The 72089-nt window shown below is 46.7% G+C and overlaps 1 protein-coding gene and 1 long non-coding RNA gene across 2 annotated transcripts; both read right to left on the minus strand.

Annotated features, from left to right (window-relative positions):
- Positions 1 to 1075: 1075 nt before the first annotated feature.
- LOC125758939 (uncharacterized) lies at positions 1076 to 1802 on the minus strand. The gene is made up of 2 exons (XR_007416485.1): positions 1572 to 1802; positions 1076 to 1538 (listed from the first exon to the last, which is right to left on the minus strand). It is a non-coding gene; the product is annotated as an uncharacterized LOC125758939 (long non-coding RNA).
- A 7919-nt stretch (positions 1803 to 9721) lies between these two features.
- On the minus strand, positions 9722 to 53977 carry LOC119395655 (chloride intracellular channel exc-4-like). The gene is made up of 3 exons (XM_037662645.2): positions 53738 to 53977; positions 29150 to 29251; positions 9722 to 9979 (listed from the first exon to the last, which is right to left on the minus strand). Exons 1-3 carry the CDS (start codon positions 53810 to 53812, stop codon positions 9737 to 9739), a joined length of 420 nt encoding a protein of 139 aa, XP_037518573.1. The 5' UTR covers positions 53813 to 53977; the 3' UTR covers positions 9722 to 9736.
- Positions 53978 to 72089: the final 18112 nt, after the last annotated feature.

Genomic DNA, 72089 nt, shown 5'->3' on the forward strand with positions numbered 1-72089 from the left:
AGTAAGATGTAGTGAAACTTGATTGAAAATCACAGCAGGCTTGGTGACTATTTCTCGCCGCCCCATTTCAAAGTTGACGCCAGTAAAGGTCATCGTTATAGTAGGGTGCCTTGATTTCCTCTCCCACCACTCCGTGCAATTTTGACGACATTGACTATAAAGGGGTTAGTGCTGTGTCGACTGCCGATTTCTGGCTTGTCCTCTATCACGGTGTTAGAATAGTTTAGGTGGAGCGACGGCGCATTGGAGTGAGGAGAAATCGAGGACCTCTTTCCCTTTTTTGCCGGAAGGAGGCGCGCGCGGGACGGAGGCCGCCTGGCTATACCCAGCGCATACCTGACGCTTCTAACATTCGGTGTTTTAGCGTGTTTAGCGATATCGCAAGGCCCTGTGAGGATTGTGTGGCAGTGTAATATCATATGTTAAATATAAAGACTTCGTAGTGTTTTACGCATGACGGTTCGCCATGCGGCGAACACCACATTCGGCCTCGGCAACACCATGGCCTAGGCGATCGTTCCCGCATTTTGTCTACAAAAGTAAATATGCAGTTGCGTGGCGCGTGTTGAATTCACCCTTCATTTGCCCTCGAAAGAATAATTGGTGTATTTGCGGTCAGCATCATATAAAGAGCAGGCATCATGCGTAAGGGGCATTTCGCATATGAGATCAAGTGACCCTACAGAATCTTTTATTACGAACCGATTATTTGCAAATTCCGTAAACATCTGCGAGAAAACGAATGCTTTAATGCAATGGAATAGAATAACTCTATTTAGGTCTTTCAAGGCATGCAGTAGCACGTGACGCGCCGCTCCCAGGTCGAAAATGCAGGATTGAAAGCGAATGCAATAAAGTGGGCGACAGCTTGTGACCGATGGCCGCTCTTTGATATATTCAAAATAAACAGACTGCAAGATATATAGGTTACGGTGCGCCAAGAATTTTATCACAGTATTGGCACGATCTACGAATTTTACATATTTGTGCCTGAAAAAGCGGCTTTAGCTTGAGTACTGTGTGGTGCGGCTAAATGATACGAAAGAATGTAGGATGGTATACTCAAGGTGGTAGTAAAAAGAAAAAAAAAACACTTTATTCATTCGACAGTGCATCATCTGTACCAGCACAACATGCATTGACAGGATAAAAGCCACAACACACTAGACAAGCTTCGAAAGCTTTCGTAGCTTCTGCGTCTTGTCTGCTTCAACCTTCCGCAGTTGCTTACAGTACTGCCTCATCCTGACTCCAACATAATAATGAAGCACTTTCGACATAACATCCACCTTGTGCTCATGACAGGGAAATGATAATATGGAATTTTCTACTACATAGTCTATTGTCATGTCATATGCGTGCTTTTCTTCAGCATGTTTGCAAAATATTGCTTCAACTTCCGTTAAGAACATAAACAGGCAAGTGTTCGGGTGTACCAGTCCCCCTCGCGTCTTGCAGGCTACTAATGCAGCTTCAGGCTTCGACGCTGCATTACTTGTAGCTGCCAAGCCATTGCGACATTGTTGACAACTGGTGTTCTTCAATATCTTCCTGCACAAAAATCCGACCACATAATAAATTATACAGTCGGTAACACTATCTGACGAGGATATATCCGAAAAGACATTCTCACACTCAGCTTCTTCTTCCACTAAGCCGTCTAGTTTCTGTTTCAGTCCCTCCAGACGCGACTCTAGAGGAGCAGATTCCTGAAATGCTGACGTTAGGTCAGAGAGGCTCAAAAGGCGTGGCTCTTCACTAATCTGTACCTGGCAGTTGCCAAATTTTGGGAGCTTCACAAGGCTATATATTGAAAGCATATTATATAACTGCGAAAACGTAGGTAAGCAAAGGGTGGTCATTCTGACCGTTTGCTTGGCGTATGACGCCAAAGAATTTTTCAAGGACATCCTGGTTGAATTTAGCTGTTAGCACATATTTAAAGCCACACTGTTCTAACAAATACTTTGAAAGCTGAATTGTAGAAAGTATTGTTACTCGCATACCTTCAGCAGTTGATTGAGACAGGAAGTTGTGAGGATTTACTTTACCTAGCTTGACATCTTTCTCCCAGTTGTTCAGCCATTGCAATGTTGATTCTAGGATGCTGAAATCTTTGCTTCCTTCCCTGAGGCCTTCCTTGGGGTGCTTGCGGTTGAAGGCATCGAACAGGTTATTCATCCTTACCGTAAAATCAACTGTCCCTTTTACATTGCATAAGCCAAGCGTTCCCTTCTGCGAGTAAAATTCTAAACCGTTTGCCACACTGAGGCTGAACAGCTGCGTTGCAAGCTTCACGCGCATTTTTTCGGTGTTGCTTGGGTTTACATGTGAGAAAGAAAGTTTTGGGCAAACCCTCAACATGCCTTCGGCCTTGGTGTCAACTACGTAAAGTTTGTCATAGTGTGACCACATCACGCGGCTGCCGTTTAGAGAGAATAGCTTTTGCTGCAGAAGCCGGTTTCGCACGCACTTGATTAGATGTGGCGCATCTGAAAAAACATAAACATTTCGTTGCTCACACACAGGATTAACAAAATAGTTCTTTGCACCATTTAAAGCACCAGTTACACCAAAGTGCTTCCACATGGATCGATTGGTCGTGGCACCGTCACACACAATCGCATCGACAAATGCGCCTGCATCTTCAAGAAGGAGTATCGCCTTCAATACAAGCTGGGACAACACAGTTCCTTTTGTAGGGCCGTGGCTTGCAAAAACAGCCACGGGTTGGGAGTAGCTCTCACCAAAAGAACGGAATGCAAACACAAGTCCATGATTGGCTAGCTGCTTCGGCGCTTCAGCTTCACTTCCGAAGTCTGCATGTCCAGAATAAGTCATTGTTTTGGAGTTCACCCGCAATTCTTTGCGAACGTTAATTTCATCAAACACCAGAATTGCATGTCTTCAAAAAGAGTCTTTTGTTGAGAGCTTTTTTTTGAACGCACTAAAAAAACGAGTGTCAAAACCACATTTCACACGCACCATGGAGAGGTATTTCCGCACTGTTGACACACACTGAAGGGGCGTTGTTATCACGCAGAAAGGAATAGCCTGACGGGCTACGAATGTGCAAGAGCAGGCAAAGTAGGAGCCACTCTTCTTGCTGGTGCACTTCGCAGCTGCTAAACATTCTTTAATAACAGTCACTTCACCTTCAGGAATGTTTAAACCCCTGAGCTTGTCATCAAGGGACTCTTCCGACATTGTCGACAGCTTTTCTTGGCAGGACTTAAGTTGGGATGTCAAAGAACCCACTTTCTTCTTAAGACGATCAACAGACTTCTTTAATGAATACTGCGCTCTTCTGAAAGTCACCACATCAGTCTTTCTAACACTCGACAATCGGAAATATCGCATAGGCCGCTTTTGTTTCTCCTTGTCTAGTCTGCGCTTCTCGTGAAGACGAAGTGTGGTTTGAAGGCTCTGACATCTTTGGCATGAAGCTGCGTCCGACTGCAGCAGAAGGACACATTGGTTGTGTCTCCAGCGGCTTGTTACATCAACATAAGCACTGGAAGGCTGTGCGTTCGGATATTCTTTAGAGTAAGGCCCTCCACTGCATAAACGAACGTTGTGCACAAGGAAAATCAGCGTCTCAATATCGCCTACGTTGCGGATATTTCCATGAAATCCGAGTCGTTCTTTTGCTCTTCGCCTGCCCAAAAAAGCGATGTTGATATTCAGTGCATCATCGAAGCTCACGACTTTTCTTGGATATATGTGATTAACAGGAGCGGCATAGTAGTTGTATCCTTCGACTTCCGCAGCCATTCCCACAGCACAAGACACTGTATTCGCGGCCACGAATGCAGCATTAGACACGTGCATCTCTGAAAACACTACCGTTTTCTGGCCATCGATATTTATTTTATGATGTGCCCAAGCTGCAGTTGGCAGAGTGACCGATTCAGAGTTTTCAAGGATATCACCAGTACCTGGTTCTGCAGTCGGCAGTGGTGGCACAGGAAACTGAGATCGCCTCGGCAATTCCAGAGAGGGCGGTATCGGAGCCTCGACTATCCAGCGATGACTCCTCGATGGCAGGAGTTGAGCTTGATGAATCTCCACCACTAACACAGCGTTTCTTGGCGGGAAGGCAAACACGGGTCGCAGGTGCCTTCCTTTTCTTCACAGTCTTGGTTAGGTGGCTCGGGCATCCAGGAAATATTGTTGGGATGGCGTCTTTTGCCAAAGCCGCCTTCCTCGGCGCACTGACAAGAACGTTTCCTTTATATAGCGCTTCCCATGATTTGGTGACCAATCGCGCATCAAAATGTTTTTCACAAACAAAATCTGTTGTTTGCAACTCGCGATCCTTCCGTGGAATAGCATGTCGCCACACTTTCAAGCGGTCACTATCCTTCGGAGCAGCGAAAAGGGAAACTTTCTCCGAGCACGATTTGTAGCCCGAGTTGCATCGCGGCACAAAGCACTTCATGCCTATCTGGACAATATAAGTTGTGTAAATAAGGACTTGATGAACAAGGATAAGCTATTTCAAATTGGCTAGCATTTGGGTGGCAGGCGTTTTGACTGGCGAACGTATGTGCACGAATGGGGCCTTGTCTGGTTTGGCGAGTTAGTTTTAACGGCTCAGACAGTGACGTCACGGAATATGGTGTTACACTCAACTACTGTCATTCCCGAAAGAAGAAACTGAAAAGCGAATGGTTAGGAAGCTGAAAAGGAAACGAGCATGACCATTTCACGTTTGTGCACCCACAGCAGGGAACAAAGATCTAAACAGCATGTCTGTGACGAATAACGAAAGGCACAATCAGAATGGCACATGGTGAGCCATGATGGATTGGTTGTTAAAGGGACACTAAAGGCAAATATTAAGTCGACGTTGATTGTTGAAATAGCAGTCCAGAAACCTCGTAGCGCTGCTTTTGTGCCAAGGAAGTGCTTATTTTGAAATAAAATCACGTTTTTAGTGGTCCGCATCGCGTTAGCGCGCTTCAAATCTCCCGCCTGAAAATACGACTCTCATACGTCACTGCTGCCATGCCCAACGTTGCCCGCTTTTACTGCGCGGCCGCCAACACTAGTAGCAGTCAAGCGGAAGTAGCGGGACCCACAGTAGCAACAACGGCGCTGCGGCAAAGACTTGCTCGGATGGGCACATTCAAAGCCGTCACCAAGTTGCGGTTGGTCTCGTAATCCTCAGTACGAAAGTGCAGCGAGCACACACGCAGAGGTTTTGACTGTTTAGCACACTGGCGCAATGGCATGACACTAAGCCACTTCGAGCGTAAGGGTTCATTCCGCGGCACCCAGTGAAAAGACACACCGGTTTCCTTGCTGCAGCACTGGCGTGGTGCACCATTCGGGCATCCGGCAGTATCACACGCATACGGCATTTTGTCGAACTTCCTGTCAGAGCGACTTTCACGAGCGCGCAAAACACGCACGGCAGTACGCGATACCGAAACTACCACTGAGACGGGCGAGGCGCAGTTCGGCGAAAACGGAACCTTTGAACCACGCGCGTCGTTCCCCATGGCAACGCCACGGAGGTTTTGTTTTCCATGAATCAAGCGGAAACAAACAAACAGCATTTTATTACGTCTTCTGATGCTCGGAATGTTCTTTTTTTACTGCTGCTAGTTTGATTACTAGTGATTTATTGTAGGCCGACTTCCCTACGTCATCGGGATCACTTCGAAAATGTCCCACTCGTGGCGCTCATCATGTGATACATTTAGCTTAATTTCTCGGTAAGTAGGGCACTGCTGTTGATAATATTGCCGTTTTAGAAGTTGTCATACATTGGGCTTTCACTCTGACATAAATTGTTATTTGCCTTTAGTGTCCCTTTAAAGGTACGTCAACCTTCATTACCACGCGCCAGCCAGCGCGTGTAAACTTAAGTTTACACGTGCCAAGCATAATCCGATATGGGGCATGCACAACGACAACCCATGAGAGGAATTTCTAACCCACCATTGTCAAGAGTGTTCCTTCCTTCTGACAACCATCATTTAGTGAAACATCAACCCCCCCCCCCCCCCCCCCCCCCCCACACACACACAACAGCGCTTTCTTTTTCAGTGAATATCTTTTTCTATTTGACTAACCCAGTTCGGGTCCGCCACGGTGGATCAGTTGCTAAGGTGCTCGGCTGCTAACCCAGTGATTACTAAGCCAGTTCGTCATGGCGGCCTCACCCAATTTGCCACGGTGGAATTATTTGTGCACGAGCTAAAATATTTTTGAAATTCGTGTTCACCTGTACACTCATTATCGCTGTTCGCAGAAGCTATATTTCCTATCTGTTTCCATCTGTTGGCTACTGCCACTGAATTTTCTTGATGTTGTGCATTTACTTTCAAATCAGAGTGATGTGTGTGGTTACCCTGATAAAAAACGAACGGCCAGCACTTGAAGAATTGTCGCAAATGCAGCTTTGTAAGCGACGCGGCCCCCCGTTGAAGCGGCTGACCTGAAGCCTCGATACACCTAACCTATTCTAACACCGTGACGCAGATCAAACATGACATAGCGCTTGTGCCATTAAATGTGAGTCGTTCCATTGCTCTTTTATCTTTATTCCATAAATATCGCTACAGCATCAGGCCATCTCCCTTACCATTGGAAGCGCCTTCACGCATATCACGCCGCTTGCATAATCAATATTGGCCTCGAGGACATAGCGTGGCGCCACCTACGTTGTGACGTCACTCATAGGATGTTGGGTTGTGTCGTCTGCTGGGACACCACATTTCCTGCGCTCTTGCCACCGCGCGTTTTTGTTGTGGGCACCGCGCATGCTTCCCCTTATTTTAAGCTCATTAATTAAAGAAGCGGTATGACCTGATAATCCGGGCAAGCAAACCACGGCTCGGCGCCCCCCCGTGGCACCCGCGTGTCTAATCAGCATGCTACAATCGTGACCTAAAGCCGGTACAGCTAACGCCATGGAGGACGGTGCAAGTGATGTTGCAGAAAGCTAAGCTGCCAGTACATTATGAAATACCTTCCCCGTAAGAATTCTCAGACTGTATGAAACGAACCAGTGAACTTTCAACAACGAGGGAAACGGGCCGCCAAACAGCGCGCGTGCAGTGCACATGCACTGCAGTCAACAAACGCGTGGGAATCGTGAGCGGAGTGCATCACCACCCATGCTTAGAAGCGCTGGTGGGATTTGAAAACAAAGGGCTGATTACTCCTCCGCTGCTCTTTTTAGTTGCGTTCCCATTTGATTTACGATCATCACCGTTTGTTTGTTTGTTTTGCTACTGATACATTTACTTTTCGCCTTGGCTTACACTTGTCGGCAATGTATCGATGTTAGTTTTCAGCGCCAGAGATGCGAGCTTCAGCGTGACAAAATGTTTGCGTTTCGTAAGGACCTAGCGGTGAGAGATATTTGAGACGCGGGCGCTTTTCTTTTTACTTATTCTTAATTGACAGCGAGCCTGTCGTTCTCTAGCATCAATAAATTCCTCCACAAACGCCTGTGATAAGCAGCTCGGAGCGCTCGCGAGCACACGTCAGCCGTTACCGAACATCTTAGCTGCGGCGGCGTACATTATACCCTCATCAGGAAAGCCTTGCTGCAGACCCGTGAGTTAGCGTTGGCGTCTTTTCCCATTTTTGGCTTTACCAGCCAGGTCTCTCGCAATTTTTTTTATTTTTATTTTTACAATTGGCTAACAGGTGAAACTTACAGCGAGATGTGTCGCATACGTCTGGCACTGCGGCACCGAACAGTATGTCAACAAGCTGAAGCTGCTTGCACGCAACCAGGCACTGCTTAGCTTATACGGCGATAATATCGCCAGCTGGCCAAATTAAGCTGTACACGTCGAGAACTGAACGTCGCGCACCGCAATTTCACCCGAACGTCACATTCCACAGCAACTACGCAGCAAGGCAAGCAGGAGCATCCTATCTGTGACGTCAAAACGATCGCAGCGCTGACCTCTCCAGTGGAGGCCCTCGCGGCCAATAGCATTAAACGCATAAGTGGACGAACTAACGCTTTCAATTCATCAGCACTTCCCCGAGCCATTGTTCTATGGAATGATCTTCCCGACAATATTGCATCTATCAGTAACCATCAAGCATTTCTTGATCAATTGCATAAGCACTTCTTGAAATAGTGCCATGTCCTCACCATTACTTCTTTTTTTTTTTCAATTATTCGCGAAGTCTTACTGCATCCTTTCTTTTGCTAGTGTGTGTGATTGGCGATAATTTTTTTTTTGTTCATGGAATAAGAAATGCTGTTCCTCTGTGTGAAAATGCTTTGCACTGTATACATACATATATATGTATATATATATTTGCTTTTTTCCCCTGCTGTTATTTGCCGTTTTTTGCCGTGTGTAAAAAAAAAAGGAAAATGAGGGGAAAAGAAAGTTCTCTAGCTGCACTGTACTCTTTTTCTTCGTATTTTTTTCCTTGTTATTTGTTTCCCTGTATTTATTGATGTATTTTTCTCTGATATTTTGCTTTGTACTTGCTCCCCTTACTCAATGCCCTGCTGGGCCCTGTAAGGTATCATGAATAAATAGAATAAATAAATAAACTTGTTAAGGGGCACTGACACAAATTTTCCCGGCCAAGATATCCTGTGGGATTGATTCCTGTGAACATGCGTATATAATCTATCAAATCTAAACACCAAATGTAGTTTGCGAGGTAATTATATGAGTTTCGAAATTCGTGTGGGCGATCGAGTGCTATACGTCGCACCTTGCGACAGTGACATCTTTGAAGGTGATCCCAACTTCCAAGACATAACTAATGTGGCCAAGCTGGCATAGCTAATATGAAGATGTCATAGTTGCCATTGTGCTTCTGCCGCGCTTGCACCAGCAGGCTACTATTCGGCAGCTGCTCGTGAGTCCGAAACATGCAGACATGTGGAAGCCTCGAGAAAATTGTTGCCGCCAGAAGACGATGATGACGGCACAGCACATGCGGCGGGCAAAAGAACGTCAGCTGACGACGAAGGCAGAGCGGCAGTGCATCACAGTTCTGTGTGCCGTTTCACATGCTTGATGGTGTTAGTTGCACATGGCAGCTGGTTGTTCTCGGAGCTCCCCAAAACCGAAACTTGTTGGTAATAAAGAGACTAATCTATCGTGTGCTGCAGCAAGCAATGAGCCGTGTTATGACTAACAGGCCCCAAGCAACATATTACAGCAAAAATATGCCAAACCAAAATATTTGAGTCAGTACCCCTCTAACCCTTTCAAGTGTCACGTAGGAAGAACTGTCCGTAAATGCATCAAACTTATACAACTTCATTTCAAGGCACTCAATATTCTATTGAACAAAAATCATGTCATAATATATTAATTTATGTGTTATATTAATGAATCCTGATATTATAGTAATTAAATATCTATTAATTCTGAAGTCATTCATGCTCTGTTTTAGCATAAATAGAAGAAAATACCAGGCTAGAAATACGGTGCAAATTCATTTTCGGTAATGTCCATGTTGAGCAAAGAACAATTATACTTTTGCCGTGGCTCGCGGGAAGCGGCATGTGAAACGACTCGTCGAACGTGGTAGTACCTTCGGCAAAGTAATCACATGCAACAGTACACCGAAAAATGAAGTTAAATGAAGACAAACTTATTATGCAGGAAGTTCAATTCATCCAAAGCTCAATGTATCTTGCTCTTTGTTAGCCACTAGTCGATACAACCAGCAGAAACATGTGGTGTACACGATTGTGTACATAGCACCTCAAAGGGTTAACACTCGTGAATTATGAGAAGTTTCTAGCACTGGCCACAATGTTACTCACGCTGTACAGGTTCTCGATGACGGTGGCCGTGTCCTTGTCCTGCACAAACAGGTTGTGCCCACCGGGGATGTTCTTCATGATGTAGCGCTCAATCTTCTCATTCTCGAGCACCGCCTCGCCCCCATCAATCAGGATCGGCGGCGGCGTAGAGTCAAAGTTGGAGCGGAAATCTGGCGGAGGCTTCAACATGTCCACGGTTGTCACCTGGAAAATATTGTTGACACTCATTCGTACACCTGACCTCCATTCAGAGTTCAGTAATGTGTAACAAGTAGGCTCGTTATTCTCTCTGCAACTGTAGTAGGTGAGCAGACGTGCGGCTCCACACACGCACACACACCCACCTTGCAGTTGCTCAGTGCCGGTGAATGTGAAAGTGAGATTAAGTTTATGCTGATACAAGTACGTGTGAGAGTGGGTAAGTGAGGATGAAAGTGATGTTAAGAATAATAATGGTTGGGGTTTAACATCCCAAAACCACGATACGATTAAGAGAGACGCCGTAGTCGAGGGCTCCTGAAAGATCCAGGAGAAAGGACTGCCAACAAAAGCAATGCCGAATGCAGAGCACTGAATCTTAGAACATGGGGAGTTTTAAAAGACAGCACAGCAACCACAAATGACTTTTTGAAGGCACTGCAAGAGAGATATATTGCTCTAGTGGCAGTCAAGTACTCTGATATGTACTGTTCACATAACAAATAAAAGCAAGACAGCACTCCAAGTCAAATAACATTGCGAGCTACCCTTTGTGTTCGGCACACGAGATAATTCAGATAACAGGTGGCCAGATAGACTGCCCTGTAAAAACGGAGGACATAGGCGCTGGAAATGGGGCTTGCAAAGCACATGATGGGCACAGGAAAAACCCAAATGCTTCCCTGTGCTTTCGCTCTTCGTAAAGCACCAACACATACACCATACCCGCATGTTAAACAGATAAATAGACAATATGCAAACTACCAACAAATGCAATTCCATTCTTTTATTTCAGCATTCATTTTTCAAGGTACTAACAGTAAGGTAACAATAAAAACCGTCTGCCTTAGCAGCTTGAAGCATGAAAAAAAAAAACCCAGACTCTTGCATGAAATGCAGTGCTGTCAGGCTGAAAAAGTACATTTCGCAGCCTGGGGATAACAAAAAAAGGAAGACTTTCTGCAGACAGACCGTCACATCTAACGACAACAGTGCCGTGTGCTTGTACCTCTCCTCTACAGGCAACCAAGAAGTGAGCAAAATATCACAAATAATCGTAAACTTAACCCTCCCAAATCAAAGCATCATATATAAGACAGAACACTCCATGGCTAACTTCTAATTACAATAGGTAAGAAAAAAGGGGAACCTTTAAAACAAATTTTTTGATGGTCTTCCTGATGTTATAAATCATGGGAAGAAACATTTCAACTTCATTTACAGACTTTCTGGCATTCAAATTACACACACACATGTTTTAATATTGAGCACACAGAATAACACAGGAGTATTAAACCACCTTTTTCAAATGCAGTCACAATGCATGTTCCAGAACTACACTGGCATGGAAATGACACCTACATAATTAAACTTAACTATAAATTAGAAGTTAGCCAGGCTTGCTGGTGCAAAGACTTCCTACAGTTAACAGTGCAAACATACAACAAAGATTAAGGGGATAGAGAAACACTGTCTCTAGAACGCTTATATTATAGTGCGACCTCTGTCAGAGGAACAATGACCGTACAAAGAATTATCGCATAAAGTGCCCTTGCAGGACAAGCTACGAATTGCACCTTCTCAGCTCAGCATTTCCCACTGTTTGGGCACAGTTGGCAACTACTGGCTGGCTATGCTCAACTAGTTTCAATTTCAAGAAATTAATGACTGCCTCGTTGATGACAATGCCCACAGTGCCCGAAATAGCCATTTTTAGAGCCCACAGTAGCAAGCAGTCGTGCATAAAAATGGCTGTCCTTATGAAGTCTATGGAGCCTGTGATTGATCAAGCAATGGCTGTATTGCTCGTTGTGAACGGGAAACTGCTAAATAAAGTTATCACATAAGCATCCAATTTAGAAAAAGACGAAGTTTTAAAACGAACGGAAAACATATTTTCCTGTAAACAATGGAACGGTATCCCAATAATTACTCACCCCTGAATCACCACACTGTCTGGTTGCTTTCGCATTCAGCATCACGTTTATCTTTTAAATGCGAAGCATTTCTTAGCGAACCTTTGGCACTGAGCGTTTCTATCTACGTATCTATCTATCTATCTAGCCGCCTACGTTGGGCGCTCTCATGGTCGCCTCCTTAACTTCGTGTAGACCAAAATTGGTATGGGAGGGTAGAGGATTTGACAAACATGACTGTCGGGTCATGACATGAATAACATGAAAATCCTGTCGCGTACTTCGTCAAACACTTTCCTCCAGACACGTGTGGCACATACTCGTTGACCACGGGCCGCGGTGCATGGGTATGCACCACAGGTGATTGACAGTTTATATCTACCCAGGAATGACGAGAACAGGCGTGGGTAATTTAAATGCGAGAGCGTTAGGAAAAACCGACATAGGCAGCGTTGACCCGATGAATGGAAAGAATAAAAATTAGGATCCTAGCAGGAATCAAACCCAAGCATTCTGCGTGGCAATCAGGTATTCTACCACAGAGCCATGCCAGGTCTAGAAACTGGTTTGGAAAAACAGCCTATGCAGGCGTAATGTCGGTGCGATGTCAATTGTGGTTGTGGTGCTGGCTATCTAATTTTACAAGAAAGCAATAAACACTACATATGTACTCCTATGATAGAGGCGTCACATCAGATTGACATCTGTGGTTCCAGTGTTGGCTCCGCTTTTATAGCAGTCTAATAAACATTACGTTTGTGTGCCTATGATTCAGCAAGCTATATTGAAGCATTGCTCGATCCTGGAGGAATGCATAACTAATGTTACATATGATATTCACATGGTTGCAGCGTAAAGTGCACTTACTTTCGATAATACTGACGTATGTACTCTAACGTGAGGGCTGACATTATATCGCACCATAAGTTCCCCTGTAAATGCCAGTGCTGTCTACATGCCTGGTACGCCCATGATGTGCACAGAGCTACTACACTTACAAAAACACGTCGATCCACCTCGTAATGCTTGGCTCAAAGCCATAAAATACAGCATAGAAGTACTCACCGACTGCTTCGCATGAAACAGATTCCTACAACATGTGGGATCTACCGAATTTTTTGTTTAACATTTATTCCTTGGAACATACCTTTCAATTATTATTAGATGTTTCGTTTAGATTATAACATCTGTCAATAAGAAATGCACCAATACCCACAGAAGATACCCCTTTCATATTATGGTCATTGAACAAAAATGAGCTTAAACTGTTTTTGAATGGTTACTCTGATAATTTTGAATCAGCAATGACAAAAAAGATCACCCTCATGGGGTCGGATCTGGCAAAAACATTCGAATGTCAAAGGGCTTAAAAGCAAAATAATGCATGCATATCTAGTGCAGAGGCACAGTTCACCACTGCTGCCCTGGCATGCTTTGATTTTTCCAGCACGATGTTTGGAAAAACTGAGTGAACTTGAAAAATTTCCCCCCCCCTTATACCATCAGAACATTGACTCATACATAACGGCATACGAAATAGTGTGCCGTCATGCAACAAAAGATGCCACTGTTTTGTTGCTCCACTCGTTGCTGCAAAGCACCGCTCTTTGTAAAGGCGAGCTACTGAATCGCATACTCTCTGCAGGGAAGAAGCAAAATGGAAGACTGTCGAAGCTACAAGCGCAGCCCACATTGGTGGGCAATCTCCCACTCGGGTGTAGAGATGTAATTAAAAACAAAAAAAAAAAAAAAAAAACATTCGGAGGTTCTACATACCAAAAGAAAGGTGCGCCAGCAAACAAGGCATGCCACAATGGGAGACACATTATTCTGACTACCTGGAGTTCTTTAACGTGCACCTAAATCTAGTCATGCATTTTTCTCTCAAAATGCACTCTCCGCGACAGGAAATCGAACCCGTGTCCTCAAGCTCAGCAGCAAAACACTAAGCTACCACGGTGAGTATTGCACAGACATTACGTCTTTTGCTAATTCCTCTGCCCATTTCAAACTACAAGTTTTCTTCAAGCACATGCCAAATGGTAATGTTATAAATTGCAGCTCTCTCACATTCACTCGTACCCGGTAACGCGTTCAAGGTTATCGTCGTTTCCTTCAAGGGACATCAGCGTGAAACGCTAGATCAATTTAAACAAATAAATTATTATATGGCAACTACAACGCCATTAATTTCACTACCATGGGTTCATTATTTAAAAGGTACAGCAAAGTCCAAGGCTTACTTTTTAAATCTTGTGCCGAAACTACAACAGCTAAACATTAGCGTGACATCACTTATTTCAAGTGTCTTATTTTCTCATCAGTGAAATCATAGCAGTCATATCAGTCAAAGTGGCTCAGTAATATTTCTCAAAACTTGCTAAGGTTGAAAAATGGGTGTGTTGGTTAAACATGCTGGATCGTGTATTGCGCAACAGAGACAAACGCAAGGAACATGCCACAGGGCACCTGAAGCTTGTCACACTGACTGTGGCTTCCTTAGAACATAATGACAACTTTTACTAATAAAACAATTACGTAAGCCTGAAGCGTTTCGCAGCACTAGTGGTATTTTAGGCGCTGTGAAAGGGCACTTCATTAATACTAGAAAAATGGTTTGGTTTCTAGTTTCCATTTTAAGGATCCCGGGATTGGATGATCCAGTTGGCTTACATTAATTCGGCCCTGTGACAAAATTCTCGGGCGCATTGAATTGTGCAAGAGGCACAGACAAACAACACATCACAATACTGCTGACACATTATTTTAACAAATCCCCATTTTTGGGTCTAAGGTAGAAAATTTGCACAAAAATTTCCTCAGAGCCCCACAGTGCCGAAAGTATTCAGAAATGGAATGCACACGATTTTTATTATTTTTTTTTAAATGAAGGGAACAGTAGCAGAGCACAAATTCAGGCAAGGCAAACCTTCGTGGAATGAAACACTAACTAGCTCATGTCTGTCATTATCACTCTTGGGCAGCACATTACTGACTGCTATGAAGGACAAAACATGGCGTCCTCTGTTCTCCATTTACTAAACGACTTCTCAACAATTACAAGGGAGATGGTGGCCCATCCTATTCTGTTCTGCCAAGCTTGCATCTCTGCGAAACACTGACATGTGAAGCGACATGTTGCCACTAGCTGAACAATTGAAATAATTGATTCTTTGAAACTGCACTCATAGTCATACTGAAAGCAGCGGGTTATTGTTGTCATGCCACACCACTGGTGCCCATGTTGTAATGGCAATGGCACTGGCTAGGCTGGCTCTGATTAGGCTGTTGCGAATTTAGCTATGATTTTGTACTGAAGTGTAGAAACTTTCTTGGACAAATTTAATATTACAAAAAAATAGGATAAACGCAGTATTGATGTGATGTGAGCTACCATACTCGCGTGATAATTCCTCCAAGTTGAAAATAGGCAACTTCTGCAGGAGATTGCGTGTGACGCATTCAAGGTGCCAAAGTGCCACAAAGTTCGGCACTTCTAATATAGGAAGGAACTAATAGAGTCTTTTAGCAAGTTACAGAAATAGGGTACGCAAATACGGTAAGGCAGTACGGTAGCGTTCCTCCTTCCCCGCTGGTTGTGCTTTGGCCACTCAACGACCGGGAAAGGAGGAGCGGTACTGTACTGCCTTACTGTATTTGCGTACCCTATTTCCGTAACTTGCTAAAAGACTCCGTTACTGCAGTCACCATTGCGGTCGGCCAGACATAAAATAACTGGCTAAGCACAAATTACCTGATGCATGCCGATTTGAGAATTGAAATGAAAGTCTGGTACGACAGAAATGCATGGTGTGTCAGCTAGGACCTTCGGATGCACTCAAGTTAGCCAGAGTTGTATTGAGGGAACTCTACGTCAACTCACACACTCAGCGGCCAGAAAAAGGGCTCGCGAAAAACGTAATTAGATTCAAGAAATTGAAAGGAAACAAAGCTTTTTCAGTAAAGCAGTGTGTTTGACAAACACTAAAGAATCTACACTGTGTGTAGAGTGGTGGTGGCAGTGTTACCACAACAGGCGGGTTTAACCTGGAAGACATGGCCAGCTCCACCTGAGTGACTCTTTCAAAACAGCATGTCTCACCATGTATCACTTAAACCGGTCTCTCGCAGAAAACCTAAAAGAACTGTGGTAGCGTATGATTATTCTATGGTGAACACAGATGTGCATGAAGCATCTGCACTTATTCTTGCATATGTTAACTCTCCCGTAATGTGTTCATTCCTGCAGGATTCCGGCTTTTATTAAAGATAATTGGAGGCTGCAATTATTCATCGCACACACCCTGAGCATAACACAACCCCTTGTGCCCGACAGTGTCCAATCTGGGAATACAAGTCCAAATAATGATTTGCCAAGTTGCATGTCACCTCAACATGATTGCTTCCTAAAATGGCCAAAAAAAGATTAAATAAAAATGGACATTTTACTTCCGCAGTGCAAATTCACAGTCGTGTGGATGCAACTCCAAGCAGCATAGCACAACGATGTAAACTCTGAAGAGTTCTTTGGAGAGCTTCATGGCTGATGAAGGCTCAGCCGTAAGACCAAGTTCACCCAGTTCTAGTGATCGTATATTTAGTGATCTACAAATTACTAGTAATAAGCAGTACAAAAGAGGTAAATTTTAGAACCCAGCTCTTAGGCGGCTCTTCCTTCGTTGAGCAGTGTTGCCACTGCCATTGTCAGCGTAACCAACAGAGCGAACGAGTATGAAAGAGAGCGAATGCGGAGCGCAGCGAGTCGCTGTGTTAGAGCCTGCAGCGCCTCGTGTCTGCTCGCGCTTCTTGTGACAGTGCACGCATGCCTCCCGCGCACAGCCACGATAAAGTCGATTGACCTGCGAGGAGTGGCAAAAGAAGACGACAAGCACGAGACTCCGAGTAACATTCCAAGTGACACGTAGCGAAAGGCTGTAAATGAAATACCAAAAAAATTAAAGCAAATGTTCAGCGTTTGTAGTAGATGCTCAGCAATCCAGATGTAAGCAGACGCTCAGCGACCCAGATGTATAATGCCCCGTTTCTTTGTTTGTAAAGAATAAAACATCTTCAACTACTACTGGTCGTAAAAACAAGAAAATTCTGTTTTGGGTGGTAAGAACAGTGGACTACTACTTCATGCGAACGCATCTACTGCTAGATGTCTCGCCAGCTTCCACAGCATTGCCCGTGATGTGCGAAGCCGAGCCTGCAGTGCACACGGTGGTGTGCGTAGCACTCGAGTGCTGGCAGTTTCTGTGGCATGGCGCCTCGCCTACTGTAACACGCACGCGCCGCGTAGTGTAAACGACGGACAGCCCAGCGCGCCCTCCCGGTGCGCGGATCGGTTTACACCCCGAGAGCAGGGGCGTCCGGGCGCCTCTGAAATAAAGGCTTTTTGTTACCAGCAAGCCGTGTGGAGAGTCGCTTTCTTTCGTGCTCCTCGAGCACACGACATGGTGTCAGAAGTGGGGTCCTTCTGCCGTCTCTTCTAGCCTCTGCTCTCGTAGTCCTCAACGGTCTCCAACGACCACGATGACGGACTCGGCTACGGCAGCTACGAACGCCGCGACAGGCTTCTCTTTAAAGCCTCCTCAGCCATTTACGTTTGATCAAGCCTCCGAGTGGCCTGCATGGATCCTCGAGTTCAACGACTACCGCTTTGCATCGGGTCTCGTCCATCAAGAGTGTGAAATGCAGGTGCGAACTCTGCTCTACGTAATGGGTCGCCAAGCGAGACAAATTTTCAACACGTTCTCGCTCTCCACAGAAGACAGCAAGAACTTTGACCTTGTCAAGGCGAAGTTTGACTCGCACTTCGTCCAAACGAGAAACGTCGTGTACGAGTCAGCGTGCTTCAATCGGCGGGAACAAGAGCCCACCGAGACCGTCGACCAATACGTCACCGCCCTATACAACATGGCAGACAGGTCTCATCCGCGACCGCTTCGTACTGGGACTCCGTGACAAGAAGCTCTGCGAAGCCCTACAGATGGACGCTAACCTCACACTTGCCATGGCGCTCGCTAAGGCACGCCAAAAGGAGTCCGTGCACAAGCAGCAGCAGCAGCTCCTTCAGGCCTCCGGGGAACCGTCCTCTTTCAAGTCAGAGTACACCGGTAGAGTGTACTAGAATATTTTGAGTGGCGCAACCAAAGCCGGCGCACCATGCAAACCGGTGTCCCCTCTTTTGAAGAAAGTAGCGGCGGCGCTGGCGTCGCATAATCTTGAAGACGTCCGGGGACGCGACACGCGTAAATGAAGGAACGCACGCGTCTACCCTCTTGCCCGGCCGCGCCGAGGAAAGTTGGCATGTGCCGACTCGCTTGCGTTCGCGTCTGCGAGTTGCGCCGCGCATCAGTGACCAAAATAAAAAAAAAAGGAACAGCGTTTAAATCACTGCTACGCGCTCGGGTGCAAGACTGTGTACGCCCGCATGAACCAAGGCCGCAAGATATTGCTTTTTAAAGCTCCAAATTAGTGTGTCTCGATGCGCGGAGAAAGCGTCCGTCAAGGCACCATACTCCCGATGATAAAGAGCGACAAATTGTGTGTGGGAAAGAAATTTCTGCCGACTTGACAAGACCCTCGGTGCCGATTGCGCTGTGTGTGAATTTGAGCCTCACTTCATCAAGAGACATTATACGTGCATGTAACTAACGGAGCGGAAGTTCGAGTGCCCAGAGGAAAGCCGTCTATTCGACCTGACGCGGTGCCGACAATTTTACCGAATGCACAGTCATATCTCTCCAAGGAAACACCGGCACCGTGGCCTCGGACGAAACGGCGCCAGCTTGCGTCTGACAATCACAGTGAAAGGAAACGATGTCACCCGACGAATGTTCAACAGTCGCCACTGCGAACGAAGGCGGTGAAAGGGTGGTGTGGTCGTGGGCTTTGCTTCTGAGCAAGCCGCCTCCTAGTTATTTTAAAACAGCGCACAAACGGGACATGAAAGGTACCACACTACCGCACAAACGGGACACGCATGTCCCGTTTGTGCGCTGTTTTAGAATAACTATGTGTACGTACCAACAAGCCCGCCTAGCCACTGTATTGAAGTTCAAGCCGCCTCCGTTGACGACCTGCACACATTCGCCGTTCCAGTGACGTCTTGAGCAGTGCGTGAATTCCCTGAGCTTAACGGTGCATACGTTGCGTGCAAGCTCAAGCTATGCTTAGAGCAAATTTCAAGAAACGGCAGGCTAATAACAGCGTTTTCTAGAACTGCATTATTGTCGCGCTTCACCACAGCACGACAATGTACAATCATCTTGCGCGTCGTAAAAAAAAAATGAAAAATGAAAAAAAAATCAGCAGTTCTGTGTACGAATACAACCGATGAGCGAAGCTCCGTAGACATGGAACGCGACCGACCATGTACGTTTTGAAACTGTTTATTAGCGCTGCGCGCCTTGTTTGTTGCGCGACGCGCGCCGTGTTTTTCTTTTTACTTGTGCCGCGCGCGGCGTTTCACTTGTCTTTTTGCGCCGGCGCCGCATCTAGAGCTTCGAGGGCGGGGTGCGGGCCTAAGAAGCGTCGCTCAAAAAAAAATCCAGTCTGCCAGGGGCTCGCATGGCGCATATTTGTTATAGCCGGCACGTTAATGTAGTTCAGTTGCGATGGAGCGTCCATTTCTACGTTCTTTTTGTTTTATCTCACCGGCTCTGAAACGCACCGGCAAGCAGCCGCCTGCAGTGCCCGGGGACCCTTTCAAGAGTAGTCGACTGCAGCGCCGCCGCTATTTTCTACACAAAATGGGCCGCTCCACGGCAGCCGGTTGCGCCACTCAAAATATTCTAGTACACTCTAACACCGGTCTCGACGCCGTCTCCCACAAGCATCGCGGCAAAGGCAAGAACCTACCGCGACTGCATAACAAAGCCACGAAATCAAATAGTCAATCGTGCGGCTACTGCGGTGGAGCGCCTCATTCTCGTTCTCTGTGCCCAGCAAAGACTGAGAAGTGGTCAAAGTGCAACACAAGGGCAGGGTTGCCACTGACTTTCGAGTAAATGTCGCCAAACGACGAGCAGAAAGTCGCCAAAAGTCGCCATTTTTTTACGAATTTCGACAAAAAAGTCGCCATTCTAGATATGTGCGGCATATCCTAGTAAGAAGAATTTCCACTGATGTATAGCCCCCTAGAATACAGTGCCATTCAAAGCCCTTAAAGTATATTGACATCTCTCAATGCCAGGCGCATCGCCCCTTCACCATGGCAGTGCTTGGTGCACCTGGTTCTCCGACTAGCCGCAAGATGTGCGCGGAGGCGCAAGTATGAAAGAATAAAACGCTCATAATATCCTTCCATCCCTGTCCGCTCGTTTCAAAGGTAAAAGTGTGGTAAACCTTAGGCAAAAGCCGCGAAAGCGTATGTAGACAGCTTTACATCCCCTCATATGAAAAAAAGGATTAACAGGTTTATTGAAAGTAGTAAGACAGAATTCTTACAGGTACCATTCATCAGTGAGTCTTATGCCTCAGTGTGAACTAATATGATACCGGACGCCACTGTCCCTTTCATATATAATCCCTTATATCTACCCGCGTCAATCCAGTGCGTTATAATTGAACAGGTAGACATTGTAAAATGTTATATAGCAATTGTTTTCATTGCACACGTCCACCCAGAACAGTAGAAAATGCCTGAATAAATAATTTTTTATTGCACGAACACCCGCGTATTCGCCCATCTTCGCTATACGAGCTCGATTAGGGGATACTGCAGCAGTGAATAGGTCGCCAAGCTATTCAGAATAGTTGGAGCTTTGGCGGAATGGCCGGAACACCCGACCAACCCGTCATCTAGCCCCTTCAGAAGCGAAACTTTAGCGAAGCTCTGAAGCATCTAGATGAACCTAGATGAATTGAGTTAGAAGCATCTAGATGAATTGAGGAAATACACACGAGTTACAGGACGGACATACAGAACGGCGCGCAATGTGCACCTCAAAACCCAGAAAAAATACAGAGAATAGTGCCGCTCATTCGTTGGGAAGGCACTGAGCTTAGGATGCATAACTCAGTGGAGACCTAAGCTGAAAATCGCCAAAAATTCGCCATGTCACCTTTCATAACTTTAGGTCGCCACGGGCCTCTCAAATTCGCCAATTTGGCGAAAAGTAGCCACCATTGGCAACCCTGCACAAGGGGACATTTCGCTCGTGTTTGCAGAAAAGTTCCGTCAAGAGACATCTCAACGCTCGAGCAAGGAACCTCAGCTATGTTTCTTGGGGCCGTAGACCAACCAGCCGACGCTCAGCGCGACTCAAGGCTTGTCGAAGTCGACCTTGTCACGTATCTCGGGAGCGCTTGCAATGTGTGATGGAGTTGGGAGAGAGAGCGAGGCCGGAGACCGTGGCGTCACTGCAAACAAATCTTTATCACACAACACGGCAAACAAGAAGTTAACACCAGAGATTAACTAGAAGTAACATATTCAAAAATGCCCCGCGGTACAAACGAATACAACAAACACTTCTAACTAAACTCGGCCTGAGTGGCCCGAAAGTCTGGCAACTATGGCGTCTTGGTCTAGCGATGCAAATGGAACGGTCTTACTTCGCGTGAGTCCGTCGCCTCGCTTCCGCGCCAAAGTCGACGCTGAGTCCCGTCGATGCTACTCCTCGACGTCTGGGAGTCGCCGTCGTCGAAGCTGCCGCCTCGCTAGTCGTCCTCGTCGCTGACCCGTCGGCCTTCGTTCGAGAACGTCGTCTCGTCCGGTTAGGCCTAACCCTCGGCCTATCCTCTTGGTGCCACTGGGTCAAACTGCCGACGTGGCTCTCCAGGTGATTGTCGGCGGGTTGCCGTCTCGTCGAGCTGTGGTAGTGCCGTAGGTGCCCTTCGAACTGCTGAATGAGGCTGCTGCAAGCTCGGGGAGCCTCACTTGGGTGACGCCAAGGTCGACGGCTACCCTCCCGAGCCTCTCGTGCCGCTGCCCCCAGAACGAGGCCCTACTTCTCTCGTCGCGGGTGCGACGCTGGCTTGCCACACCTTGCTCCTCGACGACCCCACCGAACAATGACTGCCTGATCCTCTGGGGTTCCGCACCTCAGTTCGGGTCGCGTGGCACGCGCCTTCCTCCGGCCAATGGCTTGCGTCGACGTGGCGGGGGTGCACACCATCGGGTATTTTTCCATTCCCCGCACACCATCGACGCCTTGCGCTGTCCGGCGCGCGCCCCGTGCCCCTTTACTCATGACATTGGGCCCCCTTTTGAAGAGTTTTTTCGTAAAAAACTGCTTTCATCCTCCTCCTTGGGGTTACGGACCTCTGCTCTTCTGATGGTGTCCCGTAGCTTGTGATGCGTGCTTTTTCCTTGCTTGGCTTAGGCTCACCTACCCTTCACCACATCGTCGCACGCTTTCACTCACAATTTGTCTGCACTTCACAACACCACTATCCTTGGTTCTACCCACCACATGTTCATTGTCCAAAACACTATAATCCATATCAAGGTACCACACTTCACAATGACACAACCAATAGCTTCATTGGCGACTTTTCACAAATTGCTTCACATCTCGATATATCCCTGGCCAAAATGCCTCTCTCGTCACTTCTCTTCGCAGGTTCTTTGCATCTCTGAACCCACTCGCGTAGCAATATTCTAAGATTGCCTGCCTATAACATGTTGGCACCATCAATTGTGTGACGAGTGTTCCACTTTTCCAGAACCTCCGGAAAATCAAATCATTGATCGCTTCGTAAAACACTCCGTCTCTAAACCCTTCTCTTGTACGTTTACGGCCAACCCTCTCTCTCGCGTGCCTCAGGGTTCTGTCACACCTTTGTTCTTTCGAGAACTCCTCTGAGGTTACCCCTACCTGCTCCAAAATTCTCGATCTACTCTCGCGTTGTCCTTCGCCACCCACATTTTTCGCTCTAGCTTCTGAGCTTTCAGGGCTTTTGTTTGCCTTCTCTTTTCTCCTGTACTGTTTTCTTGGCCTGACATAGCCACCTTGCTGCGCTGGGTCGTCCACCCTTCGTACCCCTGGCCTATTTCCTAAGATAACGTCATAAATTGGATCCTCCATACACTTTGCCATAATTTCTCCTACGAAATAAGGGGTATCCAGCCGTATCTTGGCCTCTGGTAGTCTCACCTTGGACCCATCTGCAAAAACCACTGTTCCTACTCTCCCCGTGAAATCTCGTTCATTCACCAAGCTTCTCCTCACTAACACCGTATCTGCTCCTGAGTCCCTCAATACCGTTGCCCTTTTGCCGTTTACTTTCCCTTCCACCACTGGCATATTAACACCTTCCGAACTATCTATCACAGCACTGACTACCTCTTCCTTCTCTTCTGACCTTACTGCACATGCAGTCTGCTCTAACGGTCTATTCCTGCACTCGCTCGCTTTGTGCCCCTTTTTCTGGCACAATTGGCATATCACGTGGTATTCTTGTCGACTAGTGCCTGTGCGGCAGTTCATGGCTATGTGCCCAATTCTGTCGCACAAGAAACACCGCTGCTGTGCCCTTTGTTTACCCCTTGGGGCCTCACTGTTAGTCTCTTCTTCCTTACTGTTGTCCTTGTCGCCTTTTTCCAAATTTCTTATCCCTTGTGCCTCCATGAACTGATCAGCCTGCTTGGCCATCTCCTCCACCGTGTGCAAGTTCCTTTCTTTCAAAAATACCGCCAATTGACTGCTGCACCGGTTTAGGAACTGTTCGCCAACCATCCTGTCGCGCACCCCTTCGTACGTTTTTTCCGTCTCGGACAATTCTATCCAACGATCAAAGTAGTTGGATAGTCGACATGCAAACTGTTTGCCAGTTTCTGAATTCTCGGGCTTACACGTTCGGAACTTGTCCCGGAAACCCTCGGCAGTTAGCCGAAACCTCTCCAATAAAGTCTTTTTTACAATATCGTAGTCCAGAGACTCGTGTGCTGGCATGCGGCCAAACACACTTAAGGCCTCTCCCACGAGACACAAACTCAGGGCGTTTGCCCACTCGCCCTTCTCCCAGCCTTGCCCAATAGCGATCCTTTCGAATCGATGCAAATATGCATCAAGATCGTCCCTTCGCTCATCGAAGGGCGCCATCAGTTTACGCGGGCAAATTTGTCTCGGCCTGGGAATAGGCGAGTTGGCCGACGCTGACGTGGGAGTACTCGCGTTACTAGGGTCGCTGCGCGGACAAGCGTTCACCTCGGCTAGCTTCAGCTTAAGCTCGAGGATCTCCTTCTCGCGCTCGTGCTGTTCGCGCGCCCGTTCCCTTTCGCGCTCGTGCTCCGCTTCGCGTGCCCGTTCTTGCAGCGCGAGCTCCTTGTCATGCTCCTTCTGAGCGACCTCAAAAAACCTCTTCGTCTCCTCCTTATCCATCCCTACGTCCTTGGCCACGGCCGCCAACTTCTCCCAATCCATCCTTGCAACCCCCGACGATACGTAACTGGGCCAAACGCTGGAAAAATCCTGGCACAGGCTCGCCACTTATTATGTCACGTATCTCGGGAGCGCTTGCAATGTGTGATGGAGTTGGGAGAGAGAGCGAGGCCGGAGACCGTGGCGTCACTGCAAACAAATCTTTATCACACAACACGGCAAACAAGAAGTTAACACCAGAGATTAACTAGAAGTAACATATTCAAAAATGCCCCGCGGTACAAACGAATACAACAAACACTTCTAACTAAACTCGGCCTGAGTGGCCCGAAAGTCTGGCAACTATGGCGTCTTGGTCTAGCGATGCAAATGGAACGGTCTTACTTCGCGTGAGTCCGTCGCCTCGCTTCCGCGCCAAAGTCGACGCTGAGTCCCGTCGATGCTACTCCTCGACGTCTGGGAGTCGCCGTCGTCGAAGCTGCCGCCTCGCTAGTCGTCCTCGTCGCTGACCCGTCGGCCTTCGTTCGAGAACGTCGTCTCGTCCGGTTAGGCCTAACCCTCGGCCTATCCTCTTGGTGCCACTGGGTCAAACTGCCGACGTGGCTCTCCAGGTGATTGTCGGCGGGTTGCCGTCTCGTCGAGCTGTGGTAGTGCCGCAGGTTCCACGAGAACTGCGTGATGAGGCTGCCGCAAGCCCGGGACGCCTCGCTCGGTAGACCCCGAGGTCGACGGCCACCCTCCCGGGGCATCTCCCAATGAAACCTCTGTGGGCCTTCTCTCATTCTGTCCCATAAAGCCTTTGGCTTGTTTGGCTTGTGCCAATCGCAGTTGAAGCTCAAGTTCCTGCTTCTCTCGAGCATATGCTTCTAACACTGCGGCGTGTTTTGCCTCGCGTTCGGCGCGTTCCGCCTCGCGTTCGGCGCGTTCCGCCTCGAACTCTCGTTGACGGCGTTCCCTCTCTTCTTCAATAAACTTTAGGGCTTGCTCCTTATTGAGCTTTTTCTCCCGAATGACTCTTGATACCTTCCCCCAATCCATCCTTGCAACCCCCGACGATACGTGACTGGGCCCAAACGCTGGAAAAATCCTGGCACAGGCTCGCCACTTATTGTGTCACGTATCTCGGGAGCGCTTGCAATGTCGGAATGGAGTTGGGAGAGAGAGAGAAGAGAGACTTGGGAGAGACAGTGGGGGCACTGCAAACAAAACTTTATCGAACGCCACGGCAAACAAAACACTAACACGCACTCAAAATTTACAACAAAAATTCAACAAGTGCAAACATGCTGAGTTAGTGCGCAATCACTAACACTACAAAACATTCGAGCTATGTCTAGCTCCTCTCTACTCGAGCGCCTGGCCACTATGGCCTCTCAGTTAGTCGTGCTACACATGGAACGTTCTTACTCCGTTCGTGAAGTCCGCTGACTCAATCCAAGTCCAAAGTCGACGCCCAGTCCCGTCGTCGCCGCTCCTGTCGACGTCTCCGGGCCGTCGCCGTCGATCAGACGTCTCGCTGATCGTCCTCCTCGCCGATGCTTCTTTCCTTTCGGAGAACACCGGTCTCTCCCCGTTAGGCCTAACTCCTGGCCTCCCCTTGGTGCCACCGGGTCGAACTGTCGACGTGGCTCTCCGGTGATTGTCGGTGGGTCGCCGTCATCTTGCCGAGCTGTGGTAGTGCCGCAGGTTCCACGAGAACTGCGTGATGAGGCTGCCGCAAGCCCGGGACGCCTCGCTCGGTAGACCCCGAGGTCGACGGCCACCCTCCCGGGGCATGCACAACGCTGCCTCCAGAACTCAGCCCTGCTGTTCCCGTCGCGGACGCGACGCTGGCCTGCACCACCTTGCTCCTCGACGACTCCACCGAACACTGCCTGCTTGTTCCTCTGGGGTTTCGCACCTCAGTTCCGGTCGCGTGGCACGCGCCTTCCTCCGGCCAATGGCTTGCGTCGACGTGGCGGGGGTGCACACCATCGGGTATTTTTCCATTCCCCGCACACCATCGACGCCTTGCGCTGTCCGGCGCGCGCCCCGTGCCCCTTTACTCATGACAGACCTGAACGGCTATCCACTGATCGCAAAGATCGACACCGGTGCTCAAGTTTCTGTTGTCCCGGCTACGTTTGCTGGAATTCCTGAACATCTCCAGCCAGCAAGCGAAACCCTCTCAGGACCGAGCGGCAGGGCACTTCGGATCATCGGGAAATTTGACGCAACGATCACGTGGAGGTCGCGAAGGTCGAACCAAGTCGTCTACGTTGTGCAGCAGCTGAAGCATCCACTCCTTGGATTATCTGCCATCGAAAGCTTGGGATTAGTCAAGTTTCTGTGTGCCACAGAACGCATAGAGGGCGCACTCATGGGTCTGCAAACTTCCGCCTTCGATCCAGTGAAGAAAGCTCAAAAAGAAGACGAGGTCTGCCAGCGTCTTCTGTGCTTTTGCCTCAACGGATGGCCGGAAAAACGCAGCGTTCCAGCCCCCCTCTCTCCGTTTTGGCAGTACCGAACAAGTCTGTCTGAAAACGATGGCTACCTGCTGTACGGAACGCGCCTAGTGATTCCTCATTCTCTGAGAAGCGAAATTCTCACTCGCCTACATGAGGGGCACCAAGGCATCGGACGCTGCAGAGAAAGGGCAAAGCAGTCTGTGTGGTGGCCAGGAATCTCATCGGAACTCCAGCGAATGGTTTCTAACTGTGAAACTTGTGCTATAAACCGACCGCAAAGAGCCGAGCCGCTTCTGCCGACAGTTACACCAGAGCTTCCGTGGCAGATGGTGGGGATCGACTCATTCCAACTTCGGGGACAGAACTACCTGATATGTGTGGACTATCGCTCACGGTACCCCGAGATTGCACTCCTTGCTTCCACCTCTGCAGACGCCGTCATTAACCACCTCAAAAGCATTTTCGCTCGTCATGGCATCCCTGTGACAGTGGTATCCGACAACGGCCCGCAATTCTCGAGCTCGGCATTCGCAGAATTCGCTAAAGCATACGGCTTCAACCACACCACGAGCAGCCCTGTTCATCCGCAGGCCAACGGGGAAGCGGAACGCGCCGTTCAAACAGTGACACATCTACTCGAGAAAGCGGACGATCCGTACCTCGACCTACTGGCCTACAGAGACACGCCGGGGCCGACAGGCTTCAGCCCGGCTAAATTGCTCATGGGACGCCAGCTACGCTCTCGAGTTCCTGCATTTCCTGCCCTCCTCGTTCCCGGAAACGTCGACAACAAACAAGTGACGAAAAGGGACCTCGAAGCAAAACAACGCCAGAGGCGAAACTCCAACCGTCATCATGCGGCTAAGGACCTACCAGCTCTCTCTCCAAACACCCGTGTCTGGGTGCGAGACCTCTTTTGCGAGGGGGAGATAACTCAACAAGCAGACACTCCCCGCTCCTACTGGGTCCAAACAGAGCGCGGACACGTGCGTCGCAACAGAAAGATGCTCGTCCCATTGCCGGCCTCACAGAAGAAAGCGCAACCACTTCCCTCCTCATTATTCTTCGACACTAACGACGAAGATTTCGAGCCGTCGACAGTCGCGGGACCGCTAGCTGCCCTCTACAATGGAGCTTCGTCCCAGAGAGGTGACCCGCTGCGAACCGACAGCAATAATTCACTGCCCAAGCCAGTCAACGATGCTGCAGCAGAGACACCGAGGGTTCCAGCAACCACCACCCGTTCCGGCCGCAGAGTGTTTGTGCCTGAACGCTACGGTGTAGTCACTTAAGAGAGGGAGATGTGGCATGGCGCCTCGCCTACTGTAACACGCACGCGCCGCGTAGTGTAAACGACGGACAGCCCAGCGCGCCCTCCCGGTGCGCGGATCGGCTTACACCCCGAGAGCAGGGGCGTCCGGGCGCCTCTGAAATAAAGGCTTTTTGTTACCAGCAAGCCGTGTGGAGAGTCCCTTTCTTTCGTGCTCCTCGAGCACACGACAGTTTCTGTGGCAATATGTAATGAACGTTACATTGCTACAACTGCGGATAGCCAAAACTTCAAACACAGTTGGCATTGCCCCAACACGAAGCTGCGCTCGGAATTCACATTAGCCAGTATCGTAGTCGTTGGCGAATTTTTTTTCAAAGGCTCGTCTCTTTAGTAGACACAACCAAATGGATCCGACAGACAATTAAGCCAAGGAAAGCATAGAGGACAGTGGTTGTTTTCAACTGTTGTTTTTGAAAGGAATTCTAGCAGACGAAAAAGCACCCTTCTGTCGATGTGATCCGAAACCACAGCCTTCGGATAACTCGCCTGATGATCTACCAATTGAGTTACGACAGAGGGCACTTCCCCAAGCACTTTGTTGAGTACTATTTATGTGCGTGGAATCCCTGGGTGTCGTAGCCAGTGCCACTCGTAGCCAAGGTAGCGGGAGTGGAACACTTTTTGCCAGACGGCGACTCGTGGCATGTCATCTATGCACGTGGTTACAGCCCACCAATAAACCCTCGCATGCTACCTAAAGGCCTTAAGTCTGCACGAACGAGTACCCCACTATGAATGAACGAAAGTGGCGAATTTTTTGCAAGGACGAGAATGAACAGGATAGCAGTTTCAATAGAGGGAAGGTAATAGTCAAATGAGGAACTCAAGAGCACGGACACCATGTGAAGCTAGTTCTCTCCCATAAAGCCTCATTTGCCGAATGTATTTTTACCGAACCTATTTGGTGCAACAAAATGAGCAGAACACACCTCATTCCTTCTTCCAGTAGATTATCTGCATATCTAATCAAAATCATTTAGGGATAAACATGGAAATGACAAACCACAGTGAGAGAAACATTTGCCTATTCTCAGCAGCAGATATGCATATTACCGACACACATGGTGCCTTATTGTAGTCGCATTCCTTTCTACTTTAATCATTGGCCACCAAGTTTGCCACTAATGACTGGGCAGCACACGCACCTTGAGGGAGATGGTCTTGAGCTCAGCCAACAGGTACAAGTCCATGAAGTACTCCTGGCAGAAGAGGCAGGCCCCTTTCCGCCGCCCATCAATTGTGGAAGCCTGCAAGACAATGTGTCAACACACGATAAGCCGTCAAGCAACACCAGTTAGCAGGGGTGTGTGAATAGCGCCAAATAGTGGCCAAAAATATCGAATACCGAATCGAATATTGAATACAAAAAATGTTATCCAACACTGAAAGAATGAACAAAGAAATGAAATCTGCTCATGTGCTCGAGCACATTACGTGGCGAGTGACCGCTACCAAAAGGCTACAAAGTGTCACGCAGAAACGCAAGCTGTTTCACGCAACCTGGCTTCAGGCTCTCTTGCTGTGATGTTATAGTGTTTACAGCTAACCTGACAAAGGTAATGTTGTGCTTGATCGTCATGTGTGCTCCGGGCCCAAAAATATACGCGTGCCATTTACAGCAGTGTTATAACTGTGCGCCAGAACGATGGGAGTTTCTGAACGAGTGGTGCGATGCGGCAATGGCAACTGCACAGCGTGAACAAGCTTTCACAAGTGAAATCAATCACCGAGGGTTTCTCAGGCCAAAGGCGGGTCGTTTTACGGCGCTTGTGGCATATGAGACAGAACTACGCAAGAAATCCATGCCTTCGTTTCGGAAGCGAAGTTGTGAAAGCCTTGACGGTTTTCGAATGTGCTTTTTTTACATGCGCAAATGACAACCTCCCTTAAAATAAACATGAGTTCGCTTTTGAACCAGGATATCAGAGAAACTTTTAACGAAAGGCCTACTGTAACGACGTTAGTGTAAATTTCAGCCACCCCAACCTAACCAAGTTGCACCATTGGCCTTTCCAAAAAAAGGCAGGAAGTGGAAGATGGAAGCTTGGGATGAAAAAATTCGTAAACAGGGGGTGGGTGCACCCATCCCCTGTTTACGAACCATTGGCCTTTGTCACGTTTTAGACATTCGTCCTGTCAAATTATTCGAAACTTTGAATACTAGCTATTCGAAAGTCGAATCAAATTATTTGATTAGGTATTATTTGATTCAAATTCAAAACTCGAATATTTGCACACCCCTACCAGTTAGCACCGTCAACATCCAATGCTCGCAAATTTCCATCTCACCACATTTGTCTCCCCCTGTATGCAACAGGCAACCAGTCATCTATTACATGCATTACAGAAAGCAACACTCCCATTTAACCTGAACTACGACGTTAGCCCAGCTGCCACAAAGTTTAAATTTGAGCTAGAGGGCTAGAAAATGCCGAGCCTATCTCTTAATGTGCCAGTATTCTAAGTGGTTCACACCTGCAATGAGCCATGCCTGCTCATACAATTTTTCACAGCCACATTCAAAAATTTTAAAAAGACCACTTCAAAAAATTGAGGCAGCTACACACTAGTGGTGTGAAGACTGAGGACGCAGCAGAGCTGGTGGTGTTGCCCTCCTCCTCACCCTCACTTCCCTTTCCCACCCCTTGCTATACATGGCTATGCATGGCTACGCTTGCCGTCTCTTTGTGCATGTTTCTCTCTGTATCTCTTTCTCTCTCTCTTTCCATATCTTATCTTTTCCCCTTTCTATTCCTCTCTCTGTCTTTACATCTTCATCACTCTTCTCTTCTTTCTGCTTCTCTCTCTCTCTGCACTCATTCTCTCGCCCATGAGAGTTATCGCCTTTCCTGCCAGACAAAACAGCGCACGTGTTCTAGGAGCAGAGCGGAAGATGAAAAAGAGGATGAACACAGCCCCTGATGGTTCACGATGATAGTTTTCGGATTCAGCAGATATTACCCCCGGCTTAAATATCTCCGCTGTAAACTTGGCAGTAGACACAAAGCACATAGTGTGACAGTAGCAAATTCATAACGTGTGTCTAAGAATGTTACTGTGGTGGTCCAGCCAGTTTAGGATTTGGAGCAATTTTTGGAGCAGGAAAGAAAGCTATTTTGGAGCAGTTCTGGAGCATAAGAAACTGTGTTTCGCAGCAGACTTGGAGTGGACAAAATGTAGTTTGGGACCACTTCGTGTAGTGCACCAGTAATTGCCTCTAACGTTTTGGTGCAATATCAGCATATATATTAGCGTGCAAGCAAGACATTTTGCTCTAATGTAAACAAGGTGGCAAGAGCAGGAGTCTGACAGCAGTCATCAATCAGGCTCTCCACACAAAAGAATGTCATATGCTAGCTCCACCGCAACATAACAGATTTGCATTGTTGTGAATCATTAGTGACATGGTGAGCACGGCACATATGGTTTGTGCAGGTAGCACGTGTCAAAACATCGTTACAAGCAGAACAATTAATGTAACACGAAATAGCTAATGTCGTTTCAAACGAGAACCTGCTCTTTGCAATCGTATACACAGACAGGACATTCTGTCACCGGTCCAACTTATTATGCCTGATGCCCCATCGTACTCAGTAATTACTGACTATTAGGCGCGAAAATAACTGCAGAACGCATCTATCACGCACGGGAGCAGTGTACATGCCAGTAATGTACGCCGACTATAAGCCATGTAACACGATCCTGCAGACGCTATCGATAAGCTTCACTGCAATACACTCTGTTGCTGTGAAGCATAGCTGATGTATACAGAGATGGTGGTTGTAGAGATGGCAAGGGCAGGGATGCAACAGGCAAAATAGGATTTGGAGCAATTTTTGGAGCAGGAAAATCTCTCTTTTGGAGCAGGAAAATCCAAATTTGGAGCAGGTTACGGGAAAAAAAAAAAAAAAAAAAAAACTCCGTTTTGGAGCACAAAATTCCAAATTTGGAGCAGCTTCACAAACAAAGCTTGCTTTTGGAACAGTGACAAAAAAATATATGCAAACATTTCGATGTCACCACAATCATGTTTTCAGTGCACAACATGCTGAATAATGCCAGTGAATTCTCCGGAAACCAGTAAGGCCTTGTGCATTGGTGAGTTTGCACCAAGGTCCTTTACACCTGGCCTACGCCACTGGCTGATCACGTCATTGTTCCAATCCACTTCATTCAGCACCGATGCGCAGAATTTTGTATTCCGCCCTGCTAAGAAGATCTTGAGGAGAAAGTCCATTTTAAAGAGAGCCACCATATGTATATATAGTTCAAGAGAAAAGTCTAATTCCGGTGTTTATATGTCATGCAACGTCTAAGACAAACCAGCCAATAAGTACAATCTTACAATCTTCATAAGTGCGTCCTCCCGCCTTATCTTTATTATATATATATATATATAGAGAGAGAGAGAGAGAGAGAGAGAGAGGGAGGGAGGGAGGGAGGGAGGGAGTTATGCACAGCGAAAGTCGGCATCATTTCATTGAACGCAGTGCCTGTCGCCTCGTAGAGCCGAACCCTTGCTAGTTTCGTGCAGCACGTCTCCAACAAAGCGGACGCCTTCACTCCAAGGTCGGTCGCGTGCTCTACCGTACGACAGCTTTTCCCGAGGAGTATTCCTACCCGCTCCGCTCGTGACCGCATGTAGGGATACGGCAAAGATTTCGTTGGGTTAACGCAGCAATGGTGAGCTGCTTTCGTTTCTGCAAGCGACACGCAATCTGCATTTCCGCTCAGGTGGCGGCAGCCAACGGCATGTTTGGGTTCGTCGCCTATAAAATGCATGCAATATATTAACAGCATAGTACCAATAGCGCCATGCCGCACACGCTACCGAACAGATATAAAGATCCTGCTCACGAAAAGGTTGCTGGCGATAACTCGTAATGACGTGCTCGTTGGTATCTGCCATCAAACATTCGCGCCAGGAAAGCGGTGACCGCACTCGCGTCGACGTCAAAATGATTAGTCGACCAATGTCCACATTTCCCAAAAAGCGGAAGGCCTTTTTCGGCACATTGTGGTGTCGGCCTCACCGCGAGTGGGGTGGGGGGTAAAGCAAGTACCTTGATGAACTCGTTCGGCTAAGGCGGTCAGGGTTTTCGCGTGTAGTACTTCTCTAAACAACATTTTACTTGTCAGTAGATTTAAAAACTTTACTGTATACAACCTGCGGATTCGTGCACGTGAGTACTGCTATTTGAACAAAGGCAACGTTGAACCGGACTCCACCAAACAATAACGACATCCCCACTAAGATTTGCAGCACGTGTCAAACGGCTCGTTTGTCAGTTAACTTTCTTTATGAGGTGCTTCCACATTAAATGGGCGCTCACCTCTGCTCATGCTGAATGACCCTGTAAAGCAGCGTTTGAACCAGCAGTAAAAACTTCATTTAGGCCCATCGGCCCACCAGCTAACACACCGGAACAGATTAACGTCTTGTTTGAGTCAAGCGCCATTGGATCGAATTGGATTGGATGAAGGTGCCTCTTGTGCCTTTCCCAACATTAAGTCTCCAATACGGGCTTCGTTCTGCGTTAAAACGAGGCTAAAACTAGCGCAACCGAAAAATTTTGCGGTTACTGGGGGCGTTTTGGCGCAGCGTGGCACAATTTCGAGAAATATCGCGGTTTTGGCGCAGCTCGGCGCAGAAAAACGAAATTGTATCAAAATGGCGCAATTGGCGCAGCTGTTGCATCCCTGCAAGGCTCAACGCTGGATGAAACCATTGGCAAAAGGGGAAGGGAGGAGGAAGGGCCTGTCATCCCTTTTGTTTGCAGGACGGAGTTGTTATCACAAGACTCCCACCATGACATTTGCTGCCATTGCCATAGTATGACTACCAGTGAAGCTCACAGGGAGCACAGGGGTCAGCGAAAAGGGGTGCCCCAGAACGTGCAAGCAGACGAATGAAGTCTGGCGAGGAATGCAGTCACCTGTTTCTGGGCTCTTTTTGCTGACTGACGACGTCGGTACTCTTGAAAGGGCGTTTCACATTCCTTTACTATATATAGCACGGTCTCTACTACTGCGCCCCAGAAAAGTTTCCATGCATGTTCATTTGCTGCCACAATATGTCCTTTTTGTTATCAAAACACACGACTGTGCATGAAAACTTTTCAATGCATGCGAACAGCAGCATTCTGTGCAGTGTGTGGAATACACAGGCATTTAGGCTCAGTATAATGATCTCTATATTGAACATTGCACAACACAATTAGGATGCGAATATTTTTGCAAATTATCAAATCAACTTTTGCAAACCCAAGTCTCTATGTGTATGATGATGCAGTTTATAGGGGTAGCCGTACAGCTAGTGTAGCTACATTACGATTCGCATGGTCACAACAAAAATAGATAAATTGTCTCTCTATCACCACAAGTTCCTTACCAATAGCGACAAGGTTCTAGACTACAGACAACGTGCAAAACCGTCAATCACGGAGGTCACACCTCGAACTTGCAGCGGCACTGATACTTTGGTCAGCGCCTTATATTTTTTTCCAATGCCAGCCAGATGCCCCTGGTCCAGCCGTTCACCATCCTCTCCTCTCCTGTCCTTTCCCACTCTCCCCCATCGGCTAGCCTTCGCACCTGCTCTGCGTTCATGGGGGAGAGTACCCTTTAGGTGGTGCTTCACGACGAAAGTCAGAAGAAGTCATTTTTTCTTTCAGTTGTGTTTCTATCCGTGGAGCAGCATCTTGCATCCCTCATGATGGGGGAGAGTACCCTTTAGGTGGTGCCTCACGACGGAAGTCAGAAGAAGTAATTTTTTCTTTCAGTTGTGTTTCTATCCGTGGAGCAGCATCTTGCATCCCTCATGATCACTATGTTGGCTATCACGCTGGCTCTCTAAGAGACGCGGTGTTTTGAAATGGCATGTCTTCGTTTGTGGTGCTATGCGGGCTACCAACGGGGACGCTGCTGCATGTGCTGGCTTTAAGATGTGCCACAAGAGCACTGTGAGGAAGCGGCGGTGGCATTGCTTCGAGCCACAGAGGAAGGAGTACGAAGGAACAAATCTGATGGACGCATGATATAGGAGAGGGAAGGTGCATTGTCTACTACCGCATCTCTATGGGAATGCGCTCAGACACATGCTTGCTGACATAAGAAGTCGTACCCTTTAGGTAGCGTTGCACCATGACAACTTGAACTAAGGCGGACCACCGGCTCCCATGGCATTGAAAAAAATAGGAGTCTTTGCTTTGGTTATGCCGATTCTATATCAGGAAAAGCGCATCGGTGGAGGCAGGGAGAGGGGAGGGGTACCGCGTCAATCACAGTAAAGCTGTGCATTCTGAATATTTCAAGTAAAAAAATGCTTTGCTAACGTGTAAGTAAGTGACAATGTAAACTTTGGCGCAGTTGGTGCAAGCTATACTTGGATGGGCGCAGACAAATAGAATTGTAGCAAAATGGCGCCAATGGTGTGCAGTCAAACACGAATATATCGAACCCACATATATCGAATTTTCGGCTATATCGAACTCGTAAATTATCCCCTTGAAAATCTTTTGTAAAAGTATAGAAATTTGCACGTTTATATCGAACAGTCTTTTCACTCGCCATCGGATATATCAAACGGCGCGCGAGCTGGAAGGTGCACTTCGGCACTCGCTGCACCCCGCAACCTTCGCGGCACCGCGCCTCCGCCGACACCAGAAACGCTCGCAAAACGTTACGGCGAGAGGGCTCGGACTGTACTCGTTCTCCAACTTGCGGAAGGGCTTTTTTTCCTTCTTTTTTTTTCTATCTCTCTCTTATGCTTTCTCTGCATTACCATCGGCTCGGAGAGCAGGAATGAAGGAGGCAGCGGCCTCCTCCTTTCGCCTCTTCTTTTTTTGTTGCTGTTTTGTGAGTTTTGATCAGCCAACCACAGCTCACACCTTTCGTACATCGCTGCTGCCCTCGCAGGTAGCCGGGTAGCCCGAATAGCCATCACCGCCATCGTGATTGATCGCGAGCGCTTTGTTGGCGGAGTCCACTTCCACGAGTTTTCGCATACCACCGCATTCCTCTTTTGCGTGTGTGCTGTGCAGAGGCGCTGCGGAGTGCTTGAATTTTCGAGTTCTCGTGTAGCAATGGCCAGCGTCAAGAAGCGCAAGAATCTTGACTTTGCGACGAAGTTGAAAGCCATACAGCGTGTTGAGGCGGGCGAAAAAAGTTCGACGGTGGCGGACGACATCGGGATAACACGGAGCAAAATGAGCACCTTGTTGAAGAACAAGGCGGATATCAAGGCAAAGGCAGCGGAGCAGCGAACGTCGAGAGGCTGTCATGTGCGCGCTCCTGCCCATGGGAAAGTAGAAAAGGCACTCTATGCCTGGTTCCCTCTTTCCGGCTGCCGTTCCACCCGAACTGTCTGCGGACGATTTTGTGGAAGCAGACTGCAATGTTCAGGCTGTTATGAGCCTCACTGACGAGGACATTGTAACTGCGGTCGCAGGGACCTAGGATGCCCAGGCCGACAGCTCAAGTGACGAGGAAGATTGTCCGGACGAAGCGGCAGCTACACGCGCGTACTCCGCCGCTGAAGTGGCGGCAGCGTCTGGCTTTATTCTCCGTTGTTGTGGCGACATGGAGGGAACCGGGCTGTCGCACCTGGACAGCTTCGATAAGATCGAGGCCAGCGTCTTCTACTTCATTTCGAAGACGAAGAAGCAGGCCAAGATAAGCGATTTTTTTTTCACGCAAATAAAACGTTCTGTTGCATCGTGTGTAAGGAATTAGTTGTCAATTCTTGAATGCGCCGATTGTAGGTGATCGTCCGCCACTGGTAAGGTCTCGGGGCCTGTGTTTTTTATATCAAATTTTTCATATATCGAACTAATTCGCGATCCCCTTCGAGTTCGATATACCCGTGTTTGATTGTAGATGGACCACCACTGCAGTCTAGTGAATGATGAACAGGCGTAACTCATACTGAAGTACCCGCATCTCTTTTGCGTGCGCAGGGCCCCGATTTGCAGACTACGCTTTCAACATCACCAAAACTTGAGTGCACTGATCTTAGGCACTCCCCAGCGGAGGGGCACTAGTTATGATTTTAGTTGGGTGTTTGGAAGTGAAGCTGAAATAGGTGGTGATGCTAGCATTATGCTAGCATGACGCTGGCATTAATTATACAATGTGTTAGAGCATTTACAATTCAATTTCGGGATTATGAGACAAAGCTACAAATAATAGCAAAAATGTCACAAACAAAAATTTCGCTGTCAGGGGTCCTTTAACAAGGCCCTCCAACACTATTCAAGCCCCCACTTTTTACTTGCGGGTTACGTAGACTGAATAGAACGATTAATGCAGCAAGAAGGGCAGCGACAGGGGCACGCAGTTCCCTATCAAGTACAGGCTTTGCATGTACCGACGTTATAAGATCGGTCTATGATGCGCATGGCAGCCTGTATATTTTGCCAACGCACAACTCTACATTCTAGCAAGGGGGGGTCTCGGATTCCCTATCAGTATTGGTGGGAGGCCTGAGAAATCCCGAGACCCCCCTGACCTAAGGGGTGGTGCCATCAAATGTCGAGGCTATAACAAGCCTGTTGTGGGTTTCCTCTGTATGCAACGACACTCCACACAAAGGGTCGGACACAGCCAACGTAAAACGCAATATTAAATTATTTAGCGAGAATACATGAATCTTGGTGCGTGTGTCATGCTTCCTGGAGCTATAGGAAACGCTTACAGCAAAGAACGCACAAGCCACAAATTTGGTGGCACCACCCCTTTAAGCATTGAACAGAAGCGTTTTTCATTTCAGAGCACAATGACTACTGTGTAAGTCATCCTTCCATTTCCATATCTGACAAAAACATCACTATTATCTGCATTTTTGTGACTGTTTAGCCATTTCACGAGTGTCACTATTTGCACTGATATGTTCTTGTTCCTTGCGCAGTTCTTTTAGGATAAGAAGTCTGCGTTTTTCATCAATAAACTAGTTGTTAGAAAGCGCTTGTCCGATGTGTATCTCTTCTTAGTCCCTGTGTTTTTTTCGTGCTTCTCAAGGATCAACACAAGCTGCATCCGCACCGTGCATGGCATCGTGGCTTAATTGGTACACACGAGCGAGAGACGTTTATAATATGCATAAACGTTGCACGCAAGAGCTGTTCCATCTGCAGAATAATCCTTGGTTCATGGCTGTGACATTGGTGGCCTCAAGATCAAACTGCACAGGTTATGCCGCACCAGTGGTGCGATTGCCCAAGATAGACACCATCAATCTGGCGCAGTTTGGTGAAATTTACGTAGATTTTATCAGGATGGTGCAGTAAGTCCAATTTGGTGCACTTTGACGCAGTTGATGCAGGAGTGGAATCACTGTAAATATAACATGTAATTTAGTCAACTGTTCTAATTTAAATGAAACAGGGCGCTTAGTTACCTTTGTCTGCAATCCCTGCACTGAGTTATCAAGAGATGAGAGCTATGCCTATTTTGGCATTTTCATGGCAATAAAGCATAAAGGCAGCCTTTGAGATAGGAGGTTCGTTGGCCACCATTTTTCAGTTCTTGCTGTTTGCTGAAGGCTGTAAAATCCTAGCAAAATGCTTGCCGAAGCTTCAAAAGTATATGCACAAGAGGATGCCAACCGATCACCGGGGAGGATAGGCAGAGTGGGGAAAAAACGTGATTCCGCACGACACCTTAACGTTTCTATGGGTGCTTGCTGGCTGGTGAGTGCTCTTGCCAAACTCCACCACCAGGGGAAAACGCAACACTACATGTTTGGAAAAAGGTCCTTAGAAATTATTATGGAGAAACTTTAAGCGGCTCATAAGATGTGGAATCTGACCATGTGGCGTCCATTGTTGGTGACGACACATATGACAGCAAAAATGTCATGTGACCCACGTGGTGTGAGCTGTGCATTAACATAGTTCCCTTCATCTTTGTGGCTAAGTGTAATTAATCTTTCTTTTTTAATTTAAACGGTGCTCATGTGCGAAAGCGAGACACCAAGTCAATAGGGAAGACAAAAGAAGACAATCCCCTGCCTATGGCCTTTGCATCTGTTTAGGCAACCACATAAGGCACCCCCACGAATTATGGTCTTCTTTGAATAAACCCCATTATGACTTCATTTCTTTTGAGTGTAAATTATGGGTCAATTTCTAGGGCTTTACCTGCCAAAACATGTAATTTATGACAGATTAGTTACGTCTTTTAATGCACACAAGGTAATTACAAGAAGTCAATATGGTTTTCACAAGAATAAACCCACCAAACAAGCATGTTTACATATTAAAGATAAAATAATAACGAATATTGAGGACAAGGGCTATACGCTTGGTTTATTTTTAGACCTGGGGAAGGCTTTTTATTGTAGAGTTCACAAAACTTTATTATGGAAACTTGGGAAGCAGGAATACAGGTTGTTGCAAATCAGTTGCTTGAAAGCTATTTAAAAAATCGACAACAGTTCGTACATATGCTGTATGTTTCGTCTATGCTCGGTGGCAACTTTTCTTGGCAGCACTGTGGGTGCTACAGAACCGAAATGCGTGCCTCTACATGCCATTAAATTGTACTAACTTTTATTTACCAATTTTCAGAGTTACCTAGCTCGAATAAATAAAGCTTTCTTCATTATAGAAATAAAACAAGAATGGGAAGCTGCTGGTAGAAAAAAATTACTGTAGACTTCACTTTTTTTCTTTTTTCATTCCTTGGAAAGCACCACATTTTGCTCAAGCCTGTTCTCGCAGTAAACATGGCGTCCCCAATGCCTGCTGAATCATGTTGGGCCACAAACTCACCGTTTCATTGTCCAAGGAAGATATACTCGAAATGTGACAGAAAGTGGCTGTCAGAATAAACCCAGCAAGTTATCTTCAACGTCCATGCTGGGGTAAAGTGCCGTCAACCTGAATTGGTGTGGGAAACTTCCAAACCAAATACAAAAAGCTCTTGCTTCTACAGAAGAGTGTTCTCCGACTCTACTGCAATAACCAAGGAAATTACAAATTTGAGGACAGTACCTTTATTTAAAAAATACCACATGATTCGTGCTGAGTATTACAAGGTATACAAATCATATACAGTAACAAATTGTATGAGCAAGACGAAGGAGCTAGACAACCCCATTATCCTATCCGCCAAAAGTTACACCGTTCACAACGAACACAATCAAATTATGGGAATCATACTTTTACCTACCAAACAACTCACATATTAGACAAATTAGAACAGAAGTTTAATTTTTATTGTACTAAAAAACCTTTCAACATACAAGTTAAAAATGTACTAATGCAGGAAAATGTAAAATTTGATGGAACATAAGGAATATTGCTGTAAGTAACGATAGTAGTCTGGCAATGGAAATTTGTACTGTATGTATTATATTAAAAGGCTCCCCACCAGGTTTGACAATTTTGAGCTGACGAGCGCAATGCATACACTTGGCATTCATGATCACATCTGCCAATATCTGCAATGCTATGCGCTGCGGAAATGGGTCAAATTCCAAGCTGAACGCTGCTTGCCCTTCTCGCGGGCACGCACCCAGAGAATGAGGGGATGACGTACACGATGGAATGACCCTACGTAGACCATAGTGCTGTGACGTCAGTTCTCTACGTGTGCTCTGACATCGCCAATAGTAGCACGTGACACTGCGATAATTATTTGACACGACATGTGTAGTTTGTGTAATTTGTTGCTCTTATACATGAATAAAACATTAGAGAAATAATGAGACAAGCAAAGGGGATGTGTACCGTATTTTCCGGTGTATAAGACGCACCTTTTTTCCTAGATTTTCGCCGGTGCGTCTTATACAACGGTGCGTCTTATATACGCAAAAAGTCACGTGATTCTGCGAGACCAATTTGTTTCTATTTAATTTATGAGTACGATAAACAGAGCTCGAGAGCATTCGTAAAAATATATCTAATTTTGTTTCAACAATGAAGCGGCTGCGATCTTAGATGTCAGCTACTTGCTGTTCAAGCAGCGCGGCGACCACGGAGATTACGGCCGCAATAAAACCCACCACTGTCGCGTGCCCCATTGTACTGTTTGAATTGTTTGTTCTTAAACGAAGAATTAAACCCACAGACCTGAGGCAATAAATAAAAAAGAGCACCACAACGGTCCATTGTAACGTTGTAGCGCCCACAATATCAGTTACAAAAGCGAAAGTACCACTTCATTATCATCATCATGTTTTCGTGTGAGACGTCGCTGCAGTCCAGCAGTAGTCGCAGCTTCCGGCTTCCGGTCGCCATTTACGTTTTGTATGCGTGTGTAGGTGGTATCCGACGATCGTGTGATAACCGTGCGGCGCGTTCGTTGTTTATGTGTTCTCGCCAAGTCTGGTAATGCCCTAAAGGTATGGTAGCCACCATAGTACAGGCAGTGCCAGCGATGTGCTTGAAGGTGCTTACAATGCTGCGTAAAAGTTACTCAGAGGCTGACGACGGCAACCCAGCGATGCTGCCAACCGAGGCGGAAGAACTTTTGACAGTGCGCCGGAGGATGTGGCTTCAAATCCAGTAGACTAAATAGTGGTTTTCTGCGCCTTAATAAAACTGCTGCTTACAGATATTCAGTGCCGTGCGTGACTACGCATTTCGCAATCATTGTACTCTGCGTGGGTCATTGTGTTTTATCATGTCGACTGAGTTAAAAATAGATGCGTCTTATACAAAGGTGCGTCTTATATATCATTTTTTCTTTCAAAAGTCGTAAAAAGTAGGGGGTGCGTCTTATACAAAGGTGCGACTTATACACCGGAAAATACGGTACATCTTTTTCATTTTTTTCCCGTGAATTGCAACGAGATGAGGGGCTAATGTGCCTCCGTTTCGCATGCGTTCGTGTCCCCGTAGTTAGCACATCGAGCAGACGCCAGCTTCGGAAACGAAAGTGATGTTCTGGCGCATTCGAGGCCTCATTATACTCATTTATTCTACTGCGCCCAAGTAAACGTTAATGCGGCACTGGCTCTTAATACCGCTAGTTTCGTGCCCCTACAAATGTCGCAACTTTCATGCCAGTCCCGCAGAAACAGGCAGTACACCATAGAGAACGCCGACACAACGCCGCTCGTGTTGGCTCAGGCACGTCACGTGCATGTGACCATGCATGCGCATAACGTGTTCATATGTATGTGTCAGGTGATCCTCTGGCTCCGCTGCCGAAGAGGGCAGGGAAGGGATTTGGCTTGCTAAGGCTACACGGGGCGAGTGGCAAGGGTTTGAAACTCGCCTCCTCGCATCATGGTTTCGCACTACTACAAATTATTGTTTTTCTCAGCTCGTAATGAACAGATTTGAAAAAATCTTGTGGTACAATGCTCTTCATTCTGCACACAAATTCCAGCGTCTAACTAAAATTTGCTAGGTTGCCTGGTGAGGGGCCCTTTGACCATAAAAATGTTGTGCTTTCACATGTTTAATATTGCGCTACTCTACTTTTTCTTCCCAGGGTGATGGTTATTTCAGTTTCTTAGGTACCAGCTGTTTTGTATAGTCAACGCCTGATTTAATGTAATGCCAAATCTTCATTTGAAGCTATTTTCTCTATTGCTTCTTCTCGTCCATGTTGTTCTGGATGCCGTGAACGCTTCCTTTAAAATCAATATTGATCGATACATTATTGTACAAATATGAGTGCTGTACAAACTGTGTACAAGAGTGTCTGTAGGCACTATGCCTTAAGTCCCAACATCCTTGTGTTTTTGTATAAGGAAACAACAAAACAATTTTTGAAATTAAAAACCATATGATTACAAGGCACGCCGTCATGGAGGACTCCGGAAATTTCAACCAGGTGGTGTTCATGATGAAAAAAAGCACAACTTGAGCTCCGTCCTATTTTCTGGCTGAGTCTTCGTGCAAGTTGCGCTTTTAGGAGCTGGCTCGCCAGGTTCTTAAAGGGACACTAAAGGCAAATAACAATTTATGTCAGAGCGAAAGCTCAATGTACGACAACGTCTAAGATGGCAATATTATCAACAGCAGTGCCCTACTTCCCAAGAAATTAAGCTAAATGTACCACACGATGAGCGCCACGAGTGGGACATTTTGGAAGTGATCCCAATGACGTGGGAGAGTCCGACTAAAATTAATCACTAGTAATCAAACTAGCTGCACTAAAAAAAAAAAAGAACCTTCCGTGCATCAAGAGCCGTAATAAAATGCTTTCCGTTTGATTCATGAAAAAAAACCTCTTTGGTGTTGCCATGGGGAACGGCGTGCGTGGTTCAAAGGTTCCGTTTTCGCCGAACTGCGCTTCGCCCGGTGCCCGGCTTCGCTTACGCGGTTGCGTCTCCAGTGGTAGTTTCGGTATCGCGTACTGCCGCGTGTGTTTTGCACGCTCGCGAAAGTTGCTCTGACAGAAAGTTCGACAAAATTCCGCGTGCATGTGATGTTGCCGGATACCCGAATGGTGCAAGTCGCCAGTGCATGCCGCCACACAGTAAAGGCGGGCAACGTTGGGCATGGCAACAGTGACGTGAGAAAGACCACTTTCAGGCGGGTGATTTGAAGTGCGCTAACACGATGCGGACCATTAAACCGTGATTTTATTTCAAAATAAGCACTTCTTTGGCACAAAACTAGCACTACGAGGTTTCTGGACTGCTATTTCAACAATCAACGTCGACTTAATATTTGCCTTTAGTGTTCCTTTAAGCTGGGGCAAAGTCTCGCGGCGTATGCGTAACCTTAGTTCCAGAGGTGACCGCTACAGGCGCACGCTCGCGCGAAAGAGAAGTCTTCTTCCTCTTGTTCTTCAAGTGCCTTGATGATGATATCCACGCAGGCAAAACCACATATATATCATAGCCAACTGTGGCAGGCGCACGTTCGCGCGCATTCACGGTTTACCCGATTATCTCCGAGCCAGCTCCTCAATCATCATTCACTTCGTGCATATGGAGTGATTTTTTTTCATCATGAACCTTTACCAACACGCCCAGTTGGCAGTTATCCTACATGTGGTGTTCTTTAATGTGCTCCAACATCGCACAGTACATGGGCCTCTGGCATTTAGCCTTCATCAAAATGCGACCGCTGTGGCTGGGACTGAACCTGACACTTTCGGTTCAGGAGCCAAGCACCGTAAGCACTATGCCACACCATGGCAGACATAATTATGAGACTAAGCTCTCTGAATATGCAACTTGAAATAGGATTTTGAAAAGTGATCACACACGCGTGATCTGAAGCACAGTGCATGGCTCTGGCCAGGTGGTGGAACTGAACTCATCAGAATCAAGTCTCTTGTCAGTAAGCGATACTAGCATGTCCATTAGCACATGTGTTCTCTAGGTTGCAATCCAGTTGACGGTGTTTATCCTCAGCCGCACACATGACCTAAGCACATTATTCCAGTCCAGAACTGCTTGAAGGTTTTCCTTGGTTCCAGCCCCATTCATCTGACCGACCAAAGGTCAAGTGTCTGGCATGGTGACTTGATGGTCAGGGACATTTTTGTCCCTATTCATACAATTCAAACAGCCACTGAACAGCACCCACATAAGCCACAGGTGTAGCCAGAAAAAAAAGCAAGATCCCGTAGCACTTTATTGGATTGCAAGTCATGTGTGCCCCTCGGTTAGTACTCTGGTTCATCTGCTACCACCATTCCTTTGCATGACCATCATGACAGCATAAAAATGTTTCCTTGCTGCTTTAGGTCGGCGAGCATTGTGCAAGCTTCCGTATTTTTTCCCCCCATTCGTGCAATTTTTCAATCATCTTGCATCGAGGCTGGCAAGATCATTTTGGGTCTGCATGTTCTTGCATTGTTGATGAAATCGTGTTGCAGGGTATGGCATTTATGACTTAAAATCAAACAAACAACATTCTGCACTAACTACAGCCCCCTTCAAGCTCAAATAAGTATTCTGGAAAGGTCACATTTCAAGACCACGACCTTTTGACGTAGCACTTGGCATTGTTCCTTGTCTAGTCTGTCAAACAAAAACAAAACTTTTTCTCTATGCCTCACAAACAACACCCCTCATCTGTTGCTGGAAAGATGTCAAATGCGATGCTTTGTCACAATAAAATGCCAGAGAACAAGAAAGAAAAGGAACTGTTCAATACAACCCTTGGTATAGTTACCTGCTTGGTTTGTAAAGAGTGCTCATTTGCGTTCGCCTGTGCACCCCACGCTGAGTTATCTTTAAAAAATGAAGGCTATGCGTTCTTTTTTTACCATTTTCACGGTAGCAAAGGATAGCTTTTGACAGCTGTTTATATGAAACAAATTTATATGAAACACTTGTATAAATGAAAACAAATTTGCACAGTTTTCTCTTGACCACCTAGGCAAATAAGAATATGTTTTGCTTCATTCTGAGAGTTACTGTAACATTCACTTGTTATGCAAATACAATTCTTTTGTAAAATAGTGAGAAGATACACTACTGTCTATTAAAGCTAAGTCGCTACCAGCCATACAGGTCTACCAGCCTCTTAAGAAGCACCATGACCAATGTGCACATAATATTTTAGCATTGTTTTCACATAACGTATATCTTTACCAATTTTTCCTGCTTTAGTTCGTTTTTTCACCTCAAGTGCTGTTTAAAGTGTCAGAGCAATATGTAATTTCATAGTCATGTATGACGTGTCCATCACTGTCTTATGATCACCATGCCAACCAGTCAAGTCACCAGATAACGTTGCGTCCCCCCTTCTTTATGCTTATTGTTCCCTGCCTTATATATACAGTAAAAGGTAGTTACTTTGGCTTTTATGGGACCGGGACAATGTCCAAATTAACCAAATGCCGAATTATCAAGAGCATCAATAAAACAATAAACAAGTGGCTATCAACGCACTTACATTTCTTTGAATAATACGTTAATCCAGTACTTATTTTGCATAAGCGCAGCGCAAAAGCAGTAATTTTTGTCATTCTAGACTACATTTAAAATGTGACCACGGCTAATGAACCGTGCAGATGAAGTTCTTCATATTCATCAGCTTCCACCATGTTTGAGTTTTCTGACATTGTGCATGTATTGCCCAAAGCCAAAACGAAGCCAATGAGTGCCACATTCACTGTGAATGAAACAGTGTTCGCTGAAGACACGATCACAGCGATGGCCTACATCCAGCGTCATAACAGAACTGCTGAGCATAGCGTCTGCAGCTGAATAAACCTGGCTCACTAATGCACAATTATGGATGGCGACTACGCAGTTCTGAAAGCACGCGGGAAAAAGCAAACTACCGCTTCTCGCAACTTTGACCCAGTTGCTACCAATGTGATCATAGAGCCCGCACAGGTTCACGTGCGCCAAGTAAAAATTAATACCAAACAAATTCGCCGCAGCCACTGAAGCTTAGGTCGCCAACAACGAGATTGTGGCAAGAATGTAGATGGCGACCACGCCTTTCTGAAGGCAGCCGTTTCGGTTGTTTGTGAAAGTAGTTTTTGCTCCTTTGTGTCGCAGGTTTGCGGCGCTTCGTGCAAGACGTGCTCAGGATAATATAAATTAGCTGGGTTGTGGAAAAATATGACAGAAATAACAAGAGTTTGATGATGATGATGTGTTAGCTACGTAGGAGTGTGCTTGCCGGGACCGGAGAACACATCGAAATTAGATTTTTCAAATTACCGGGGGTCAAAAGAATGATCTTTTACTGTACTACGCTATTTCCCATAAAAAAGACAACGACTGATAGTCGGTGCTTTGTTCTGTTAGTTCTTTCACTGTTCCCTCAGCCGTGCTCGGTTACAATGAAGCTAGGACAGCATTTACAAGTGGTCAAACTAAATTTCTTTGCCGTTGCCTTTCGGTCATTTAAACAGAAAATTAAATCTTTATTATATTGAAATGAGGGTTTAGTGACTCATTTTACTGCAGTGTGCCTTCCTTCAATTTTTTTGTGAAAGTACACTCTATTCACAAGTTATGGGACTCTACTGCACTGTTTCGTGCCAATGATTCACTAGTTCGCCTCAGGTGTGACCACGCATTTGTTGATAATCAGCTCTACAACTGGGATGTTGTCTCGAACTCACTTGTGAAGACTTGTGCTGATATCTCGGATGAGCATTCACAGCGCTCTCAAAGAAGTGATGCTTGACTTAACCATAGCATACATGATAAGCTTTGCACGTTAAATCTTAATGCAAGAAGCCTCACTAACAAATACTCAGCTTCCTCGGTCGCATCACACTTCTCACATGTAACTGGTGTCACCTGACAGCTGGTTGCACACCGATATCTTTGTGAGATAACCCCCAGGATATAACATAAGAGCAGACAGTAAAGTGGCTAGAGGACAAGGCATTGCTCTGTTTTTACGTTCCGATCTGCAGTATGCTATACTACACGCTCCACCCGAAAGAGGCATATGGTGCATGTTTCTAAAGCTCCTTTAATTGTCGAATGTTTTATTCACCTCGTAGATCTACCTCAGGTGATTTAGCAGTCCTTCATAGATTTGCACAAAAGCGTGGCTTCTCCTCTACAAATATAATCTGTACGGGCGACTTCAAGGTATCTGACGTTTCGTGGGCTTAATTATCAGCAATTGGTCACGATGTCTCACTTTCCAGAGTGTTACTTGAGTTTTCACGAACCCTTAGATTGAAAAAAATTATACTTGATAATACTAGGGAATTTGCAACACTAGATTTGATCTTTCTCAATGCACCGCTCATCACAAATGGCTTCCGAGGTCCGGTGAGTAACGGAGCTCCCTAGTCACCCCCAATTAACAGGCCCATTTCCTTTGATGATAACACCAGGGAAGGTTGGCTAATGCAATCGCTTGCTTTTCTTGATATGTAGAATGCCTGAGCTCTTGTGTAGTTGTCATTACGCAAAAACAAGATTTTAGTGTTGACAAAAATTCGGCAGATCCCATGTACCGTGGGAATGTATGTAATGTGAAGCATGCGGCGGGAAGGTGACTGGCGTAATTTTTTACATTGACCGAGACGTTATGAAATGACACTAAAGGTAGGCATAAGCGGTACACACCATAGGTCAGCAAGAAAGTTGGAGCTCACTCAGACTCCCCAAAATTTTCCTCAACCGGACTCACTCGGACTCAGACTCGCTGAAGTTTTTCTCAACCGGACTCGTTGGACTCAAACTCGCGAACGTTTTACACAGCCAGATTCACAGCTTGACTTGAGTCTGCCTGAGTGAGTCGACTCATGAGTCCGTGAGTGTAAAACCTTTTTTTTAGATCTTGGTGTCAATGCTATTTAATGCCAATATCTCACATAATCGGTGCTCTACGATATGCTTTCTGATCTTGTACCTTCAAATATGAGCTATCATTAATCCAGTAGACATTTTTATGAAATACCCGATTCACACGAGATATTTTTACAGCGAATGCTGTTATGAGATCATTTCAGTGGCCGTTTTTGGTGCCGTAGTTGTCCGCCGCCGCCGGTGTCCGTAACCACTATCGCTCGAAATAAGAAAAAAAAAAACGAAGAAAAAAATTCCAGGATGGAACGAGGTTCGAACCTGGGCCCTCTGCGTGGGAGCCCAGTATTCAACCTCTGAGCCATGCCGGTGCTTGAAACTGCTGTGCAAAAAAGGTCCTATACAGGCTTCATGCCGGGAAGGAACCACATTAACAAATGCAATATAGCGTGGTAGAAGATTAAAATAAACACCAAGCATCGCACAATGCGAACTCTGTAATCAGGTGTCACACAATGCGAATTGCGCAACGAGAAGGTTGTTGAATGCTTCCAAGCCATTACAAAGGGCTCCGCCATAATTCTTCATCGTCATCAGGCACAGCATCAACAAAGTGCGCATAATGCCTTACATGCGTTTAGCAGGTACCACGGCTCTCCGTAGAATGACGAAAAATGGCATAGTGCCTGCTTCCCTACTTTTCAAAAATTACAATGATTTATAGCATAGTGGGTTCCTCGCAAGTGCACTTGTATTGGTTGCCAAGGAAGCCCATAAGCGCATGATCCATTTCCTCGGGGTCTCAATAAAGTTCTTTGCACCCCCCCTCACTCCCACGTCAACGTATGTTATACAGCATGGCGGGAGAGGGAAAAAGCAACCGGGCGTCACCCAATGCAAGTTGCATAATTGGTGGGCCGTTTAAAGCTTCCAACCCACTACAAAGGGCTGAGCCATAATTCTTCATCGTAATCAGTCGTCGCATCAACAAAGTGCACATAATGCCTTACAGACGTGTAGCTGGTGCCTCACTTCCCCGCAGAATGACGAATAATGGCTTAGTAGGTGCTTCCCAACTTCACCAAAATTGTGATTTATGGCGTAGTGGGTACCTTGCTAGTGTACTTGTATTAGTAGCCCCAAGAGAGCTTACAACTACTCCAGAAATGCCGCTCTTCCAGCCTTCGCTGTGACTGTGCTGCGGTTTCAGCCCAGGCCTGGTATTTTTTATTAAGAACTTTCAGTGAAAGAGTTTGCGGGGAAGGTCATGGCACCCCTCCCAATTCGAGTCTCTGACCAATAAATATTGAGGTGGCGCATGAACGTGAGTGCATTGAGATATGTTGTAACACATTTGAGTACAAACGTAAGCCAATATAAAGCTGATAGTAATGCTGAAGATGAGATGACAGGACCATATGTCGGCAATAAAAGGTGGAGCTCACTCAGGCTCACTCAAGAAAGATATATTGTGCTGAGGGCTCACTCAGACTCAGACTCGCCAATATTTTCCTCAACCTGACTGACTCGGAGTCAGACTCACCAAAATATTCCTCACCCAGACTCACACGCCGATCTGAGTCTGAGCGAGTCGACTCATGAGTGAGTTTGGCGACCTATGGTACACACACGCAGATATGTTGAAGAGTCGCACGTGTTATATAATGAGTTGTTTACAGTTGCGTAATGACACCCACAGCAACATAGGTATTACCAACACCAGCCGCAGTAAGCCGATATGTCGTGCCTATACTTGTCCGTTATGATGGAGAATGCATTCACGCTTCTCGAACCCGTGTGCATGTGTGGAAGGGGTTCTTCACAGTTCTAACATAGATGGCAGCAAGCGCAATGTCTGTTATTATGACTGATGTGAGCAACACAGACCTCGCCCATTCCGCTGCTTGTCTGCGTGTCTTCTGTGTGTGGCAGCCAGCGAAGTGGGATGCGGCCTACGTTGAAGTTGCGCATTACCGTGTTATTACATGTGCCCATGCCTCCGCACCCACAATGAAGCCACTTGCTGTGGACGACACAGTGTGCTTATCGCTCCAGGTTTCAGAAAGTGCTAACACGGCAGTTTCTGTGAGCAGAGCGTCTCTTTCGCGGTCGTGCACAGACATTAACCTGACATGACACCTGTGTTGTAGGAGTATATACGTAGTGTTTACTGCTTTGTTATAAAGTTAAGGATAGCCAGCACCACAACCACAATTGACGTTGCACCGACATTACGCCTGCATAAGGTGTTTTTCCAAAGCAGTTTCTAGACCTGGCGTGGCTCTGTGGTAGAATACCTGATTGACACACGGAGTGCTTATGTTCGATTCCTGCTGAGATCCTAATGTTTATTCTTTGCATTCGTCGGGTCAACGCCGCTGAGGTCGGTGTATCTTAACGTTCCCGCATTTTAGTTACAGACTGACAGACAGACACAGACTGACAGACAGAAATGGCCAAAGTGCCTGAGGTTCGTTAAGAAATGCTTCACATTTAAAGAAAACGGCACACACCGACACTCAAAACAGTGCTTGGCCAAAAGTTTGTTGATTTCTTTTCTAATGAATTATTGTCCTCCAAAAGCCTGACCTGAACACATTGGACTGTTTGCCCTATATATGTACGGCCGCAGGACAAAGGTATCTGGTACACAACAGCAATTTTACACAGGACAAACTTTGTCACATGTCTTATTCGGCAGCCTGTACTACTTTCCGATGCCTCTATCTTCCTTTGAACTGCGGCTCCCACCTTGGCCACATTATTAGGAGCTGAAAACAGCACATTAACGCCATACCTGGCCCCTACTTTCCAAAACTTGTGGGAGAGAGAATGCACGTTAGTTATTACCGCTACCTTCCTGTTACGATCATCTGTATTACTGCGCTGCTCTAGGTACCGTTTTGAAGGTTTCAATCTTCTCAGTATTCTACCCACACATTCTACAGGGACCGAGCCCTTGAAACCGGCTTTCCCACAAGTTTCGGAAAGCTTTTGTCCTGCTGTATACACTAGACGGCCTGTGAATGATCACGACGATGAGAACATAAATTTTGTTTGTTTGCAATCAAAGCCGAAGCGTCCCTGCTAAGCAGGCAAGAGCAGGCCAAGCCTGCCAGCCCCTTCGCAGGCCAGCCAGTCACAATGTCTTTCGACCACTGTAATTCATTACAGGGGGGATTGAAGGAGGTACATCCCAAGACCAAGTGATTTAGGTCAGCACGAGAACCGAATCAAGGGCAATAGGAGTGTCTGTCTGGGTAGACAGTGTGCAGATCTGCAGGGTTAGGATATGATTTTGCCTGTAAGAGTCTTGGACCTCTGCATGATGATGAGTAGGGCAGGGGCCACTTTTGTCTAGATAAATGGAAGTGCTTGCAGATGTTGTATACTAAAATTTTCATGTGTTTTCCTGCATCAAATGAAACACCAAGACCTCAAGAGCCTAGAATATCTGAGGCTGAGTGCAAGTGCACCAGGAAAAATTCATTAGAGCGTGCTGTTAAAGGCTAGTTTCGGTTCCTACTACACCCAGACGTGACACGACACAGTAGGAGCTTCTCGATCCATGGCCGCTCCACTCTGTTGGTGATGCACAAGCAGCCATCATGTATGCTTGGCACATGACGTCATCACAACTAGTCATACTGGTGCATGAAGTCACTGGAATCAATACTGAAACCTGACATCAAACTAGTGTTGATCTCAGTCGGTGCGCCATGTGAAAACTAATGTCAAAAGCTTTACACTTGCTCAAAGCTGTCTCTGTATACAGCACGTTTGTATGGTGGAGTACACTCGGCTTTGCAGATTGGTGTCGGTACCCCTTTCAGAGGGAGGAGGACCGCAGAATGGGTCATAGGACAGACAGGGATAGCCAACAAAACAGCGACCTGGACAGATACCCGATGGTCAGTCAGAGCAACCAGGAAAAGCAGCCAAGGATGGCAGAAGGTGAAGTGAGGTGATGAAATTAAGAAAATGTGCAGGCATTGAATGTAATGGACAGGGTGGGTTGGAGACCACGATGTCCACTGCAGGCTGAAAATTATGAGTATTCATTACTCATCGATTTCAGTGAGTGTGTGTGACGTGTGTGTATTAATCTCAGGTCTCGAAAACAAAAGAAAAAAAGAGGAGGGGTGTGAAAGTACGCCGCTTCGCCGTAGATTTTGAATTCTGCATCTTGGCACACGCCATGTTTTCAGCTACTGGGTGGAACTTTTCACCGATATCCACTATTTCCGTAAGCTAGATCACAATTCACCTAGCCAGGAAGATGTAACATGCGGCACACTGTTCAGTATCACTCCTAGCAAATACCCCTTAATATAACTACGACACATTTCACGTTTTTTTCGAATTGTCCGTGCATGGTGCCATTATCATAAAGAGACGGGCACAGGCACATTCCTGTGCGTGCGATTGCCCCGCAGTTCAACAGCCGGAAACAATGCCATCAACGATAGCCGTGGAATAGGAGAATGGCGCATTCCAACGCTCGATCAGCAGCACATGTTGAAGACGAGACTAGCAGAGGGGAACGGACATGCAAGCAGGCACAGAGGCGTGTGTGCGTTGGCTCAGCACACGGAAGGCCCATCGAACGATGACAGGCTCGCACAAGGCAGTCTAATCAAATTTGGGACTGCCGACCACGCATCTGGAGGGAAACCCAGCCAGCTTCGACCCGCTTCGTTGCATCACATCGGCCGACAACAAACCGCGAGCGAAGAAGCGAGAGTCCCGAAACGGGGTAAAATGCGGCTCGACGCTCGAGGAAAAAATGCCGCCCACAAAACGGGCCAGACGGTCGGGCAGCAAACAGTTTCTATCTGCGAGGAGCCACACAGCGACGAACGGAAAAGCGCTGGACGACGAAAAACAGATATTGCTCAAGGACATTGGCGGCAGCAGAGAAGAGAGGGAAACCAGCCAGTCTGCGTCCCGAGTTCCGGCTGACTGAAATAGAAAGTATGCCATGACATACAAACGCAAAATCGCTCACGGCACGGATTAAACTGCCGGGTGGCTGCCCGGTTTCAGACTAGCCACGCGAATGCCCCGACCAAAACTTTCGGCAACACTTCTCGCGTCAGCTTTTCCTTTCGCTGCCAGCCAACACGGGGGCGTCGCGAAACAGGTGTTTCGCCGGGACGCAGGAAATGCGCCGCGCTCCGGGTGGGGGAATAAAAATGCAAACAAAAGGCGCTATCGCGAATGACACGCGGGCAACGAGAATTAATGGAGCGATAAGACGAAACAACCTCCGAATTCTCGAAGCGCCAAGGGTAACACCCAGTATGCGCGACGTCGACAGAAAGGTAGGCGAGCCAAAATACAGCAGTGCCTTGGCGAGAGACACACTTTCGATTACGCACGGCCAGACAGCCGACTTGGCTGACGAAAAGCCAGCCGTGGGCACGCCTCCCACACCCCGTGCACGCGAAAGCCGCGGCTAAAAATGTTCGAATTGGGCCGCCGTATGGCCACCCCATAAACGGCGGTACACGGAGCAGGCGCGCCGCGGCCGTCGCTAAGCCTAACGGACGGTTCGCCCTCGGGACGGCGGATGCGGGCGTGTTACCTTGATGATGAGCTCGATCTCCGGTATGTCCTGGATTTCGTTGCACTCGTCGTGATTGTTGTGGTCGTCCGACATCTTGAAGGCACGTCCAGGCGACGATCGGCGTTATCCCAAAGGTGGAAGCAAGAAAAAAGGGAGTAGCACCACAAGTAAGCACCGCAGAGACGCAAAATCCGCCGCCGCACACACTCCGCCGTCCGTCAGGCGCGGTAGACAGACGCACACACGCATACGCGAGAGGAAAACGAAGGCGCAGCCGACGCCGGACGGTAGAGTGCGCATGCGCGGGTTGTTACTTCCAGACATTGCCGTTAGGGTACACTACGGCGCGACGAGTCTTCCGACAAGCTCCGTCATTTTGTGTGAGACGCTCGTTCGCCTCTCATTTCCCGCGGTTAGGGTGGCTAGAATGGGGAGGTGTGATGACCGCGGCGGCGGCCTCTTGCCTAGCGAGGCCCCACTGCGCGTTCTCGCCGCTGGGGGGAAATTTGGCGCGTCAGTCTGGGGCGCCGTTGGCATGTGCCGACTGTGAGCATGTGTTGCTCGTGTCTCGGAGCAGCACAAGTTAGCTGTCGCTGTTCGTGAAGTACGGCCTGTTTTTCTATCGCTTCCCAATTTGTTGAAGGAGATGGTGTCAGCGGATGTCGTCGAATTTTGAACCGCTCTGATATATGGCGTGAACGGGAAAAAAAAAACAAAAACGCAGAGGTGGTGCTTTGTGCCAGGTTGCGACGGCGTCTACGAGACCTGCGGTGAAAAACTCTCTCTCTTTCGTGCATCTGCCCGTAAGGATGAATTTGAGAAGTGGGCACGTGCCATACCAAGGGCCGACAAGCCACTGCAAGAGAATTCTGCAGTTTGCGAAAGGCATTTTGACCCAAGGTGCGTATGGAATTCGTACATGTTTAAGCATATAGAAAAGTTGAGGTTTCTACAAGTTAACCCATTGGCGTGTTTAACGGCCCGGTGTGACGCACGGGTCATGAGGAGCAGAACTGCAGTGAAAAGAGCCAGACTAATTCAGATGATCGGTTGTTCTTGATCTCACATTGGCATCTTGCTCCACGTGGACGCATTTTGCGTTCCGCCTCCATCGACCCGCGGCTCGATGTGTGTCGCCTAACGTTGCAGCACTTGCACATACTGTTTCGTTGCTTGGAAATCCGAAATGTCTTCATTACAGAGGCTGCGCTCACATTTTATTATGTTTCTGCAGGTTCATCATGAGAAACTACGTGCACGTTGTGAATGGAAAGGAGGTCCACATACCACGCGATGTGCCTGCCCTTAAGGAGAGTGCTATCCCAACAATTTTCCCGAACCTTCCAAAGTACATGACGAGAACTCTGCCAAAAGAGAGGAAGAGGAGAATGGGACAGTGCTCTTCCGTGCCTGCAAAGAAGAGCCGCGAAGACATTTGACTATTCAGCACGCGAATCGGTTCAGCTCACTCCTCATTACGAACTGAACATAGTCAACGATGAAGTACCTCGGAAACGCTTCATTTTTGGTCTTCCACTACTATCGGGGTATTGGTCACGTGAGACGTTCCAAACAAAAAACATAGCGAGTTACCAAACAGCTGAACATCATAAAAGCAAAGTACCTCCTGTTACCTTCAACAAGATAGCTGTGTTTGAAATTGAAGAGCGAAAGTCACCCTCCTGCACCATTTTCCTGGCTGGTCACCTTCACTGTCGCGCACCGTTGAGTCCGAAGAAGAGGCCCAAGAGCTTCTTGTGTATGCACAAAGACTCTCTGTGTGTTGTGGAGTTGGAAAGACCAGCGAGTTTAAGCGATTAGATATGTGTCTGACTGCACAACATTGTCAGCAAATGGCCTGTTCTACGCTGTGTGTGATGGATCTGTGTCACGAGGTATGTTGTGTTTTGGTACGTACCTCTTGGGCATCACAACTGTGCAAGATTATTTCATATACTTCACATGTCGCCCATTTTGGCGTTTCTCCCAGGTATGCCGGCCCATATGCCTCAGCGGCGTTTGAAGTGCAGAAAAGTGAGGCGCCCTGTGTTATGTAATGTTTTAATGTACTGTTTCCAATAAACTTGCATCAAGCCACCAGTCTTGTAGTCTTGTACTTTATCGCATTCTTCTACCGCACTGCATAAAAACTGCATTGACTTCCGCTCTTTAAAGTACTATTACAATAGAAAATGTATAACAAATCTGCGAGTGAAACACGCAGGATTGTTCCCACCTGCTAGTCTGCGGGAGGGATTCCTCTAAAATACTTTTCGCGTGACAAGCGCGCCCACCTCGCAAGAAGTGGCCGCGAAACCCGCACTCTGTATCGGCTGCGTCGTCGGCGCTTGTAGATTACTCGTGAAATTATAGCGCTGAACCATTTCATAAAGTGTCTCGACGTCAACATCATTGAAAACACTACAGCGGTAAAACTGAGCGCGGTCGAATCATTTGCCCGCCCAGAGGCAAGCAGACAACGCGAGAAAAGCACAGCGCCCCCGCCGGCAGCGCCACCGCGCGGCAGGAACGCGCTTTGAGGCCAGCCTCCGGAGGCCGGACATCACACCTCCCCATTCTAGCCACCCTACCGCGGTCTCGTGTTTACGTGGCGCAGTGCAGCTGATGACAGAACGTTATCTCTATCTATCATGTTCCTTTACGTTTCTCAAGGTCTGTTTTTAAAACACATTGCCCCGGTTTGCACACATTTTAGCGACTCTGAGGCAACACTGGCGGAATGGAGAGAGCGAGGTTTCCTCGATGCACGCGGGAAACGCGCGCGCTTTCAAAGCACTTGTGAGAGCGCCGAAGGCACACGACCCCGTTCACGGGCACGACAGCAATAAGTATTAGTGCTAGATAGAGTTAAATGAAGCAAAGAAGTAAGTAGCTTCAGCAAACGGACTTCGGCTGATCTTGGGCTCATAGGCGATCGACTATGTCGATGGTAGCAATTTTAATATCGCGTTAAAGAACTCGTCTCGCAGTAATTCTGGTGTCGCCGTCGTTGGTTGTGAGCGAAAAATCTGGAATGTCCGGGAGCGAACATTGTGGATAGGTGCAAATAAAATAAATAATAAAGTATTCTGTTTGAGTGGGAATCGAACCCACGACTTCTGTTTGTCAAGCAGATGTACCACAGAGCCACGCCCGTTTTTTTTTTTTTTTTCCTCTACTGCCATCTTGACTGCAGGTCAAGATATTCTAGTACTTTCACATCATAACCGCTTCATGTGCGTTAATGCAGCAAACAAATATGTCACATCTTCATCACAATCGGTCGTCTTACACGCATCACGCGCTTTGACAACAATTTCCAGGAAACACTCATGTACAGATGGAAGCTTGCGATGAAAACTTCGTAAACAGCGGGTTGCTGCAGCTGACGTTTCAACAACCGGACTTGTCTTCTTCAAGGTTGCAACAAGATTTTATCGCCGCTGCACCAAGGTACATAACGCATTTCATCATTCGCTGCGGCACATACAACAATGGCGACGTCAATAGTTAAAACAAAGAAATATTTGCTCGACTCTGGTTTCTGTTTTTTATAAAACCATTTTTCACTGCTGTATTCTTAGGAGCTGCATTACATGACACTTGCAAGTGCAGCTGATTTTGCATTTACTATGTTATATTCTTAGTTATGTGTTTGTGTTTTCTAATGTCAGGCTGTAAAAGGGAGCCGAGGCTCTCGTTAGGCATTCCAGCCTTTAGCCCCGGCTTCCTCCTTTGTATGAAAGGAAAATAAACTTCACTTCACTTCACTTCACTGGGGAGGCCCTTAAGACTATGGTAAACGATTTGCAGAACAACAGACCAGACGGAAAACTCACCCTTATAACAATTCTGCCTAGGATCGCAAAGAAACACCGATCACTCATTTCACAATCACGCACAGTCCTAGCTCATGCACGAGGATCACGCAATGTTAACGAATTTCTTCTGGACATTGAACACGGCCACAAAAACGTTGATGTCATCCACCACGCAGAAGTTCACCAGGGCCCTGACGTTCTGCCCGCTCGGGGCGGACTACACCCTAATTTTTCAGGCGTAATTTCTAGGAACATCAAGTACAGAATCAGGAATGAATTTGAACAGACGAAGCCAATGACACAATCTAACGAACCGTCCCACGAAAAAGAATAATCCGCTCCACATGCTACAAGCACTAGCTGCAACACACGGCGCACCGTGGCTAAGACACAAGAAGCATCCACTCAGACGGTAGACGTGATAGTAACACCACTAACAGAACCCACACCACAAATAGAGGTGACAAATACACGTTCTTCCCTTACAGAGACACCTGCGAACGCTAGCAAACAAATAGATACACAAGCACACATCGGGTCAGACCTCACCACTAAACAGAGTAGTAAGAAAACGCCACTTGAAAACGTTGTGCCCCGGAGGTCTGCCCGACTCAACACAAATTACTAACAAATACCAAGGACAGTACAGGCAACCGTGAATCTCGTTCTTTTCTCCAATTCCGTAAAGTCGCCGTAAAACAAACTACAGAATGCATTTGAAGAAATACTCTAGCTACAACAAAGAAAAGAAAGTTAGATGTGCTCTGGGTGCCCTATCGTCTAACTTATAGCGAAATGAAACAGTATTCTAAATGCGAAGCATTTCTAGGCGAATCAGCTAAAGGCACTTTGAGCGTTTCTATACGCAACTATCTATTTATCTATAGCCGCTACGTCTGGGTGCTCTCGTGATCGCACCCTTAATAATAATATCTGCGGTTTAACGTCCCAAAACCACGATATGATTATGAGAGACGTCGTGGTTGAGGGCTCCGGAAATTTCGACCCCATGGGGTTCTTTAACGTGCACCTAAATCTAAGTATACGGGCCTCAAACATTTTCGCCTCCATCGAAAATGCAGCCGCCGCGGCCGGGATTCGATCCAGCGACCTTCGGGTCACCAGTCGAGTGCCATACCACTAGACCACCGTGGCGGGGGCGTGTGATCGCATCCTTAGCTTGGTGTAGACCAAAACTGGCATGGGAGGGTAAGAGGGTTTGACGAATTTGACTGTCTGATCATAACATGAATAACGTGAAAATACTGTCGCGTACGTCGTCAAACCCTTTCCACCAGACACGTGTGGCACATACCAGTATGCCACGGGCCACTATAAGCGGGTATGAGCCACTGGTGATTCACAGTTTATATCTTCCCAGGAACTGCGAGAGCACACATTGGTAATTTAAATGAGAGAGCGTAAAAAAAAAAAATACGCGACCGGCGGGGACGCCAGCCAGCCCGAACACGCAGTTTGGCGCGAAGCACCGAAGCAGAAGAAACGCCCGCACTCAACGAGTACTCTCCACACACTCTTTTATATTCACGTCGCCTGGGTAAAGCAGGAATGCCAGAGCGGCGCCCCATGGCACTCGTACAGTGCAATACTGAACTGAAACCGAAACACAACAATGAGCTCGCGCAGAGGGCACGGAGGAAGCCAAGTTTCGGCGCAGTCGCATTTTCAGCGCAGCTTAAGAAACTATGGTCTCTAGAATTACGTATCTATGTATTTTCTATTAAAGGAACACACCACCTAATACTTACCTAGTGATGTTGCGCCTCAGATATGCGTAATGTTTGCTTTTTGATCAACCATGTACACAAGTATGAACCTAGTGAGCCGTTCACGATGGCTGGCCCTTGTGCAAGTGGTTGAACTTTGGCGGAGTGGTTGAATCGAGGGACGTGCCGACAAACAGAAAGACAGAAAGACAGACCAAAATTTCTGCGTTTTAAGTTCCCCAAGAAAGACTATCGTGCTATCGTCTTTAAAAAAAAACATCGACGCGGCGGAGGGGCAAGGCCTTTCTGTCCCGACGTGGGAGCGGCCCGCTGCGCGCTAATCGCGCGTACCGAAGGACTAAAATAAAGTTGTTCATCCATCCATCCATCGGCAACGTCGACCCGCTGAATGCAAAGTATAAAAACCAGGATCCCACCAGGAATCGAACCCAATCATCCTGCGCGGCAGTCAGGCATTCTCCCACAGAGCCACGCCATGTCTTGGAACTGCTTTGGAAAAAGACCCTATGCAGGCATAATGTCAATGCAGCGTCAATCGTGGTTGCAGAGCCGGCTATCTAATTTTATACCAAAGACAAAGCAATACATTACATATATATGCACTCCTCTGATACAGGCGTCATGCCGCGTTTACGTCAATTGTATTTCCAGTGTTGGCTCCGTTTTCATAGAAGTATAATAAACATTACACTTCTTGCGAACAAACAAACACTTACCAAAGTTGCAACCAAAGTTGCAACGAAAGTTGTCTGTTAGTGCTCATTAATATTGTGTATAACAAAGAAAAAACGAGCCCTTAAAATTAACACTTCTTTCCTTCAACGAAAAAAAAAAAAAAGGAATTTATGACGTTTCGAGACCACTGCGGGTCTCTTGTTCACATAGGTACGTGAACAAGAGACCCGCAGTGGTCTCGAAACGTCATAAATTCCCTTTTTTCCGTCGCAACTTTGGTGAGTGTTTGTTTATTCGCAAGAAATATGTATGCCCCTCGCCCGACGGTGTTCCGTCGAACCCTGGACTAAACATTACATTTGTATTCCTACGATTCAGCAAGCTATGTTAAAGCGCTGCTCGACCCCGGAGCGCTAACGGATACGCTAACGAATGTTACGTATGATATTCACGTCATGGTCGTCATCGCACCGTAAAGTGCACTTCGTTTCGATAATACTCACGTCTGTACTCAAAAGGGAGTGCTGACGTTACGTCAGACCACAAGTTACCCTTTAAGGTGCCTTTTTTCAAAAAATGCATTTAAAAAAAAACTAGAAATTGAATTTTTTGGGTTTAACACTTTCAAGCTCCCTGACTATTCAAGAATATTTACGAAAACGAATTATGTAGTTATTTTGAGCCGTTCGAAAGTTATGACCATTTTTTGCAGAAGGGTTGCTGATCGGGCGAGTTGGTCATCCATGAACGTAGCGTCTATTAGCGCGGCACATAAAAGAAAGGGACAGGACACAGACGTAGAGATAGGTAGGCGCTAAACTTCCAACTGTTTATTTCATGCCAATCACACCCATTTTATACATCCGCGAGAAAGCACAACTCATCTTGCACGTGTTCGTAAACCGAGGAACGTCATCTCCTTTTCCGAGAAGGAAATCGATGACGAGCTTACACACAAGTGTCCTAATTCTTTTATAGCTTAATTGGGCTTCTTTTATCTCCCGTGTGAGCCGATCCCTAGACCTACCGATAACAATGCAGCTATACAGATCAGGGGAGCACCCACAGCCTTTGCAGTGTGCCGCCAGGAACCCTCCCGCCGTAAGCTTATTTCTCGCGTTATAGCAATGCTCGCGCAATCTGTCATTCAGACACCGTTTTGTCTGCCCAATATAGTACATCCCGCAGGATAAAGAAAACTTGTAGATGACACAGGATACACAATCAACGAATCTAACGTGGTCTTTCTTATCACAAGCTGGGGGAGCAACATTTCTTGGACAAGTTAGCTTGCAAAGCTCCCCTAGTTTTTTGGGCGCTGAAAAAACGACGCGTACGTTAGCCCTCTGGGCCACTTTTTTTAAGTTGTGAGAAACTGTGTGCATGTAAGGAATCACACCTACTTTGCAGCCTGAGTACTCGGAAACTTCACACCTGTTTTCTTTGCGAGACTCCTTGAGAATGCGTTCGGCTACGGAAACCTGTAGCAGAATTGGGTAGCCCGCGTCATTTAGACGCTTGCTTTGGGTGTCGAAACTGGACGCCATCTTGTGGTGACACTATTTGGTCAGGGCATTTTTAAAACACAAGTTCGCGATGCCCCTCTTAATGAGTTTTGAATGCGCGGAAGCGAAGGAAAGAAGAGGCTTATTTGCTCGCGGCTCATACCACCAGCACGTGTGGTTTTCTGAGAAAAATAACCTGAGGTCCAAAAACCGAATAGAGCCCCCTTGCGGAAGTTCGCAAGTGACCTCCAGGGGCCCGTGAATGATCCGTTCTTGATTAGGAACTCTGATCAAGTGGTTGGGTTCTTGAAGGACCATCCTCGTACAGGCTACCAAGCGTTTTCGGTAGACATAAAAGATTTGTATTATTCAATCGCTCTCAGTGCCCTAGGCCTCCCACGTGGGGACGTCGAGGCAATATTTTATGCCTAACGTTTCGGCCGTGGCACGGCCGAAACGTTAGGCATAAAATATTGCGGGAGGCCTAGGCCAACGAACCTAAATTGCTGGTTCATAATAAAGTTTATTCCTCCTCCTCCTCTCAGTGCCCTGTTGTCTTCCATTGAACATGCCATCGATGAATATGGCGCCACGCGCTTCCAAAACGAAGCTTCATTGTCAATGAGTCATTGTTTAGAACTTTTATCGTTTTACTTATCGTCCACCTTTATTTGTTGGAACAACGCACTGTACTTGCAAAAAAAGGCCGTGTGTATCGGTTCGTGTATAGCACCCATTCTTAGTGATTTGTTTTTATCTGGTCTTAGCATTACCTTGTCTAAAACGCTACAAAACACCAAAGTGTGCAAAGTTTTTCGCTTTGTCGACGACTTCCTGTTTTTAATTGACTGCACTTCTGGTGACGTAGAAGCGAGGGTTGATGAGGTGTTGCCCGCGATTAAGGAATGCCTTGCGCCCCTGGAGTTCACTTGCGAACTTCCGCAAGGGGGCTCTATTCGGTTTTTGGACCTCAGGTTATTTTTCTCAGAAAACCACACGTGCTGGTGGTATGAGCCGCGAGCAAATAAGCCTCTTCTTTCCTTCGCTTCCGCGCATTCAAAACTCATTAAGAGGGGCATCGCGAACTTGTGTTTTAAAAATGCCCTGACCAAATAGTGTCACCACAAGATGGCGTCCAGTTTCGACACCCAAAGCAAGCGTCTAAATGACGCGGGCTACCCAATTCTGCTACAGGTTCCGTAGCCGAACGCATTCTCAAGGAGTCTCGCAAGGAAAACAGGCGTGAAGTTTCCGAGTACTCAGGCTGCAAAGTAGGTGTGATTCCTTACATGCACACAGTTTCTCACAACTTAAAAAAAGTGGCCCAGAGGGCTAACGTACGCGTCGTTTTTTCAGCGCCCAAAAAACTAGGGGAGCTTTGCAAGCTAACTTGTCCAAGAAATGTTGCTCCCCCAGCTTGTGATAAGAAAGACCACGTTAGATTCGTTGATTGTGTATCCTGTGTCATCTACAAGTTTTCTTTATCCTGCGGGATGTACTATATTGGGCAGACAAAACGGTGTCTGAATGACAGATTGCGCGAGCATTGCTATAACGCGAGAAATAAGCTTACGGCGGGAGGGTTCCTGGCGGCACACTGCAAAGGCTGTGGGTGCTCCCCTGATCTGTATAGCTGCATTGTTATCGGTAGGTCTAGGGATCGGCTCACACGGGAGATAAAAGAAGCCCAATTAAGCTATAAAAGAATTAGGACACTTGTGTGTAAGCTCGTCATCGATTTCCTTCTCGGAAAAGGAGATGACGTTCCTCGGTTTACGAACACGTGCAAGATGAGTTGTGCTTTCTCGCGGATGTATAAAATGGGTGTGATTGGCATGAAATAAACAGTTGGAAGTTTAGCGCCTACCTATCTCTACGTCTGTGTCCTGTCCCTTTCTTTTATGTGCCCCGCTAACTGATATACGATCGCTCTATGTCGTGGAAGGCTCACACTGAATACATCGCAGCAAAGGGCATTCGGGCGGTTGGATTGTTAAGGAAGATCAGCAACAGTCGGTTAGGTATGTGAAGAAAAACGCTTTTATCAATATATTGCATGTATGTTCGCCCAGTTCTTGAATTCGGGTGCATATTATATGCTGGGGCTCCTGCTTATAAGCTTCATCCTCTTGTAGTCCTCGAAAGACAAGCCTTGAGATTATGTTTAGGTCTTCCTAAATTTGTAGCAATCAAGGTCTTGTATCTGGAAGCTAGGCTCCCCTCATTAGCTACCCGTTTTAAGTTGTTAGCAGCTCAGTCATTTCTAAGGCTGTATGAATCCCCCGTAAGACGTTCAGCAACAGTTTTTATTGCCAGTCCTGAATTGTTTTTTGAAGTATATTGGCCGAGATTTCATACGCCTCAAAATCTGGTTATACAGAGCCTTCTTGACTTCTTAAACGTTCAAATTAAGGACATGCGTTTAATCAGTGATAGCAACATCTCTATTAAAATACAATTTGACGACATTTTTCCAAAAAATGCAAAACTAATATCGTCCCGCTTTTTAAACGCTATATTAAGTGATTATCTGGTACATATGCCAATAAAGACAGTCATAGCGACTGATGCTTCACAGAGTGAAGAAAAATGTGGAATTGGGATTTTCTCCCCTGCTCTTGATTGGTCATTTTCTCTTCGGCTTCCAGATTTGGTGCCCGTATTTGTAGCAGAATTTTTAGCGATCATTCTAGCTCTCCGTAAATTAACAGCATCAATAAAGTCTGCAGTAATTTTGACGGATTCTCGGTCAGTATGTTCCTCCCTAACTGCAAATGAGGAATCGAACGTTCTGAGGGTTTTCAAATCATTAGTCCCACCGCATATAAATTTGGTCAAGTTGGTTTGGGTTCCAGGACATAAAGGGCTAATTATGAATGAAATGGCAGACACGCTAGCAAAGACATCTTTCAATGGCCCGGTTATTCCGGTATTACCGGCATCAACATTCATTATAGGTGCGAGATTAAGGAGGAAACTGTTGTTAGATGAATTTTATGCACCGTCAATAACGAACACATTAGAATTGCAGCATTTGAATCATTATTGGATATGTCAAACAAGAGCAATTGAAGTCGCAATCACTAGACTACGCTGTCAGACTCCATACGTACATTTTTATTTACACAGAGCTGGTCTGGCAGCTTCCCCTAATTGTTCTTTTTGCGGAGTACATGAGTCAACAGAACATTATCTGATTCACTGTAACAGATACTCTTCCTTGCGCAAATTGACTTTAGGTACCGTCTTCTGACTCCTTAGATTGGAGTTAAGTGCACCAAATGTACTTTCATTCGGGGCTTTGTCCCTTGGATACAGTGACGGGAAGATTGCCGATGCCCTGCAGGAGTTTATTAAAGGTTCACAGAGATTTAGGCTATAGAATCAATCTTTCCTCTTGTTCTTCTACTTTTCAAAATTTCTTTATTCTTTTTTATTCAAATTCTCCGCTTCATTGTTTATATGATTTTCTATTTCTATTCTTACATTTTTTTTTTCATTTTACTTCTTTCCTCTTAAATAGAAAAAATCTACGCTTTACTTTAACAATTAGATTTTAAAAACTATCCGGTTCTTGGCCAATCCCCCAGCGTGGGTGTGTGCCAAAGTTATAGGATCTACTCTACTCTACTACACGCTACGACCATTTTTTGCAACCATTCCTAGACACATGTGAAAACGAAACTGAATCTTTTTCCGATTGCACAACACCTGCCATCTCGTAATAAATGTCTCTTCGTAGACATATTATGTAATGCTATGCTGTTTAGGTACGCTTTAAAGATTGTGAGACATAATATTTTCGATTAATTTTAAAATTTCCCCTACACGGTTACGACACTCTGTTGTGTAAGTCGCGCGCGTTTTCGCTCAGCTGTCTGTGTTTTTTAGCACGCCATTTCGAGCTCTTGGACTTATTTTTGGCATTTAATGGATATAGTTATAGTACGTCATAAAATATGGCGAAGTATAGGAAGGAAAAGGAGCGTCAGCGCAAGTTAGGGAATCACTATATATACCAAGCGTGGACCCCCTGTGCAGCACGCGGATGTGAGTCAGCTGGAGAGGCAAACGAGCTAGAAAAAAAAAAAACAAAAAAACGTACTTAAGCTCGCTCAAAAGGAGACTGTACCGCTTCAAAGGAAGTCCCAAGCTATGAGACCGGTGAATTTGAGACATATTACATGTTTCTTTATTACATGGACATTCGGTTCAAATCTTTAAAGCCATTTTTTCTGAAAACATGATTTTTTTTTCTACATTTACGCGAACAGTGATAACTTTCCTTCTATTATATATTTTCACATAAAATTTTGCGTGCTATTTCTGTATAGGTGGGACTGTGCATTCGAGCAGAATGATTGAAAACGAGCAGTAACTTTTTGTGCTACGGCCAATTGTGGGCAAAACAAACCTGCCAAATATCAACTTTATTGGTCTTTTTATTACAACGCATTCTAGCTAGATATGTGGTGATCATGGAGGTTATATGCACAGGATATTGTCCTCACTACGTACCTGCTAAATCGCGTTTGAATCGCAACAACCATTTTCTAGTTATGACTGTCGGCGCAACATGCATATTTTAGCACATTTTGATTTTTTTTCAGACAACTCGGGCAGGGTGTAGAGCTGACTCTCGGAATGCGGAAATACCGATGGAACGGCGCTGGGGCAAAGGCTTGCTCGGCCTTGCCCAAGTTGCGGTTGGTCTCGTAATCCTCAGCACGAAAGGGCAGCGAGCACATACGCAGAGTTTTTGACTGTTTAGCACACTGGCGCAATGTAATGACACTCAGCCACTTCGACCGTAAGGGTTCATTCTGCGGCACCCAGTGAAAAGACACATCGCTTTCTTTGCGGTAGCTCTGGCGGCGTGCAGCATTCGGGCATCCGGCAACATCACATGCATGCGGCATTTTGTCGAACTTTCTGTCAGAGCGACTTTCACGAGCGTGCAAAACGCACGCGGCAGTACGCGATACCGAAACTACCACTGAGACACTACCGCGTGAGCGAAGCCGGGTGCCGGGCGAAGCGCGGTTGGGCGAGAACGGAACCTTTGAACCACGCGCGCCGTTCCCCATGACAACACCAAAGAGGTTATTTTTTCGATGAATCAAACAGAAAAGAACAAGCAGCGTTTTATTACGTCTCTTGATGCACGGAAGGTTCTTTTTTTATTGCAGCTAGTTTGATTACTAGTGATTAATTGTAGTCGGACGCTCTCATGTCATCGGGATCATTTCCAAAATGTCCCACTCGTGGCGCACGTCGTGTGACACATTTAGCTTAATTTCTCGGTAAGATAGGCACTGCTGTTGATAATATTGCCGTTTTAGACGTTGTCATACATTGAGCTTTCTCTTTGACATAAATTGTTATTTGCCTTTAGTGCCCCTTTAACTCGACGAAACAAATTTGTCCTTGATCTTCGCTCCCATGTGGAGCTCCAGATGAATGTAGCAAATATCCTGTGAATTCTCTGGATCTTTTCACGCGTACAACAGAGCCGCGCCCCTGCTTGAATCACCTTGGGAGAAACGCTATACGAATGTCATGCACAGTGCGAGGAGTCCCTTTAACGCATGTAATATTGCGTGGCAGAAGCGCAGATTCGAATCAGGCGTCAAAGCATGTGGACTGCGGAACGCATGGTTGGTTTAAAGGCCCGCCAATTACAAAGCGCACAAGGGATAATTAATCACCATTATCAGCAACAGCAGCAACGAAGTGTGGAGCGCAGGTGCGCGTGTCGCCTACGGATGCTTAGTACGTGCTACGCCAATTCGCAAAAGGAAGAATTATGGCGTAGTGAGCACTTTGCAACTGTGCTTCGGGTAGGCATTCTAGGATGGTTTGAAACGGGTAATGCTACGCGCACATGCGTTGCTTTCCTTGCGGCACGGTTGAGGTCAGGGGCGTAGCCAGGGGGGAGGGGGCGGGTTGGGGGGGTTCAACCCCCCCCTCCCACGAAATTTTTCAGTTTTGCGTGCGTATATATAACACGCACACATACAAACGCACGCACGAACATACATAAAGTATGGTTGAACCCCCCCCCCCCCCCCCCGAAAAAATTTCTGGCTGCGCCCCTGGTTGAGGTGTCCACCGAAAAGCGAAGCGAGGGTGATGCGAACGGGGACCGACTGCGCTCCTACTCTTGCAGGGAAAGCTCAAGCTTCTTTTAAGTTCTTTTGTTTTTTAGATGCGAAGGAGCTTTTGCTCGGGGCTGTGTCCGTCGTCGGTGCTGGCGTCCGCGCTCCACTGCGCATACGCCTACTCTCTCTCCCACTCTCCTCCTTTACGCAGTTGTTCGGTCGCCTTCTCTCCTCTCATACCCCGCCCTGCAGCCGCGGCGCAGCCTCTCCTCCCACGTGATGCTGCCGCGTCGCAGCCAAATACAGCCTGTAACCCCCTCTCTCCTCTCCCTGCCCCATTTCCTGTGTGGATAAGCGCGTACGCTCGGTCGGCTTCCGTAATTCTCGCTTCGCTCCCGTTCAGATGGGTTGTAACGTCAACGTCGACGCCACTCGTTCACTCGGCGCTAACGGAAAGCAACGCACACACAACGTAATGATAACACAGACACTAAATACAAACCTCACACATTAACGGAAACGCCGAGTGAACGCAACGGAAACTTGTGGGCCCCCAATGCTGCTTCGCATCACCTTATGGTTCCCTTGCGTGGGAGATGGTGTAACTTAGATTCTCTCCTATTTCTCCTCTTCTGTATAACAACAGAAGAGGAGAATGAGGAGAGAAGGAAGGGCAGGGAGGTTAACCAGTTTAGGAAAACCGGTTTGCTACCCTACACATGGGAACAGGGTGTATATTTAAAATGTCGTAAACGACAGATTTTATTTCGCTTGTTTTTCCGCTTGTTCTTTCATCGACAACACGTATTTATTTCTTAACGCAACCATTCGTATTTCAGTAGAGTACTTAGGTATTTGACGTCTTTAAATAATGCGAAGGACGAACGCATACGCTTTCTCCCCCATTACCCCCCGCATGTCGGCAAAGTGCCTGTCGATGATCTCGGCTTCGGTGGCGGCAAGCGCGAGTCTGCTGCGCTGTGCGTGTCCGCCCGAGTGAGTAGCAGAGGGGGAAATGACGAGGGGATAGCCAGCCCGAAGGGCTTTTGCCAATTAAAAAGTAAACGAATAGGGGAAATTTCCCAAGGGGCGATTTACAAAAGAAAAACAACTGAATGGGAACACTAATAAAATAAAGCCATAAACTAGTTTATACTGATAAATTATACTTTGAAAATCCCAGTGTCATTAATTTCACCGCCTCAGGTTTATTGATAGATGAGAAAATCAATGTCAAATGTCTCGCTTTTACATTTCCCGCCGAAATCTTCGATGGTCACGTCACAGATTTCAAAGTGTTTTTTCGTATTTCGGCCACATTGGCTCAACGAAATTTACTGAAACTTGGTATGTCAAGTCCCTGGCTCGCTCAGAAGAGAGTGTACTTCATTTTCGCCGATTGAGAACAAGAAGACGCCGTCAAAATCTCTGACGTCACGGCGACTGGTGCGGGAACATAAAGCTGGCCTCGCCAACCGCATTTTCCTTTTGCGCGTTTTCTCGCTTACCAAGCGTCTTCTCGCGGCAAGCGTGGTGCTGTCGGTATTGTGAGATTGTAACTTACTAATACGAGAAAAATCGACTTTCTCGTTAGCGCCTCTTTAAAAAGAGTAAATGTTTAGGGGATAAGCAAGCAGAACGCGGTCGAAAGTACGTTAATGTTAAACATTACACGGAGTAAATGTAAAAAAACGGAAGTTATATGTAACGGTTATCATTTTACAGTTTATATTACCACGGCCGCTGGATGAAAAAGCGTTCCAGCGGCCGTGATATTACCAACTACAGTTAATATTACCAACTAGCCCAAAAGTCTGTACTCTTTGAAGTAACGGTTAATTTTCTTGAAATGACTCGCTGGAAATAAATAATTAGATTGCTACATTACCAGCCTACAAAAATAATTTATTACACGACTCATTACAGCAAAAACTAATTTCACTACGGTAATTCCGTTACTGTCAATTCTGTGTGAGGACTGGCATCGTCGATCAGGAATTTCCGGATAGTTAGACCAGCTAGATACTTAATAGTATAAAGCCCAGATGTCCGTTCTTGCGCGGGGACACATGCGTTGAGACTCTGGAGACAGTTTCTTCTTTTTTTTTTTCGAAGGTGCCGCTGCGCAGCTCAGTCCTAAAAAGAGGTGAATGCACGTCGAAGGAAGCTTTATGCATGGGCAACAAGTGCCAGCAACAGCTCCTTGTCCTCTGGAGTCAGATCAATTCTGATTGCACGCCAAATGTCCCACTTATTTTGGCCAGAATGTATTAAAAAAGATTTGTGCTGATTTAGTGCATTGAAAAAAAAAGTGAATCTGTAGAATATTTCGAAGAGGAAAATGTTTTGTTCACGTGGGAGCCTTCCGAATTTCGCGGAATGTCATGCGAGTGATGCTCACACGCGCGCGCAGGGTTCCCTACTAGGGGGGGGGGGGGGTCTGCTGTGAGACTTGAACAAGAAAATAATTCGTGAAGTCCCCCATCGACAGCCATGTGGAACTTCAGTGATGAAGCTGCAGTATGAACAAATCGGCAGATAGCCGTCAATGGGGGAAGTACAAAATTTTTCTTGCTTAAAAAAACTGCAATGATAATGTTGTGAAGGTGAATACAGTCGCAGATTAGGTTTAGAGAATGGGATGATCGTTCGAACAATATGCTTGGAGCTATTCGCGTATTATAGTCTGAATCAAAGAACGCAGGTCCGTACACGAGAACGAATTTGCGTGCTAGGAGTCAGGGGTGTACAGATGGCCTGTAGTATGTTGGCAAGTCGCGATATCTTCCGCAGTACTGAGGTTCTTGTCCAGCAGGGAGTTAAGTGCGACGTGTGCGATGCCCTTCAGGATGTGACGACCATGGTCGAAATCCTTAAAAGTTCAGACGATGCGGCTATAATGGGCGAGGACGCCTTCTTTCGACCTGAGAAGTGTTTCGTAAAGTCCCGAGCAAGCACCCCCCCCAACCTCCCCTTCCACCATCTTCCTGTTTCATTCACTCTTTTATTGTGATAACAATTATATGGACAGTCTCGACGGCTTCTTGCCGTCGCCGTCACCGTCATGTCCCTCCCGTATGAAGTCTAAATTGATAAGATCCCCCGCGCATCGTATATTCTACCGCGGGTAAAAGCGCTCGCGGGGGCGACGAACGCGGCCGAAACAGAGATCAAACGAGCCGGCCCATTTCCGTCGCACGGAGGGTGCATGCGATAACATTACCCTGCTCGGGAGGCCTGCCGTCGAAGCAGACAGGAAACGCCCGGCCCGTCTTCAACGAGCCTTAAAAGACGCGAAGACGCGAGGAGAGGGGGGGGGGAGTGTCGCGCGAGCAGCAACTTTGAAATTTGAATCTCTAAGGGCGCTGGCGCGCGCGCTATCTCGACAGCAATCACAGTGGGCGGCTCGTATACCCTTCTACGTGCTGCACTCTCAACGCGAAGTGACTATGCTGAGAGCATCTCTCCCTGGAGTGGCCGTATTCTCTTACACCAGCGTTTTGTAGTTCCGGGAGATCGGATACAAAACAGTTAGCTGCCAGCGTCACTTCGTATAATACTACAATTTGTTGCTATCGCATTCATTGCTTCGCCCTTCCGGTGAAACTGCGACTTTTTTATTTACCCGATGAGGTGAACAAAAACAACGAGCACATGCGTGTTCAATAAATCATTTCATTATAATCACGGGTGTGCCTTATTTATTCTGAGCGGCTCTTCCGCCTCCATCTTCAATTTTGATCCAAGACCGAGCAAGGGCCCCGCCTCCAAATCTTGTAGGATTATCTTTCACCGTATGGGGGGGCGGGGCGGAATTTTATGGTATGTCGCACCAGGAAATTGTACTCGTCAATCAAGTTTCTCCTGGCGACTTCGGCGTGGACGCTTGTGGTTCGGAAACTTCACTGAAGCTTCTGTTTGAAACCAGACCAGTCAGCCAAGGAGCTGTCACGGTTTATTAACGAAATTTTAGCAACGTCCGTGAGGCGGAAAGTGACGTTGGGAAGATAGGGGGAGGGGTCCCAGTGGTAATAACAAATCACGTGGTTCCTGCATGAGAAACAGAGGGGACGCCTTCACATTTACACGGATGGTCCTGATTCTTCTGCAAGCTCAGCAGGGGCAGGGGTCATTCCCGCGAAGTCTGTCACCATAAAATTCAAGACACCAGATTTGACATCATCGACGGCTGCAAAACTCGCAGCCTTCGCAAGCTTGGTTCATCTTCTCCGACTCGAGGCAGCTTTTCATAGTCTTATGTCGCCATTTCGTTATGGGCCCAATGAACAGTTAGTTGCTGATATAAGACACCTTCACCACAATGCAATCGAGAAACACCACATCATAGCGTATCAGTGGATATGGGGTCATTGTGGTATATATATATATATATATATATATATATATATATATATATATATATATATATATATATATATATATATATATATATATATATATATATATATATATATATATATATATATATATATATATATATATATATATATATATATATA

This window comes from Rhipicephalus sanguineus, chromosome 6 (assembly GCF_013339695.2).
Source record: "Rhipicephalus sanguineus isolate Rsan-2018 chromosome 6, BIME_Rsan_1.4, whole genome shotgun sequence".
In the NCBI taxonomy this organism is placed as follows: Eukaryota; Metazoa; Arthropoda; class Arachnida; order Ixodida; family Ixodidae; genus Rhipicephalus; species Rhipicephalus sanguineus.

What these genes read in the sequence shown, in the direction of transcription:
- LOC119395655 (XM_037662645.2), bottom strand. Translation starts at nt 53,812, where the DNA reads ATGTCGGACGACCACAACAATCACGACGAGTGCAACGAAATCCAGGAC. An exon ending in AGATCGAGCTCATCATCAAG is followed by an intron (nt 29,252 to 53,737) that starts GTAACACGCCCG and finishes ATTGTCTTGCAG; the next exon opens with GCTTCCACAATTGATGGGCG. An exon ending in TCAAGACCATCTCCCTCAAG is followed by an intron (nt 9,980 to 29,149) that starts GTGCGTGTGCTG and finishes AATATTTTCCAG; the next exon opens with GTGACAACCGTGGACATGTT.